We start from the raw sequence: 69,778 nt of genomic DNA on the forward strand, positions 1-69,778 counted from the left end.
TGTGTGAATGTTAGAGTGAGGGTCTGTGTTAGTGAGTCTGTGTGTGTGTGAGAGTAACTCTGTGTGTGTGAGTGAGTCTGTGTGAGTGTGAGAGTAAATCTGTATGAGTGAGTGAGTCTGTGTGAGAGAGTGAGTCTGTGTGAGTGTGAGTCTGTGTGAGAGTGAGTCTGTGTGAGTGAGTCTGTGTGAATGTGACAGTGAGGCTGTGTGTGAGTGAATCTGTGTGAGTGTGAGAGTAAATCTGTGTGTGTGATAGTGAGTCTGTGTGAGTGAGTCTGTGTGAGTGAGTGAGTCTGTGTGAGTTAGAGAGAGAATCTGAGAGAGAGTGAGTCTGCGTGAGTGAGAGAGTGAATCAGTGTGAGAGAGTGAGTCTGTGTGAGTGATTGACTGAGTCTGTGTGAGTGTGAGAGTAAATCTGTGTGAGTGAGTGAGTGAATCTGTGTGAGAGAGTGAGTCTGTGTGAGAGTATGAATCTGGGTGAGTGAGTGAGTCTGTGTGAGTGAGTGAGTCGGTGTGAGTGAGTGAGTCGGTGTGAGTGACTGAGTGAATCTGGGTGAGAGACTGAGTCTGTCTGAGTGAGTGAGTGAGTGAGTCTGTGTGAGTGTGAGAGTGAGAATGTGTGTGTTGAGTGTGAGTCTGTGTGAGATTGAGTCTGTGTGAGGGAGTGAATGAGTCTGTGTGAGAGAGTGAGTCTGTGTGAGTGAGTCTGTGTGAGTGAATGAGTGAGTCTGTGTGAGTGTGAGTCTGTGTGAGTGTGAGTCTGTGTGAGTAAGTGAGTCTGTGTGAGTGTGAAAGTAAATCTGTGAGATTGTGAGAGTAAAGTTGTGTGAGTGAGTGAGTCTGTGTGAGAGAGTGAGGCTGTGTGAGTGAGTGAGTCTGTGTGAGTGAGTGAGTCTGTGTGAGAGTGAGTCTGTGTGTGTGAGTCTGTGTGAATGTGAGAGTGAGGATGTGTGTGAGTGATTCTGTGTGAGTGTGAGAGTAAATCTGTTTGTGTGAGAGTGAGTCTATGTGAGTGAGTCTGTGTGAGTGAGTGAGTCTGAGTGAGTTAGTGAGTCTGTGTGAGTGAGTGAGTCTGTGTGAGTGAGAGTGAGAATCTGCGAGAGAGTGAGTCTGCGTGAGTGAGTGAGTCTGTGTGAGAGAGTGAGTTTGTGTGAGTGAATGAATCCAAGTGAGTTAGTGAGTCTGTGTGAGAGAGTGAGTCTGTGTGAGTGACTCAGACTGTGTGAGTGAGTGAGTCTGTGTGAGAGAGTGAGTCTGTGTGAGTGAGAGAGAGAATCCGCGAGAGAGTGAGTTTGTGTGAGAGAGTGAGTCTGTGAGTCTGTGTGAGTGAGTGAGTCTGTGTGAGAGGGTGAGTCTGTTTGAGTGAGTGAGTCTGTGTCAGTGAATGGGTCTGTGTGAGCTACTGGGTCTGTTTGAGTTAGTTAATGAGTCTGTGTGAGAGGGTGAGTCAATGTGAGTGAGTCTATGTGAGAATGTGAGTCTATGTGAGTGATTGAATGTGTCTGTGTGAGAGAGTGAATCTGTGTGAGTGAGTGACACTGTGTAAGTGAGTGAGTCTGTGAGTGAGGGAGTGAATGTGTGAGTGAGTGAGTCTGTGTGAGTGAATGAGTCCATGTGAGTTAGTGAGTCTGTGTGAGTAAGTGAGTCTGTGTGAGTGAGTGAGTGAATCTTTGTGAGAGAGTCAGACTGAGTGAGTGAGTCTGTGTGAGTGTTAAAGTGAGTAGGTGTGTGTGAGTGTGAGTCTGTGTGAGAGTGAATCTGTGTGAGACTGAGTCTGTTTGATTGTGAGTCTGTGTGAGTGTGAAAGTAAATCTGTGCGAGAGTGAGAGTAAATCTGTGAGTGAGTCTGTGTGAGTGTGAGAGTAACACTGTGTGTGTGAGTGAGTCTGTGTGAGAGTGAGTCTGTGTGAGAGTGAGTCTGTGTGAATGTGAGAGTGAGGCTGTGTGTGTGATTCTGTGTGAGTGTGAGAGTAAATCTGTTTGTGTGAGAGTGAGTCTGTGAGTGAATCTGTGTGAGTGAGTTAGTCTGTGTCAGTGAGTAAGTCTTTGTGAGAGTGTGAGTCTAGGTGAGTGAGTGAGTCTGTGTGAGTGAGTGAGTCTGAGTGAGTTAGTGAGTCTGTGTGAGTGAGTGAGTCTGTGTGAGAGAGTGAGTTTGTGTGAGTGAGTGAGTCTGTGTGAGTGAGAGAGTCTGCGTGAGTGAGTGAGTCTTTGTGAGGGAGTGAGTCTGTGTGAGTGAGTGAGTCTGTGTGAGTGAGTGAGTCTGTGTGACTGAGTGAGTCTGTGTGAGTGAGTGAGTCTGTGTGAGTGAGTGAGTCTGTGTGACTGAGTGAGTCTGTGTGAGAAAGTGAGTCTGTGTGATTGAGTGAGTCTGTGTGAGTGAGTGAGTCTGTGTGAGAGAGTGAGTCTGTGTGAGAGAGTGAGTCTGTCTGAGAGAGTGAGTCTGTGCAAGAGAGTGAGTCTGTGTGAGAGAGTGAATCTGTGAGTGAGTGAATGAGTCTGTATGAGAGAGTGAGTCTGTGTGAGTGAGAGAGAGAATCTGTGAGAGAGTGAGTCTGTGTGAGAGAGTGAGTTTGTGTGAGTGAATGAGTGAGTCTGTGTGAGTGAGTGAGTCTGTGTGAGAGAGTGAGTCTGTGTGAGAGAGTGAGTTTGTGTGAGTGAGTGAGTGAGTCTGTGTGAGACAGTGAGTCTGTGTGAGAGAGTGAATCTGTGAGTGAGTGAATGAGTCTGTATGAGAGAGTGAGTCTGTGTGTGTGAGTGAGTCTGAATGAGAGAGTGAGTCTGTGTGAATGTTAGAGTGAGGCTGTGTGTGAGTGAGTCTGTGTGAGTGTGAGAGTAACTCTGTGTGTGTGAGAGTGAGTCTGTGTGAGTGTGAGAGTAACTCTGTGTGTGTGAGAGTGAGTCTGTGTGAGTGAGTTAGTCTGTGTCAGAGAGTGAGTCTGTGTGAGTGAGTGAGTCTGAGTGAGTTAGTGAGTCTGTGTGAGTGAGTGAGTCTGTATGAGAGAGTGAGTCTGTGTGAGTGAGAGAGAGAATCTGTGAGAGAGTGAGTTTGCGTGAGTGAATGAGTCTGTGTGAGAGAGTGAGTCTGTTTGAGTGTGTGAGTCTGTGTGAGTGAATGAATCTGTCTGAGTTAGAGAGTCTGTGGGAGAGAGTGAGTCTGTGTGAGTGACTGAGTCTGTGTGAGTGAGTGAGTCTGTGTGTTTGAGTCATTCTGTGTGACTGAATGATTCTGTTTGAGAAAGTGAGTCTGTGTGAGTGAGTGAGTCTGTGTGACTGATTGAGTCTGTGTGAGAAAGTGAGTCTGTGTGAGTGAGTGAGTCTGTGTGAGAGAGTGAGTCTGTGTAAGTGAGTGAATCTGTGTGAGAGTGATTCTGTGTGAGAGTGTGAGTCTGTCTGAGAGAGTGAATCTTTGTTAGACAGTGAGTCTGTGTGAGTGAGAGAGAGAATCTGTGAGAGAGTATGTGTGTGTGAGTGAGTCTGTGTGAGTAAGAAAGTCTTTGTGAGAGAGAGAGTCTGTATGAGTGAGTGAGTCTGTGTGAGAGAGTGAGTCTGTCTGAGAGAGTGAATCTGTGAGTGAGTGAATGAGTCTGTGTGAGAGAGTGAGTCTGTGTGAGTGAGTCTGCGTGAGAGAGTGAGTCTGTGTGAGTAAGTGAGTCTGTGTGAGTGAATGACTCTGTGTGAGCATCTGAGTCTGTGTGAGTTAGTTAATGAGTGTGTGAGAGAGTGAGTCAATGTGAGAGATTGAGTTTATGTAAGAATGTGAGTCTATGTGAGTGATTGAATGAGTCTGGGAGAGAGAGGGAGTCTGTGTAAGTGAGTGAATCTGTGTGAGTGATTGAGTCTGTGAGTGAGGGAGTGAATGTGTGAGTGAGTGAGTCTGTGTGAGTGAATGAGTCCATGTGAGTAAGTTAGTCTGTGTGAGTGACTGAGTGAGTCTGTGTGAGAGAGTCAGACTGAGTGAGTGAGTGAGTGAGTCTGTGTGAGTGTGAAAGTGAGTCGGTGTTTGTGAGTGTGAGTCTGTGTGAGAGTGAGTCTGTGTGATTGTGAGTCTGTGTGATTGTGAGTCTGTGTGAGTGAAAGTAAATCTGTGCGAGAGTGAGAGTAAATCTGTGAGTGAGTCTGTGTGAGTGAGTGAATGAGTCTGTGTGAGAGAGTGAGTCTGTGTGAGTGATTCTGTGTGAGTGAGTAAATCTGTGTGAGTGAGTGAGTCTGTGTGAGTGAATGAGTGAATCTGTGAGAGAATGAGTCTGTGTGAGTGAGTGAGTCTGTGAGTGAGTGAGTGAATCTGTGAGTGAGTGACTGTGTGAGTGAATGTGTCCATATGAGTTAGTGAGTCTGTGTGGGTAATTGAGTCTGTGAGAGTGAGTGAGTCTGTGTGAGTGAATGACTCTGTGTGAGCATCTGAGTCTGTGTGAGTGAGTTAATGAGTCTGTGTGAGAGAGTGAGTCAATGTGAGAGAGTGAGTGTATGTGAGAATGTGAGTCTATGTGAGTGATTGAATGAGTCTGTTTGAGAGAGCGTGTCTGTGTGAGTGAGTGAATCTGTGTAAGTGAGTGAGTCTGTGAGTGAGTGAGGGAGTGAATGTGTGAGTGAGTGAGTCTGTGTGAGTGAATGAGTCCATGTGAGTTAGTGAGTCTGTGTGAGTAAGTTAGTCTGTGTGAGTGACTGAGTGAATCTGTGTGAGAGAGTCAGACTGAGTGAGTGAGTGAGTGAGTTTGTGTGAGAGTGAGTCTGTGTGAGTGTAAAAGTAAATCTGTGTGAGTGTGAGAGTAAAGCTGTGTGAGTGAGTGAGTCTGTGTGAGTGAGTGAATGAGTCTGTGTGAGAGAGTGAGTCTGTGTGAGTGATTCTGTGTGAGTGAGTAAATCTGTGTGAGTGAGTGAGTCTGTGTGAGTGAATGAGTGAATCTGTGAGAGAATGAGTCTGTGTGAGTGAGTGAGTCTGTGAGTGAGTGAGTGAATCTGTGAGTGAGTGACTGTGTGAGTGAATGTGTCCATATGAGTTAGTGAGTCTGTGTGGGTAATTGAGTCTGTGAGAGTGAGTGAGTCTGTGTGAGTGACTGAGTGAATCTGTGTGAGATATTGAGTCTGTGTGAGTGAGTGAGTGAGTCTGTGTGAGTGTGATAGTAAATCTGTGTGAGTGACTGAGTGAATCTGTGTGAGAGACTGAATCTGTGTGACTGAGTGAGTGAGTGAGTCTGTGAGTGTGAGAGTGAGAATTTGTATGTTGAGTGTGAGTCTGTGAGAGTGAGTCTGTGTGAGACTGAGACTGTATGAGTGTGAGTCTGTGTGAGTGTGAATGTAACTCTGTGTGAATGTGAGAGTAAATCTGTGTGAGTGAGTCTGTGTGAGGGAGAGAAAGAGTCTGTGTGAGAGAGTGAGTCTGTGTGAGAGAGTGAGTCTGTGTGAGTGAATGAGTGAGTCTGTGTGAGTGTGAGAGTGACTCTGTGTGTGTGAGTGAGTCTGTGTGAGGGAGTGATTCTGTGTGAGTGTGAGTCTGTGTGAGTGTGAAAGTAAATCTGTGTGAGTGTGAGAGTAAAGCTGTGTGTGTGAGTGAGTCTGTGTGAGTGTGAGAGTAACTCTGTGTGTGTGAGTGAGTCTGTGTGAGGGAGTGATTCTGTGTGAGTGAGTGAGTCTGTGTGAGAGAGTGAGTCTGCGTGAGTTAGTGAGTCTGTTTGAGAGTTTGAGTCTGTGTGAGTGAATGAAACCATGTGATTTAGTGAGTCTGTGTGAGAGAGTGAGTCTGTGTGAGAGAGTGAGACTATGTGAATGAGTGAGTCTGTGTGATTGTGTGAGTGAGACTGTGTGAATATTAGAGTGAGGCTGTGTGTGAGTGAGTCTGTGTGAGTGTGAGAGTAACTCTGTGTCTGTGAGAGTGAGTCTGTGCGAGTGAGTTAGTCTGTGTGAGAGAGTGAGTCTGAGTTAGTGAGTGTTTGTGAGAGAGTGAGTCTGTTTGAGTGAATGAATCCGTGTGAGTTAGTGAGTCTGTGTGAGAGAGTGAGTCTGTGTGAGTGACTGAGTCTGTGTGAGTGAGTGAGTCTGTGTGAGTGAGTGAGTCTGTGTGAGTGAGTGAGTCTGTGTGAATGAGTGAGACTGTTGGAGTGAGTGAGTGAGTCTGTGTGAATGTTAGAGTGAGGCTGTGTGTGAGTGAGTCTGTGTGAGTGTGAGAGTAACTCTGTGAGTGTGAGTGAGTCTGTGTGAGACAGTGAGTCTGTTTGAGTGAGAGAGAGAATCTGCGAGAGAGTGAGTCTGTGTGAGTGAGTGAGTCGGTGTGAGAGATTGAGTCTGTGTGAAAGGGTGAGTCTGTGTGAATGAGGGAGTCTGTGTGAGTGAGTGAGTGAGTCTGTGTGAATGTAAGAGTGAGGCTGTGTGTGAGTGAGTCTGTGTGAGAGAGTGAGTATGTGTGAGTGAGAGATAGAATCTGCGAGAGAGTGAGTCTGCGTGAGTGAGTGAGTCTTTGTGAGAGAGTGAGTCTTTTTGAGTGTGTGTGTCAGTATGAGTGAGTGAGTCTGTGTGAGTGAGAGTGAGTCTGTGTGAATGGGTCTGTGTGAGTGAGTTATTCAGTGTGATAGAGTGAGTCTGTGTGAGTGAGTGAGTCGCCGTGTGTGAGTGAGTCTGTGTGAGAAAGTGAGTCTGTGTCAGAGAGTCTGAGTAAGAGAGTGAGTCTGTGTGAATGAGAGAGAGAATCTGTGAGAGAGTATGTTTGAATGAGTGAGTGAGTCTGTGTGAGTGAGTGAGTCTGTGTGAGAGACTGAGTCTGTGTGAGTGATTGAGTCTGTGTGAGTGATTGAATCTGTGTGAGTGAGTGATTCAGTGTGAGAGAGTGAGTCTGTGTGAGTGAGTGACTCTGTGTGAGAAAGTGAGTCTGTAGGAGTGAGTGAGTCTGTGTGAGAGTGAGTCTGTGTGAGATAGTAAATCTGTAAGTGAGTGAATGAGTCTGTGTGAGAGAGTGATTATGTGTGAGAGAGTGAGTCTGTGTGAATGAGTGAGACTGTGTGAGTGAGTGAGGGAGTCTGTGTGAATGTTAGAGTGAGGCTGTGTGTGAGTGAGTCTGTGTGAGTGTGAGAGTAACTCTGTGTGTGAGTGAGTCTGTGTGAGAGAGTGAGTCTGTGTGAGTGAGAGAGAGAATCTGCGAGAGAGTGAGTCTGCGTGAGTGAGTGAGTCTGTGTGAGTGAGTGAGTCTGCTTGAGTGACTGAGTCTGTGTGAGTGAGTGAGTCTGTGTGAGTGAGTCTGTGTGAGTGAGTGAGTCTGTGTGAGAAAGTGAGTCTATGTGAGTGATTGAGTCTGTGTGCGAGAGTGACTCTTTGTGAGATAGTGAATCAGTGAGTGAGTGAATGATTCTGTGTGAGAGAGTGAGTCTTTGTGGGTGAGTGAATCCGTGAGTGAGTGAGTCTGTGTGAGTGAATGAGTCCGTGTGATTTAGAGAATCTGTGTGAGTAAGTGAGTCTGTGTGAGTAAGTTAGTGAGTCTGTGTTAGTGTGAGAGTAAATCTGTGTGAGTGAGTGAGTGAATCTGTGTGAATGTGAGTCTGTGTGTTTGAGTGAGTGAGTCTGTGTGAGTGACTGAGTGAATCTGTGTGAGAGAGTGAGTCTGTGTGAGTGAGTGAGTCTGTGTGAGTGAGTGAGTCTGTGTGAGTGAGTGAGACTGTGTGAGTGAATGAGTCTGTGTGAGTGAGCGAGTCTGTGTGAGTGAGTGAGTCGGTGTGAGAGATTGAGTCTGTGTGAAAGAGTGAGTCTGTGTGAATGAGTGAGTCTGTGTGAGTGAGTGAGTGAATCTGTGTGAATGTTAGAGTGAGGCTGTGTGTGAGTGAGTCTGTGTGAGTGTGAGAGTAACTCTGTGTGTGTGAGTGAGTCTGTGTGAGAGAGTGAGTCTGTGTGAGTGAGAGAGAGAATCTGCGAGATTGTGAGTCTGGGTGAGTGAGTGAGTCTTTGTGAGAGAGTGAGTCTTTTTGAGTGTGTGTGTCAGGGTGAGTGAGTGAGTCTGTGTGAGTGAGAGTGAGTCTGTGTGAGTGAGTGAATGAGTCTGTGTGAGAGAGTGAGTCTGTGTGAGTGAGTGAATGAGTCTGTGTGAGAGAGTGAATCCGTGAGTGAGTGAGTCTGTGTGAGAGAGTCAGTCTGCTAGAGTGAGTGAGTCGGTGTGAGTGAGTTAGTCTGTGTGAGAGATTGAGTCTGTGTGAGTGAGTGAGTCTGTGTGAGAGAGTGAGTCTATGTGATAGAGTGAGTCTGTGTGAGTGAGTCTGTGTGAGAGATTGAGTCCGTGTGAGAGAGTGAGTCTGTGTGAGAGAGTGAGTCTGTTTGATTGAGTGAGTTTCTGTGAGTTAATGAGTCTGTGTGAGATTGTGTGTCAATGTGAGAAAGGGAGTCTATGTGAGTGATTGAATGAGTCTGGGTGAGAGAGGGAGTCTGTGTAAGTGAGTGAATCTGTGTAAGTGAGTGAGTCTGTGAGTGAGGGAGTGAATCTGTGAGCGAGTGATTCTATGCGAGTGAATGAGTCCATGTGAGTTAGTGAGTCTGTGTTAGTGAGTGAGTCTGTGTGACTGAGTGAGTCGGTGTGAGAAAGTGAGTCTGTGTGAGAGAGTGAGTCCGTGTGAGTGAGTGAGTCTGTGTTAGTGAGTGAGACTGTGTGAGTGAATGAGTTTGTGTGAGTGAGTGAGTCTGTGTGAGTGAGTGAGTCGGTGTGAGAGAGTGAGTCTGTGTGAATGAGTGAGTCTGTGTGAGTGAGTGAGTGAATCTGTGTGAATGTTAGAGTGAGGCTGTGTGTGAGTGAGTCTGTGTGAGTGTGAGATTAACTCTGTGTGTGTGAGTGAGTCTGTGTGAGAGAGTGAGTCTGTGTGAGTGAGAGATAGAATCTGCGAGAGTGTGAGTCTGGGTGAGTGAGTGAGTCTTTGTGAGAGAGTGAGTCTTTTTGAGTGTGTGTGTCAGTGTGAGTGAGTGAGTCTGTGTGAGAGAGTGAGTCTGTGTGATAGAGTGTGTCTGTGTGAGTGAGAGATAGAATCTGCGAGAGAGTGAGTCTGCGTGAGTGAGTGAGTCTTTGTGAGAGAGTGAGTCTTTTTGAGAGTGTGTGTCAGTGTGAGTGAGTGAGTCTGTGTGAGTGAGAGTGATTCTGTGTGAGTGGGTCTGTGTGAGTGAGTTATTCAGTGTGATAGAGTGAGTCTGTGTGAGTTATTGAGTCTGTGTGAGTTAATGAGTCTGAGTGTGTTAGTCTGTGTGAGTGAATGAATCCGTGTGAGTTAGTGAGTCTGTGTGAGAGAGTGAGTCTGTGTGAGTGACTGAGTCTGTGTGAGTGAGTGAGTCGCCGTGTGTGAGGGAGTCTGTGTGAGAAAGTGAGTCTGTGTCAGAAAGTCTGAGTAAGAGAGTGAGTCTGTGTGAATGAGAGAGAGAATCTGTGAGAGAGTGAGTATGTTTGAGTGAGTGAGTGAGTCTGTGTGAGTGAGTGAGTCTGTGTGAGAGCCTGAGTCTGTGTGAGTGATTGAGTCTGTGTGAGTGATTGAGTCTGTGTGAGTGAGTGATTCAGTGTGAGAGAGTGAGTCTGTGTGAGTGAGTGAGTCTGAGTGAGAAAGTGAGTCTGTAGAAGTGAGTGAGTCTGTGTGAGATAGTAAATCTGTGAGTGAGTGAATGAGTCTGTGTGAGAGAGTGATTAAGTGTGAGAGAGTGAGTATGTGTGAGAGAGTGAGTCTGTGTGAATGAGTGAGACTGTGTGAGTGAGTGAGGGAGTCTGTGTGAATGTTAGAGTGAGGCTGTGTGTGCGTGAGTCTGTATGAGTGTGAGAGTAACTCTGTGTGTGTGAGTGAGTCTGTGTGAGAGAGTGAGTCTGTGTGAGTGAGAGAGAGAATCTGTGAGAGAGTGAGTCTGCGTGAGTGAGTGAGTCTGTGTGAGAGAGTGAGTCTGTTTGAGAGTGTGAGTCTGCTTGAGTGACTGAGTCTGTGTGAGAGAGTGAGTCTGTGTGAGTGAGTGAATCCGTGAGTGAGTGAGTCTGTGTGAGTGAATGAGTCTTTGTGAGAGAGTGAATCTTTAGTGATTTAGTGAATCTGGGTGATTAAGTGAGTCTGTGTGAGTAAGTTAGTGAGTCTGTGTGAGAGAGTGAGTCTGTGTGAATGAGTGAGACTGTGTGAGTGAGTGAGTGAATCTGTGTGAATGTTAGAGTGAGGCTGTGTGTGAGTGAGTCTGTGTGAGTGTGAGTAACTCTGTGTGTGTGAGTGAGTCTGTGTGAGAGAGTGAGTCTGTGTGAGTGAGTCTTTGTGAGAGAGTGAATCTTTATGAGAGATTGAATCTGTGAGTGAGTGAATGATTCTGCGTGAGAGAGTGAGTCTGTGTGAGTGAGTGAATCCGTGAGTGAGTGAGTCTGTGTGAGAGAGTGAGTCCATGTGAGTGAATGGGTGAGTCTGTCTGAGGGTGAGAGTAAATCTCTGTGTGTGAGTGTGAGTCTGTGTTAGTGTGAGTTTGTGTTAGTGTGAGTCTGTGTGAGTGTGAGTCTGTGTGAGAGTGAAAGCAAATCTGTGTGAGTGTGAGAGTAAAGCTGTGTGAGTGAGTGAATGATTTTGTGTGAGAGAGTGTCTTTGTGAGAAAGTCAGCCTGTTTGAGAGAGAGAGCCTGCATGAGTGAGTGAGTCTGTGTGAGTGTGAGTCTGTGTGAGAGAGTGAGTCTGTTTGAGAGTGTGAGTCTGCTTGAGTGACTGAGTCTGTGTGAGTGAGTGAGTCTGTGTGAGAAAGTGAGTCTGTGTGAGTGAGTGAGTCTGTGTGAGTGAGAGAGTGAGACTGTGTGAGTGAGTGAGTCTGTGTGAGTGAGTGAGTTTGTGTGAGTGAGTGAGTGAGTCTGCGTGAGTGAGTGAGTCTGTGTGAGAGAGTGAGCCTGTTTGAGTGTGTGAGTCTGTGTGAGTGTGTGAGTCTTTGTGAGTGAGTGAATCCGTGAGTGAGTGAGTCTGTGTGAGTGAATGAGTCCGTGTGATTTAATGAATCTGTGTGAGTGAGTGAGTCTGTGTGAGTGAGTGAGTCTGTGTGAGTGAGTGAGTGAATCAGTGTGAGAGAGTGAATCCATGTGAGTGAATGGGTGAGTCTGTCTGAGGGTGAGAGTAAATCTCTGTGTGTGAGTGTGAGTCTGTGTGAGTGTGAATCTGTGTGAGTGAGTGAGTCTGTATGAGTGTGAAAGCAAATCTGTGTGAGTGTGAGAGTAAAGCTGTGTGAGTGAGTGAATGATTTTGTGTGAGAGAGTGTCTTTGTGAGAAAGTCAGCCTGTTTGAGAGAGAGAGCCTGCATGAGTGAGTGAGTCTGTGTGAGTGTGAGTCTGTGTGAGTGAGTAAATGAATCTGTGTGAGAGAGTGAGTCTGTGTGAGAGAGTCTGTGTGAGTGAGTGAGTCTGTGTGAGAGAGTCTGCGTGAGAGAGTGAGTCTGTGTGAGTGAGTTAATGAGTCTGTGTGAGAGAGTGAGTCTGTGTGAGTGAGTTAATGAGTCTGTGTGAGAGAGTGAATCCGTGAGTGAGTGAGTCTGTGTGAGAGAGTCAGTCTGCTAGAGTGACTGAGTCTGTGTGAGTGAGTGAGTCTGTGTGACAGTGAGTCTGTGTGAGTGAGTGAGTCTGTGTGAGAGAGTGAGTCTATGTGAGTGATTGAGTCTGTGTGCGAGAGTGACTCTTTGTGAGATAGTGAATCAGTGAGTGAGTGAATGATTCTGTGTGAGAGAGTGGGTCTTTGTGAGTGAGTGAATCCGTGAGTGAGTGAGTCTGTGTGAGTGAATGAGTCCGTGTGATTTAGTGAATCTGTGTGAGTGAGTGAGTCTGTGTGAGTGAGTGAGTCTTTGTGAGAGAGTGAGTCTGTGTGAGAGAGTGACTCTGGGTGAGTGAGTGAGTCTGTGTGAGAAAGTGAGTCTATGTGAGTGATTGAGTCTGTGTGCGAGCGTGACTCTTTGTGAGATAGTGAATCAGTGAGTGAGTGAATGATTCTGTGTGAGAGAGTGGGTCTTTGTGAGAGAGTGAATCCGTGAGTAAGTGAGTCTGTGTGAGTAAGTTAGTGAGTCTGTGTTAGTGTGAGAGTAAATCTGTGTGAGTGAGTGAGTGAATCTGTGTGAACGTGAGTCTGTGTGTTTGAGTGAGTGAGTCTGTGTGAGTGAGTGAGTCTGTGTGAGTGAATGGGTGAGTCTGTCTGAGGGTGAGAGTAAATCTCTGTGTGTGAGTGTGAGTCTGTGTTCCTGTGAGTCTGTGTGAGTGAGTGAGTCTGTGTTCATGTGAGTCTGTGTGAGTGTGAGTCTGTGTGAGTGAGTGAGTCTGTGTGAGTGAGTGAGTCTGTGTGAGAGAGTCTGTGTGAGTGAGTGAGTCTGTGTGAGTGAGTGAGTCTGTGTGAGTGAGTCGGTGTGAGTGAGTGAGTCTGTGTGAGTGAGAGATAGAATCTGTGAGAGAGTGAGTCTGCGTGAGAGAGAGTCTGTGTGAGTGAGTAAATGAGTCTGTGTGAGAGAGTGTGTCAGTGTGAGTGAGTGAGTCTGTGTGAGTGAGTGAGTCTGTGTGAGTGAGTGAGTCTGTGTGAGTGAGTCTGTGTGAGTGAGTGAGTCTTTTTGAGAGAGTGAATCTTTTTGAGTGTGTGTGTCAGTGTGAGTGAGTGAGTCTGTGTGAGTGAGAGTGAGTCTGTGTGAATGGGTCTGTGTGAGTGAGTTATTCAGTGTGATAGAGTGAGTCTGTGTGAGTGAGTGAGTCACCGTGTGTGTGAGTCTGTGTGAGAAAGTGAGTCTGTGTCAGAGAGTCTGAGTAAGAGAGTGAGTCTGTGTGAATGAGAGAGAGAATCTGTGAGAGAGTATGTTTGAGTGAGTGAGTGAGTCTGTGTGAGTGAGTGAGTCTGTGTGAGAGACTGAGTCTGTGTGAGTGATTGAGTCTGTGTGAGTGATTGAATCTGTGTGAGTGAGTGATTCAGTGTGAGAGAGTGAGTCTGTGTGAGTGAGTGACTCTGTGTGAGAAAGTGAGTCTGTAGGAGTGAGTGAGTCTGTGTGAGAGTGAGTCTGTGTGAGATAGTAAATCTGTAAGTGAGTGAATGAGTCTGTGTGAGAGAGTGATTATGTGTGAGAGAGTGAGTATGTGTGAGAGAGTGAGTCTGTGTGAATGAGTGAGACTGTGTGAGTGAGTGAGGGAGTCTGTGTGAATGTTAGAGTGAGGCTGTGTGTGAGTGAGTCTGTGTGAGTGTGAGAGTAACTGCGTGTGTGAGTGAGTCTGTGTGAGAGAGTGAGTCTGTGTGAGTGAGAGAGAGAATCTGCGAGAGAGTGAGTCTGCGTGAGTGAGTGAGTCTGTGTGAGAGAGTGACTCTGTTTGAGAGTGTGAGTCTGCTTGAGTGACTGAGTCTGTGTGAGTGAGTGAGTCTGTGTGAGAGTGAGTCTGTGTGAGTGAGTGAGTCTGTGTGAGAAAGTGAGTCTATGTGAGTGATTGAGTCTGTGTGCGAGAGTGACTCTTTGTGAGATAGTGAATCAGTGAGTGAGTGAATGATTCTGTGTGAGAGAGTGAGTCTCTGTGAGTGAGTGAATCCGTGAGTGAGTGAGTCTGTGTGAGTGCATGAGTCCATGTGATTTAGTGAATCTGTGTGAGTAAGTGAGTCTGTGTGAGTAAGTTAGTGAGTCTGTGTGAGAGAGTGAGTCTGTGTGAATGAGTGAGACTGTGTGAGTGAGTGAGTGAATCTGTGTGAATGTTAGAGTGAGGCTGTGTGTGAGTGAGTCTGTGTGAGTGTGAGTAACTCTGTGTGTGTGAGTGAGTCTGTGTGAGAGAGTGAGTCTGTGTGAGTGAGTCTTTGTGAGAGAGTGAATCTTTATGAGAGATTGAATCTGTGAGTGAGTGAATGATTCTGCGTGAGAGAGTGAGTCTGTGTGAGTGAGTGAATCCGTGAGTGAGTGAGTCTGTGTGAGAGAGTGAGTCCATGTGAGTGAATGGGTGAGTCTGTCTGAGGGTGAGAGTAAATCTCTGTGTGTGAGTGTGAGTCTGTGTTAGTGTGAGTTTGTGTTAGTGTGAGTCTGTGTGAGTGTGAGTCTGTGTGAGAGTGAAAGCAAATCTGTGTGAGTGTGAGAGTAAAGCTGTGTGAGTGAGTGAATGATTTTGTGTGAGAGAGTGTCTTTGTGAGAAAGTCAGCCTGTTTGAGAGAGAGAGCCTGCATGAGTGAGTGAGTCTGTGTGAGTGTGAGTCTGTGTGAGAGAGTGAGTCTGTTTGAGAGTGTGAGTCTGCTTGAGTGACTGAGTCTGTGTGAGTGAGTGAGTCTGTGTGAGAAAGTGAGTCTGTGTGAGTGAGTGAGTCTGTGTGAGTGAGTGAGTCTGTGTGAGAAAGTGAGTCTGTGTGAGTGAGTGAGTCTGTGTGAGAAAGTGAGTCTGTGTGAGTGAGTGAGTCTGTGTGAGTGAGAGAGTGAGACTGTGTGAGTGAGTGAGTCTGTGTGAGTGAGTGAGTTTGTGTGAGAAAGTGAGTCTGTGTGAGTGAGTGAGTCTGTGTGAGTGAGAGAGTGAGACTGTGTGAGTGAGTGAATCTGTGTGAGTGAGTGAGTCTGTGTGAGAAAGTGAGTCTGTGTGAGTGAGTGAGTCTGTGTGAGTGAGAGAGTGAGACTGTGTGAGTGAGTGAGTCTGTGTGAGTGAGTGAGTCTGTGTGAGAAAGTGAGTCTGTGTGAGTGAGTGAGTCTGTGTGAGTGAGAGAGTGAGACTGTGTGAGTGAGTGAGTCTGTGTGAGTGAGTGAGTTTGTGTGAGTGAGTGAGTGAGTCTGCGTGAGTGAGTGAGTCTGTGTGAGAGAGTGAGCCTGTTTGAGTGTGTGAGTCTGTGTGAGTGTGTGAGTCTTTGTGAGTGAGTGAATCCGTGAGTGAGTGAGTCTGTGTGAGTGAATGAGTCCGTGTGATTTAATGAATCTGTGTGAGTGAGTGAGTCTGTGTGAGTGAGTGAGTCTGTGTGAGTGAGTGAGTGAATCAGTGTGAGAGAGTGAATCCATGTGAGTGAATGGGTGAGTCTGTCTGAGGGTGAGAGTAAATCTCTGTGTGTGAGTGTGAGTCTGTGTGAGTGTGAATCTGTGTGAGTGAGTGAGTCTGTATGAGTGTGAAAGCAAATCTGTGTGAGTGTGAGAGTAAAGCTGTGTGAGTGAGTGAATGATTTTGTGTGAGAGAGTGTCTTTGTGAGAAAGTCAGCCTGTTTGAGAGAGAGAGCCTGCATGAGTGAGTGAGTCTGTGTGAGTGTGAGTCTGTGTGAGTGAGTAAATGAATCTGTGTGAGAGAGTGAGTCTGTGTGAGAGAGTCTGTGTGAGTGAGTGAGTCTGTGTGAGAGAGTCTGCGTGAGAGAGTGAGTCTGTGTGAGTGAGTTAATGAGTCTGTGTGAGAGAGTGAGTCTGTGTGAGTGAGTTAATGAGTCTGTGTGAGAGAGTGAATCCGTGAGTGAGTGAGTCTGTGTGAGAGAGTCAGTCTGCTAGAGTGACTGAGTCTGTGTGAGTGAGTGAGTCTGTGTGACAGTGAGTCTGTGTGAGTGAGTGAGTCTGTGTGAGAGAGTGAGTCTATGTGAGTGATTGAGTCTGTGTGCGAGAGTGACTCTTTGTGAGATAGTGAATCAGTGAGTGAGTGAATGATTCTGTGTGAGAGAGTGGGTCTTTGTGAGTGAGTGAATCCGTGAGTGAGTGAGTCTGTGTGAGTGAATGAGTCCGTGTGATTTAGTGAATCTGTGTGAGTGAGTGAGTCTGTGTGAGTGAGTGAGTCTTTGTGAGAGAGTGAGTCTGTGTGAGAGAGTGACTCTGGGTGAGTGAGTGAGTCTGTGTGAGAAAGTGAGTCTATGTGAGTGATTGAGTCTGTGTGCGAGCGTGACTCTTTGTGAGATAGTGAATCAGTGAGTGAGTGAATGATTCTGTGTGAGAGAGTGGGTCTTTGTGAGAGAGTGAATCCGTGAGTAAGTGAGTCTGTGTGAGTAAGTTAGTGAGTCTGTGTTAGTGTGAGAGTAAATCTGTGTGAGTGAGTGAGTGAATCTGTGTGAACGTGAGTCTGTGTGTTTGAGTGAGTGAGTCTGTGTGAGTGAGTGAGTCTGTGTGAGTGAATGGGTGAGTCTGTCTGAGGGTGAGAGTAAATCTCTGTGTGTGAGTGTGAGTCTGTGTTCCTGTGAGTCTGTGTGAGTGAGTGAGTCTGTGTTCATGTGAGTCTGTGTGAGTGTGAGTCTGTGTGAGTGAGTGAGTCTGTGTGAGTGAGTGAGTCTGTGTGAGAGAGTCTGTGTGAGTGAGTGAGTCTGTGTGAGTGAGTGAGTCTGTGTGAGTGAGTCGGTGTGAGTGAGTGAGTCTGTGTGAGTGAGAGATAGAATCTGTGAGAGAGTGAGTCTGCGTGAGAGAGAGTCTGTGTGAGTGAGTAAATGAGTCTGTGTGAGAGAGTGTGTCAGTGTGAGTGAGTGAGTCTGTGTGAGTGAGTGAGTCTGTGTGAGTGAGTGAGTCTGTGTGAGTGAGTCTGTGTGAGTGAGTGAGTCTTTTTGAGAGAGTGAATCTTTTTGAGTGTGTGTGTCAGTGTGAGTGAGTGAGTCTGTGTGAGTGAGAGTGAGTCTGTGTGAATGGGTCTGTGTGAGTGAGTTATTCAGTGTGATAGAGTGAGTCTGTGTGAGTGAGTGAGTCACCGTGTGTGTGAGTCTGTGTGAGAAAGTGAGTCTGTGTCAGAGAGTCTGAGTAAGAGAGTGAGTCTGTGTGAATGAGAGAGAGAATCTGTGAGAGAGTATGTTTGAGTGAGTGAGTGAGTCTGTGTGAGTGAGTGAGTCTGTGTGAGAGACTGAGTCTGTGTGAGTGATTGAGTCTGTGTGAGTGATTGAATCTGTGTGAGTGAGTGATTCAGTGTGAGAGAGTGAGTCTGTGTGAGTGAGTGACTCTGTGTGAGAAAGTGAGTCTGTAGGAGTGAGTGAGTCTGTGTGAGAGTGAGTCTGTGTGAGATAGTAAATCTGTAAGTGAGTGAATGAGTCTGTGTGAGAGAGTGATTATGTGTGAGAGAGTGAGTATGTGTGAGAGAGTGAGTCTGTGTGAATGAGTGAGACTGTGTGAGTGAGTGAGGGAGTCTGTGTGAATGTTAGAGTGAGGCTGTGTGTGAGTGAGTCTGTGTGAGTGTGAGAGTAACTGCGTGTGTGAGTGAGTCTGTGTGAGTGAGAGAGAGAATCTGCGAGAGAGTGAGTCTGCGTGAGTGAGTGAGTCTGTGTGAGAGAGTGACTCTGTTTGAGAGTGTGAGTCTGCTTGAGTGACTGAGTCTGTGTGAGTGAGTGAGTCTGTGTGAGAGTGAGTCTGTGTGAGTGAGTGAGTCTGTGTGAGAAAGTGAGTCTATGTGAGTGATTGAGTCTGTGTGCGAGAGTGACTCTTTGTGAGATAGTGAATCAGTGAGTGAGTGAATGATTCTGTGTGAGAGAGTGAGTCTCTGTGAGTGAGTGAATCCGTGAGTGAGTGAGTCTGTGTGAGTGCATGAGTCCATGTGATTTAGTGAATCTGTGTGAGTAAGTGAGTCTGTGTGAGTAAGTTAGTGAGTCTGTGTGAGAGAGTGAGTCTGTGTGAATGAGTGAGACTGTGTGAGTGAGTGAGTGAATCTGTGTGAATGTTAGAGTGAGGCTGTGTGTGAGTGAGTCTGTGTGAGTGTGAGTAACTCTGTGTGTGTGAGTGAGTCTGTGTGAGAGAGTGAGTCTGTGTGAGTGAGTCTTTGTGAGAGAGTGAATCTTTATGAGAGATTGAATCTGTGAGTGAGTGAATGATTCTGCGTGAGAGAGTGAGTCTGTGTGAGTGAGTGAATCCGTGAGTGAGTGAGTCTGTGTGAGAGAGTGAGTCCATGTGAGTGAATGGGTGAGTCTGTCTGAGGGTGAGAGTAAATCTCTGTGTGTGAGTGTGAGTCTGTGTTAGTGTGAGTTTGTGTTAGTGTGAGTCTGTGTGAGTGTGAGTCTGTGTGAGAGTGAAAGCAAATCTGTGTGAGTGTGAGAGTAAAGCTGTGTGAGTGAGTGAATGATTTTGTGTGAGAGAGTGTCTTTGTGAGAAAGTCAGCCTGTTTGAGAGAGAGAGCCTGCATGAGTGAGTGAGTCTGTGTGAGTGTGAGTCTGTGTGAGAGAGTGAGTCTGCTTGAGAGTGTGAGTCTGTGTGAGTGAGAGAGTGAGACTGTGTGAGTGAGTGAGTCTGTGTGAGAAAGTGAGTCTGTGTGAGTGAGTTAATGAGTCTGTGTGAGAGAGTGAGTCTGTGTGAGTGAGTTAATGAGTCTGTGTGAGAGAGTGAATCCGTGAGTGAGTGAGTCTGTGTGAGAGAGTCAGTCTGCTAGAGTGACTGAGTCTGTGTGAGTGAGTGAGTCTGTGTGACAGTGAGTCTGTGTGAGTGAGTGAGTCTGTGTGAGAGAGTGAGTCTATGTGAGTGATTGAGTCTGTGTGCGAGAGTGACTCTTTGTGAGATAGTGAATCAGTGAGTGAGTGAATGATTCTGTGTGAGAGAGTGGGTCTTTGTGAGTGAGTGAATCCATGAGTGAGTGAGTCTGTGTGAGTGAATGAGTCCGTGTGATTTAGTGAATCTGTGTGAGTGAGTGAGTCTGTGTGAGTGAGTGAGTCTTTGTGAGAGAGTGAGTCTGTGTGAGAGAGTGACTCTGGGTGAGTGAGTGAGTCTGTGTGAGAAAGTGAGTCTATGTGAGTGATTGAGTCTGTGTGCGAGCGTGACTCTTTGTGAGATAGTGAATCAGTGAGTGAGTGAATGATTCTGTGTGAGAGAGTGGGTCTTTGTGAGAGAGTGAATCCGTGAGTAAGTGAGTCTGTGTGAGTAAGTTAGTGAGTCTGTGTTAGTGTGAGAGTAAATCTGTGTGAGTGAGTGAGTGAATCTGTGTGAACGTGAGTCTGTGTGTTTGAGTGAGTGAGTCTGTGTGAGTGAGTGAGTCTGTGTGAGTGAATGGGTGAGTCTGTCTGAGGGTGAGAGTAAATCTCTGTGTGTGAGTGTGAGTCTGTGTTCCTGTGAGTCTGTGTGAGTGAGTGAGTCTGTGTTCATGTGAGTCTGTGTGAGTGTGAGTCTGTGTGAGTGAGTGAGTCTGTGTGAGTGAGTGAGTCTGTGTGAGAGAGTCTGTGTGAGTGAGTGAGTCTGTGTGAGTGAGTGAGTCTGTGTGAGTGAGTCGGTGTGAGTGAGTGAGTCTGTGTGAGTGAGAGATAGAATCTGTGAGAGAGTGAGTCTGCGTGAGAGAGAGTCTGTGTGAGTGAGTAAATGAGTCTGTGTGAGAGAGTGTGTCAGTGTGAGTGAGTGAGTCTGTGTGAGTGAGTGAGTCTGTGTGAGTGAGAGATAGAATCTGTGAGAGAGTGAGTCTGCGTGAGAGAGAGTCTGTGTGAGTGAGTAAATGAGTCTGTGTGAGAGAGTGTGTCAGTGTGAGTGAGTGAGTCTGTGTGAGTGAGTGAGTCTGTGTGAGTGAGTGAGTCTGTGTGAGTGAGTCTGTGTGAGTGAGTGAGTCTTTTTGAGAGAGTGAATCTTTTTGAGTGTGTGTGTCAGTGTGAGTGAGTGAGTCTGTGTGAGTGAGAGTGAGTCTGTGTGAATGGGTCTGTGTGAGTGAGTTATTCAGTGTGATAGAGTGAGTCTGTGTGAGTGAGTGAGTCACCGTGTGTGTGAGTCTGTGTGAGAAAGTGAGTCTGTGTCAGAGAGTCTGAGTAAGAGAGTGAGTCTGTGTGAATGAGAGAGAGAATCTGTGAGAGAGTGAGTATGTTTGAGTGAGTGAGTGAGTCTGTGTGAGTGAGTGAGTCTGTGTGAGAGACTGAGTCTGTGTGAGTGATTGAGTCTGTGTGAGTGATTGAATCTGTGTGAGTGAGTGATTCAGTGTGAGAGAGTGAGTCTGTGTGAGTGAGTGACTCTGTGTGAGAAAGTGAGTCTGTAGGAGTGAGTGAGTCTGTGTGAGAGTGAGTCTGTGTGAGATAGTAAATCTGTAAGTGAGTGAATGAGTCTGTGTGAGAGAGTGATTATGTGTGAGAGAGTATGTGTGAGAGAGTGAGTCTGTGTGAATGAGTGAGACTGTGTGAGTGAGTGAGGGAGTCTGTGTGAATGTTAGAGTGAGGCTGTGTGTGAGTGAGTCTGTGTGAGTGTGAGAGTAACTGCGTGTGTGAGTGAGTCTGTGTGAGAGAGTGAGTCTGTGTGAGTGAGAGAGAGAATCTGCGAGAGAGTGAGTCTGTGTGAGTGAGTGAGTCTGTGTGAGAGAGTGACTCTGTTTGAGAGTGTGAGTCTGCTTGAGTGACTGAGTCTGTGTGAGTGAGTGAGTCTGTGTGAGAGTGAGTCTGTGTGAGTGAGTGAGTCTGTGTGAGAAAGTGAGTCTATGTGAGTGATTGAGTCTGTGTGCGAGAGTGACTCTTTGTGAGATAGTGAATCAGTGAGTGAGTGAATGATTCTGTGTGAGAGAGTGAGTCTCTGTGAGTGAGTGAATCCGTGAGTGAGTGAGTCTGTGTGAGTGAATGAGTCCGTGTGATTTAGAGAATCTGTGTGAGTGAGTCTGTGTGAGTAAGTTAGTGAGTCTGTGTTAGTGTGAGAGTAAATCTGTGTGAGTGAGTGAGAATCTGTGTGAATGTGAGTCTGTGTGTTTGAGTGAGTGAGTCTGTGTGAGTGACTGAGTGAATCTGTGTGAGAGAGTGAGTCTGTGTGAGTGAGTCTGTGTGAGTGAGTGAGTCTGTGTGAGTGAGTGAGTCTGTGTGAGTGAATGGGTGAGTCTGTCTGAGGGTGAGAGTAAATCTCTGTGTGTGAGTGTGAGTCTGTGTTCCTGTGAGTCTGTGTGAGTGCGTGAGTCTGTGTTCCTGTGAGTCTGTGTGAGTGTAAGTCTGTGTGAGTGAGTGAGTCTGTGTGAGTGAGTCGGTGTGAGTGAGTGAGTCTGTGTGAGTGAGAGATAGAATCTGCGAGAGAGTGAGTCTGCGTGAGAGAGTGAGTCTGTGTGAGTGAGTTAATGAGTCTGTGTGAGAGAGTGTCAGTGTGAGTGAGTGAGTCTGTGTGAGTGAGTGAGTCTGTGTGAGTGAGTGAGTCTGTGTGAGAGAGTGAGTCTGTGTGAGTGAGTGAGTCTGTGTGAGAGAGTGAGTCTGTGTGAGTGAGTGAGTCTTTGTGAGAGAGTGAATCTTTATGAGAGATTGAATCTGTGAGTGAGTGAATGATTCTGCGTGAGAGAGTGAGTCTTTGTGAGTGAGTGAATCCGTGAGTGAGTGAGTGTGTGTGAGTGGATGAGTCCGTGTGATTTAATGAATCTGAGTGAGTAAGTGAGTCTGTGTGAGAGAGTGAGTCTGAGTGAGTGAGTGAGTGTGTGTGAGAGAGTGAGTCTGTGTGAGTGAGTGAGTGAATCTGTGTGAGAGAGTGAGTCAATATGCGTGAATGGGTGAGTCTGTCTGAGGGTGAGAGTAAATCTCTGTGTGTGAGTGTGAGTCTGTGTTAGTGTGAGTCTGTGTGAGTGTGAGTCTGTGTGAGAGTGAGTCTGTGTGATAGTCAGTCTGTATGAGTGTGAAAGTAAATCTGTGTGAGTGTGAGAGTAAAGCTGTGTGAGTGAGTGAAAGAGTCTGTGTGTGAGAGTGAGTCTGTGTGAGAGAGAGAGTCTGTGTGAGTGAGTGAGTCTGTGTGAGTGAGTGAATGAGTCTGTGTGAGTGAGTGAGTCTGTGTGAGTGACTCTGTGTATGTGTGAGTCTGCGTGAGTGAGTGAATCTGTGTGAGTGAGTGAATGAGTCTGTGTGAGAGAGTGAATCTGTGTAAGTGAGTGAATGAGTCTGTGTGAGAGAGTGAATCCGTGAGTGAGTGAGTCTGTTTGAGAGAGTCAGTCTGCGAGAGTGAGTGAGTCTGTGTGAGTGATTGAATCTGTGTGAGAGAGTGAGTCTGTGTGAGAGAGTGAGTCTGTATGAGAGAGTGAGTCTGTGTGAGTGAGTGAGTCTGTTTGAGAGAGTCAGTCTGCGAGAGTGAGTGAGTCTGTGTGAGAGAGTGAGTCTGTGTGAGAGAGTGAGTCTGTGTGAGAGAGTGAGTATGCGTGAGAGAGTGAGTCTTTTTGAGTGTGTGTGTCAGTGTGAGTGAGTGAGTCTGTGTGAGTGAGTGAGGATGTGTGAGAGAGTGAGTCTTTTTGAGTGTGTGTGTCAGTGTGAGTGAGTGAGTCTGTGTGAGTGAGTGAGGATGTGTGAGAGTGAGTCTGTGTGAGTGAGAGTGAGTCTGTGTGAGTGAGTCTGTGTGAGTGAGTTAGTCAGTGTGAGAGAGTGAGTCTGTGTGAGTGAGTGAGTCTGTGTGAGAGAGTGAGTCTTTGTGTGTGAGTGAGTCTGTGTGACTGAGTGAGTTTGTGTGAGAAAGTGAGTATGTGTCAGTGAGTGAGTCTGAGTAAGAGAGTGAGTCTGTGTGAGTGAGAGAGAGAATCTGTGAGAGAGTGAGTATGTGTGAGTGAGTGAGAGAGTCTGTGTGAGTGAGTGAGTCTGTGTGAGAGACTGAGTCTGTGTGAGAGAGTGAGTCTGTGTGAGTGAGTGAGTCTGTGTGAGTGAGAGAGAGAATCTACAAGAGAGTGAGTCTGCGTGAGTTAGTGAGTCTGTGTGAGAGAGTGAGTCTGTGTGAGTGACTGAGTCTGTGTTAGTGAGTGAGTCTGTGTGAGAGAGTGAGTCTGTGTGAGTGACTGAGTCTGTGTTAGTGAGTGAGTCTGTGTGACTAAGTGAGTCTGTGTGAGAGAGTGAGTCTGTGTCAGTGAGTGAGTCTGAGTAAGAGAGTGAGTCTGTGTGAGTGAGAGAGAGAATCTGTGAGAGAGGGAGTCTGTATGAGTGAGTGAGTGTGTGTGAGAGAGTGAGTCTGTGTGAGATAGTGAATCTGTGAGTGAGTGGATGAGTCCATGTGAGAGAGTGAGTCTGTGTGAGAGAGTGAGTCTGTGTGAATGAGTGAGACTGTGTGAGTGAGTGAGTGAGTCTGTGTGAATGTTAGAGTAACTGTGTGTGTGAGTGAGTCTGTGTGAGAGAGTGAGTCTGTGTGAATGATTGAGTCTGTGTGAGAGACTGAGTCTGTGTGAGTGATTGAGGCTGTGTGGAGTGATTGAGTCTGTGTGAGTGAGTGATTCTGTGTGAGACAATGAGTCTGTGTGAGAGAGTGAATCTGTGAGTGAGTGAATGAGTCTGTTTGAGAGAGTGAGTCTGTGTGAGTGTGTGAATCCGTGAGTGAATGAGTCTGTGTGAGTGAATGAGTCCGTGTGAGTGAGTGAGTCTGTGTGAGTGTGAGAGTAAATCTGTGTGAGTGAGTGAGTGAATCTGTGTGAGAGAGTGAGTCTGTGTGTGTGAGTGAGTGAGTCTGTGTGAGTGAGTGAGTCTGTGTGAGTGAGTGAGTGAATCTGTGTGAGAGAGTGAGTCCATGTGAGTGAATGGGTGAGTCTGTCTGAGGGTGAGAGTAAATCTCTGTGTGTGTGTGAGTCTGTGTTAGTGTGAGTCTGTGTTAGTGTGAGTCTGTGTGAGTGTGAGTCTGTTTGAGTGTGAAAGTAAATCTGTGTGAGTGTGAGAGTAAAGCTGTGTGAGTAAGTGAATCTGTGTGAGTGAGTGAATGAGTCTGTGTGTGAGAGTGAGTCTGTGTGAGTGAGTGAGTATGTGTGAGAGAGAGAGTCTGTGTGAGAGAGTGAGTCTGCGTGAGTGAGTGAGTCTGTGTGAGAGAGTGAGTCTGCGTGAGTGAGTGAGTCTGTGTGAGTGAGTCTGTGTGAGAGAGAGAGTCTGTGTGAGTGAGTGAGTCTGTGTGAGTGAGTCTGTGTGAGTGAGTCTTTGTGAGAGAGAGAGTCTGTGTGTGAGTGAGTCTGTGTGAGTGAGTGAGTCTGTGTGTGAGTCTGTGTGAGAGAGAGAGTCTGTGTGAGTGAGTGAGTCTGTGTGAGTGAGTCTGTGTGAGTGAGTCTGTGTGAGAGAGTCTGTGTGAGTGAGTGAGTCTCTGTGAGTGAGTGAGTCTGTGTGAGAGAGAGAGTCTGTGTGAGTGAGTGAGTCTGTGTGAGTGACTCTGTGTGAGTGAGTGAGTCTGTGTGAGAGAGTGAGTCTGTTTGAGAGAGAGAGTCTGTGTGAGTGATTGAGTCTGTGTGAGTGAGTGAGTCTGTGTGAGAGCGTGACTCTTTGTGAGATAGTGAATCAGTGAGTGAGTGAATGATTCTGTGTGAGTGAGTGAGTCTTTGTGAGTGAGTGAATCTGTGAGTGAGTGAGTCTGTGTGAGTGAGTGAGTCCGTGTGATTTAGTGAATCTGTGTGAGTGAGTGAGTCTGCGTGAGTGAGTGAGTCTGTGTGAGTTAGTGAGTCTGTGTGAGTGTGAGAGTAAATCTGTGAAAATGAGTGAGTGAATCTGTGTGAGCATGAGTCTGTGTGTTTGAGTGAGTGAGTCTGTGTGAGTGAGTGAGTCTGTGTGAGTGAGTGAGTCTGTGTGAGTGAGTGAGTGAATCTGTGTGAGAGAGTGAGTCCATGTGAGTGAATGGGTGAGTCTGTCTGAGGTTGAGAGTAAATCTCTGTGTGTGAGTGTGAGTCTGTGTTAGTGTGAGTCTGTGTTAGTGTGAGTCTGTGTGAGAGTCAGTGTGTATGAGTGTGAAAGTAAATCTGTGTGAGTGTGAGAGTAAAGCTGTGTGAGTAAGTGAATCTGTGTGAGTGAGTGAAAGAGTCTGTGTGAGAGAGTGAGTCTGTGTGAGAGAGTGAATCTGTGTGACTGAATGAGTCTGTGTGAGTGTGTGTATGTGTCAGTGAGTTAATGAGTCTAGTCTGTGTGAGTGTGTGTCTGTGTCAGTGAGTTAATGAGTCTATGTGAGAGAGTGAGTCTGCGTGAATGAGTGAGTCTGTGTGAGTGAGTGAGTGAGTCTGTGTGAGAGAGAGAATCTGCGAGACAGTGAGTCTGCGTGAGAGAGTGAGTCTGTGTGAGTGAGTGAGTCTGTGTGAGAGAGTGAGTCAGTGTGAGTGAATGAGTCTGTGTTAGTGTTTGTCTGTGTAAGTGAGTTAATGAGTCTATGAGAGAGAGTGAGTCTGCGTGAATGAGTGAGTCTGTGTGAATGTAAGAGTGCGGCTGTGTGTGAGTGAGTCTGTGTGAGTGAATGTGTCTGTCTGAGTTATTGAGTCTGTGTGGGTAAATGAGTATGTGTGAGTGACTGAGTGAAACTGTGTGAGAGAGTGAGTCTGTGTGAGTGAGTGAGTGAGTGAGACTAGGTGAGTTTGAGTGAATCTGTGTGAGAATGTGAATCTGTGTGAGCGAGTGAGTCTGTGTGAGTGAGTAAGTGAGTGAATCTGTGTGAGTGAATGAGACAGTCTGTGTGAGTGTGAGAGTAAAGCTGTGTGAGTGAGTGAGTCTATGTGAGTGAGTGAATGAGTCTGTGTGAGAGAGTGAGTCTGTGTGAATGAGTGAGTATGTTTGAGTGAGTGAGTCTGCGTGAATGTGAGTCTGTGTGAGAGAGTGAGTCTGTGTGAATGTTAGAGTGAGGCTGTGTGTGAGTCTGTGTGAGTGTGAGAGTAACTCTGTGTGTGTGAGTGAGTCTGTGTGAGTGTGAGAGTAAATCTGTATGAGTGAGTGAGTCTGTGTGAGTGAGTGAGTCTGTGTGAGTGTGAGTAGTGTGAGTGTGAGTCTGTGTTAGAGAGTGAGTCTGTGTGAGTGAGTGAGTCTGTGAGAGTGTGAGTCTGTGTGAGTGTGAGTCTGTGTCAGTGAGTGAGTCTGTGTGAGTGAGTGAGTCTGTGTGAGTGTTAGTTTGTGCGAGACAGCGAATCTGTGTTAGTGAGTGAATTTGTGTGAGAGAGTGAGTCTGCGTGAGTGAGTGAGTCTGCGTGAGTGAGTGATTCTGTGTGAGTGTGAGAGTGAGTCGGTGTGCATGAGTGTGAGTCTGTGTGACCTTAAGTCTGTGTGAGCGTGAGTCTGTGTAGAGTGTGAAAGTAAATCTGTGCGAGAGTGATAGTAAATCTGAGTGAGTCTGTGTGAGTGAGAGAATGAGTCTGTGTGAGAGAGTGAGTCTGTGTGAGTGAGTGAATTTGTGTGAGAGAGTGAGTCTATGTGAGTGAGTGAGTCTGTGTGAGAGAGTGAGTATGTGTGAGAGAGTGAGTCTTTGTGAGTGAGTGAGTCTGTGTGAGTGAGTGAGTCTGTGTGAGTGAGTGAGTCTGTGAGTGAGTGAGTCTGTGTGAGTGAGTAAGTCTTTGTGATAGAGTGAGTCTGTGTGAGAGAGTGAGTCTGAGAGAGTGAGTCTGCGTGAGTGAGTGATTCTGTGTGAGTGTGAGAGTGAGTCGGTGTTTATGAGTGTGAGTCTGTGTGAGCGTGAGTCTGTGTAGAGTGTGAAAGTAAATCTGTGCGAGAGTGATAGTAAATCTGAGTGAGTCTGTGTGAGTGAGAGAATGAGTCTGTGTGAGAGAGTGAGTCTGTGTGAGTGAGTGAATTTGTGTGAGAGAGTGAGTCTATGTGAGTGAGTGAGTCTGTGTGAGAGAGTGAGTCTGTGTGAGAGAGTGAGTCTTTGTGAGTGAGTGAGTCTGTGTGAGTGAGTGAGTCTGTGAGTGAGTGAGTCTGTGTGAGTGAGTAAGTCTTTGTGATAGAGTGAGTCTTTGTGAGAGAGTGAGTCTTTGTGAGTGAGTGAGTCTGTGTGAGTGAGTGAGTCTGTGAGTGAGTGAGTCTGTGTGAGTGAGTAAGTCTTTGTGATAGAGTGAGTCTGTGTGAGAGAGTGAGTCTGTGTGAGAGAGTGAGTCTGCGTAAGTGAGTGATTCTGTGTGAGTGTGAGAGTGAGTCGGTGTTTATGAGTGTGAGTCTGTGTGAGCGTGAGTCTGTGTAGAGTGTGAAAGTAAATCTGTGCGAGAGTGATAGTAAATCTGAGTGAGTCTGTGTGAGTGAGTGAATGAGTCTGTGTGAGAGAGTGAATCTGTGTGTGTTAGTTTGTGCGAGAGAGTGAATCTGTGTGAGCGAGTGAATCTGTGTGAGCGAGTGAATTTGTGTGAGAGAGTGAGTCTGTGTGAGTGAGTGAGTCTATGTGAGGGAGAGACTCTGTGTGAGAGAGTGGGTCTGTTTGAGTGAGTGAGTCTGTGTGAGTGAGTGAGTCTGTGTGAGTGAGTAAGTCTTTGTGATAGAGTGAGTCTGTGTGAGAGAGTGAGTCTGTGTGAGTGAGTAAGTCTTTGTGATAGAGTGAGTCTGTGTGAGAGAGTGAGTCTGCGTGAGTGAGTGAGTCTGCGTGAGTGAGTGATTCTGTGTGAGTGTGAGAGTGAGTCGGTGTGTATGAGTGTGAGTCTGTGTGAGCGTGAGTCTGTGTGAGAGTGAGTCTGTGTAGAGTGTGAAAGTAAATCTGTGCGAGAGTAATAGTAAATCTGAGTGAGTCTGTGTGAGTGAGTGAATGAGTCTGTGTGAGAGAGTGAATCTGTGTGTGTGTTAGTTTGTGCGAGAGAGTGAATCTGTGTGAGCGAGTGAATCTGTGTGAGAGAGTGAGTCTGTGTGAGAGAGTGAGTCTGTGTGAATGAGTAACTCTATGGTTGTGAGTGAGTCTGTGTGAGTGAGGGAGTCTGTGTGAGTGAGTGAATCTGTGTGAGAAAGTGAGTCTGTGTGAGTGAGTGAGTGAGTCTGTGTGAGAGAGTGAGTCTGTGTGAATGAGTAACTCTATGGTTGTGAGTGAGTCTGTGTGAGTGAGTGAGTGAATCTGTGTGAGAAAGTGAGTCTGTATGAGTGAGTGAGTGAGTCTGTGTGAGAGAGTGAGTCTGTGTGAATGAGTAACTCTATGGTTGTGAGTGAGTCTGTGTGAGTGAGTGAGTGAATCTGTGTGAGTGAGTGAGTCTGTGTGAGTGAGTGAGTCTGTGTGAGTGAGTGAGTGAGTCTGTGTGAGTGAATGAGTCAGTCTGTGTGAGTGTGAGAGTAAAGCTGTGTGAGTGAGTGAGTCTATGTGAGTGAGTGAGTGTGTGTGAGAGAGTGAGTATGTGTGATTGAGAGAGTCTGTGTGAATGTTAGAGTGAGGCTGTGTGAGTGAGTCTGTGTGTGTGTCGGTGTGAGTGAGTGAATCGGTGTGAGTGAGTGAGTCTGTGTGAGTGAGTGAGTCTGTGTGAGAGAGTGAGTCTGTGTGAGTGAGTCTGTGTGAGAGAGAGAGTCTGTGTGAGTGAGTGAGTCTGTGTGAGTGAGTGAGTCTGTGTGAGTGAGTGAGTCTGTGTGAGAGAGTGAGTCTGTGTGAGTGAGTGAGTCTGTGTGAGAGAGTGAGTCTGTGTGAGTGAGTGAGTCTGTGTGTGTGTGTGTGTGTGTGTGAGAGCCTGTGTGGGTGAGTCTGTGAGTGATTGAGTCTGTGTGAGAGAGTGAGTGAATCTGTGTGAGCGAGTGAGTCTGTGTGAGTGAGTGAGTGAGTGAATCTGTGTGAGTGAATGAGTCAGTCTGTGTGAGTGTGAGAGTAAAGCTGTGTGAGTGAGTGAGTCTATGTGAGTGAGTGAATGAGTCTGTGTGAGAGAGTGAATCTGTGTGTGTGTTAGTTTGTGCGAGAGAGTGAATCAGTGTGAGTGAGTGAATTTGTGTGAGGGAGAGAGTCTGTGTGAGAGAGTGGGTCTGTTTGAGTGAGTGAGTCTGTGTGAGAGAGTGAGTCTGTGTGAATGTGTGAGTCTGTGTGAGTGAGTGAGTCTTTGTGAGTGAGTGAGTCTGTGAGTGAGTGAGTCTGTGTGAGTGAGTGAGTCTGTGTGAGAGAGTGAGTCTGTGTGTGAGAGAGAGAATCTGCAAGAGAGTGAGTCTGTGTGAGTGAGTGAGTCTGTGTGAGTGAATTTGTGTGAGTGTGAGTCTGTGCGAGAGAGTGAATCTGTGTGAGTGAGTGAATCTGTGTGAGAGAGTTAGTCTGTGTGATTTAGTGAGTCTGTGTGAGTAAGTGAGTCTGTGTGAGTGAGTGAGTGAGTCTGAGTGAGTGTGAGAGTAAATCGGTGTGAGTGAGTGAGTGAATCTGTGTGAGAGAGTGAGTCTGTGTGAGTGACTGAGTCTGTGTGTGTGAGTGAGTCTGTGTGAGAAAGTGAGTCTGTGTGAGTGAGTGAGTGAGTGAATCTGTGTGAGAGAGTGAGTCTGTGTGAGTGATTGAGTGAGTGAATCTGTGTGAGTGAGTGAGTCTGTGTGAGTGACAGAGTGAATCTGTGTGAGAGAGTGAGTCTGTGTGAGTGATTGAGTGAGTGAATCTGTGTGAGAGACTGAGTCTGTGTGAGTTAGAGAGTGAGTCAGTGTGTGTGTGAGTGAGTCTGTGTGAGTGTGAGTCTGTGAGAGTGAGTCTGTGTGAGAGAGTGAATCTGTGTGAGAGAGTGAGTCTGTGTGAGTGAGTGAGTGAGTGAACCTGTGTGAGTGAGTGTGTCTGTGTGAGTGACAGAGTGAATCTGTGTGAGAGAGTGAGTCTGTGTGAGTGAGAGAGTGAGTCAGTGTGTGTGTGAGTGAGTCTGTGTGAGTGTGAGTCTGTGAGAGTGAGTCTGTGTGAGAGAGTGAGTCTGTGTGAGAGAGTGAGTCAGTGTGAGTGAATGAGTCTGTGTGAGTGTTTGTCTGTGTGAGTGAGTTAATGAGTCTATGTGAGAGAGTGAGTCTGCGTGAATGAGTGAGTCTGTGTGAATGTAAGATTGGGGCTGTGTGAGAGTGAGTCTGTGTGAGTGAGTGAGTGAGTGAGACTAGGTGAGTTTGAGTGAATCTGTGTGAGAATGTGAATCTGTGTGAGCGAGTGAGTCTGTGTGAGTGAGTGAGTGAGTGAGACTATGTGAGTGAATGAGACAGTGTGTGTGAGTGTGAGAGTAAAGCTGTGTGAGTGAGTGAGTCTATGTGAGTGTGTGAATGCGTCTGTGTGAGAGAGTGACTCTGTTTGAATGAGTGAGTCTGTCTGAGTGAGTGAGTCTGCGTGAATGTGAGTCTGTGTGAGAGAGTGAGTCTGTGTGAGAGAGTGAGTCTGTGTGAATGAGTGAGTCTGTGTGAGTGAGTGAGTGAGTCTGTGTGAATGTTAGAGTGAGGCTGTGTGTGAGTCTGTGTGAGTGTGAGAGTAAATCTGTATGAGTGAGTGAGTCTGTGTGAGTGAGTGAGTCTGTGTGAGTGTGAGTAGTGTGAGTGTGAGTCAGTGTTAGAGAGTGAGTCTGTGTGAGTGAGTGAGTCTGTGTGAGTGAGTGAGTCTGTGTGAGAGAGTGAGTCTGTGTGAGTGAGTAAGTCTTTGTGAGAGAGTGAGTCTGTGTGAGAGAGTGAGTCTGCGTGAGTGAGGGATTCTGTGTGAGTGTGAGTGTGAGTCGGTGTTTATGAGTGTGAGTCTGTGTGAGAGTGAGTCTGTGTGAGAGTGAGTCTGTGTAGAGCGTGAAAGTAAATCTGTGCGAGAGTGATAGTAAATCTGAGTGAGTCTGTGTGAGTGAGTGAATGAGTCTGTGTGAGAGAGTGAATCTGTGTGAGAAAGTGAGTCTGTGTGAGTGACTGAGTGAATCTGTGTGAGAAATTGCGTCTGTGTGAGTGTGAGTCTGTGTGAGTGTGAAAGTAACTCTGTGTGAGAGTTTGAGTCTGTGTGAGTGAGTCTGTGTGAGTGAATGAGTCTGTGTGAAAGAGTGAGTCTGTGAGTGAGTGAGTCTGTGTAAGTGAGTGAATGAGTCTGTGTGAGAGAGTGAATCTGTGTGAGAGAGTGAGTCTATGTGAGTGAGTCTGTGTGAGAGATTGCGTTTGTGTGAGTGTGAGTCTGTGTGAGTGAGTGAGTCTGTGTGAATATGAGAGTGAGGCTGTGTGTGATTGAGTGTGACTAAATCTGTGTGAGTGAGTGTGACTCTGTGATAGTGAGTCTGTGTGAGAGAGTGGGTCTGTGTGAGTGAGTGAATGAGTCTGTGTGAGTGAGTGAGTCTGTGTGAGTGAGTGAGTCTGTGTGAGAGAGTGAGTCTGTGTGAGAGAGTGAGTCTGTGTGAGTGAGTGAATGAGTCTGTGTGAGTGAGTGAGTCTGTGTGAGTGAGTGAGTCTGTGTGAGAGAGTGAGTCTGTGTGAGAGAGTGAGTCTGCGTGAGTGAGTGAGTCTGTGTGAGAGAGTGAGTCTGTGTGAGAGAGTGAGTCTGTGTGAGAGAGTGAGTCTGCGTGAGTGAGTGAGTCTGTGTGAGTGACTGAGTGAATCTGTACAAGAGGGTGAGACTGTGTGAGTGAGTGAGTGAGTATGAGTGAGTGTGAGAGTAAATCGGTGTGAGTGAGTGAGTGAATCTGTGTGAGAGAGTGAGTCTGTGTGAGAGAGTGAGTCTGTGTGAGAGAGTGAGTCTGTGTGAGAGAGTGAGTCTGTGTGAGAGAGTGAGTCTGTGTGAGAGAGTGAGTCTCTTTGAGTGTGAGAGTAAATCTGTGTGAGTGAGTGTGACTCTGTGATAGTGAGTCTGTGTGAGTGTGAGTCTGTGTGAGTGAGTGAGTCTGTGTGAGTGAGTGAGTGAATCTGTGTGAGTGTGAGAGTAAATCTGTGTGTGTGAGAGTGAGTCAGTCTGAGTTTGAGTCTGTGTGAGTGTGAGAGTGAGTCTGTGTGAGTGAGAGAGTCTGTGTGAAAGAGTGAGTCTGTGTGAGTGTGAGTCTGTGTGAATGTGAGTCTGTGTGAGTGAGTGAGTCTGTGTGAGAGATTAAGTCTGTGTGAGAGAGTGAGTCTGTGTGAGAGATTGAGTCTGTGTGAGTGAGTGAGTCTGTGTGAGAGAGTGAATCTGCTTGAGTGAGTGAGTCTGTGTGAGTGAATGAGTCTGTGTGAGAGAGTGAGTTTGTGTGAGTGAGTGAGTGAGTCAGTGTGAGAGTGAGTCAGTGTGTGTGAGTGTGAGTCTGTGTGAGTGAGTGAGTATGTGTGAGTGTGAAAGTAAATCTGTGCGAGAGTGAGCGTAAATCTCTGAGTGAGTCTGTGTGAGAGTGAGTCTGTGTGAGTGTGAGAGTAAATCTGTGTGAGTGAATCTGTGTGAGGGAGTGAATGATTCTGTTTGAGAGATTGAGTCTGTGTGAGTGAGTGAGTCTGTGTGAGTGAGTGAATCTGTGTGAGTGAGTGAATCTGTGTGAGGGAGTGAATGATTCTGTTTGAGAGATTGAGTCTGTGTGAGTGAGTGAGTCTGTGTGAGTGAGTGAGTGAGTCTGTGTGAGAGAGTGAGTCTGTGTGAGTGAGTGAGTCTGTGTGAGTGAGTGAGTGAGTCTGTGTGAGTGAGTGAGTCTGTGTGAGTGAGTGAGTCTGTGTGTGAGTGAGTCTATGTGAGTGAGTGAGTCTGTGTGAGTGAGTGAGTCTGTGTGAGTGAGTGAGTCTGTGTGAGTGAATCTGTGTGAGAGAGTCTGTGTGAGTGAGTGAGTCTGTGTGAGTGAGTGAGTCTGTGTGAGTGAGTGAGTCTATGTGAGTGAGTGAGTCTGTGTGAGTGAGTGAGTCTGTGTGAGTGAGTGAGTCTATGTGAGTGAGTGAGACTGTGTGAGTGAGTGAGTCTGTGTGAGTGAGTGAGTCTATGTGAGTGAGTGAGTCTGTGTGAGTGAGTGAGTCTATGTGAGTGAGTGAGTCTGTGTGAGTGAGTGAGTCTATGTGAGTGTGAGTCTGTGAGAGTGAGTCTGTGTGATTGTGAGAGTAAAGCTGAGTGAGTGAGTGAGTCTGTGTGACTGACTGAGTCTGTGTGAGATAGTGAGTCTGTGTGAGAGTGAGTCTGTGTGAATGTGAGTGTGAGGCTGTGTGCGAGTGAGTCTGTTTGAGTATGAGAGTAAATCTGTGTGTGAGAGAGTGAGTCTCTGTGAGTGTGAGAGTAACTCTGTGTGAGTGAGTTAGTCTGTGTCAGTGAGTGAGTCTGTGTGAGAGAGTGAGTCTGTTTGAGTGTGAGTCGGTGTGAGTGTGAGTCTGTGTGAGTGAGTGAGTGAGTCTGTGTGAGTGTGAGAGTAAATCCGTGTGTGAGAGTGAGTCTGTGTGAGTGTGAGTCTGTGTGAGAGAGTGTGTCTGTGTGAGAGAGTGAGTCTGTGTGAGTGTGAGAGTCTGTGTTAGAGATTGAGTCTGTGTGAGTGAGTGAGTCTGTGTGAGAGAGTGAGTCTGTGTGAGTGAGTGAGTCTGTGTGAGAGAGTGAGTTTGTGTGAGAGAGTGAGTCTGTGTGTGTGAGTGAGTCTGTGTGAGAGAGTGAGTCTGTGTGAGTGAGTGAATGAGTCCGTGTGAGAGAGGGAGTCAATGTGAGTGAGTGATTCTGTGTAAGTAAGTGAGTCTGTGAGTGAGGGAGTGAATCTGCATGAGAGGGTGAGACTGTGCGAGAGAGTGAGTCTGTGTGAGTGAGTCTGTGTGAGTGACTGAGTGAATCTGTGTGAGAGACTGAGTCTGTGTGAGTGAGTGAGTGATTCTGAGTGTGAGAGTGAGTCGGTGAGTATGAGTGTGAGTCTGTGTGAGAGTGAGTCTGTGTGAGTGTGAAAGTAAATCTGTGCGAGAGTGAGAGTAAAGCTGTGTGAGTGAGTGAATGAGTCTGTGTGAGAGAGTGAGTCTGTGTGAGTGAGTGAGTCTGTGTGAGAGAGTGATTCTGTGTGAGTGAGTGAGCCTGTGTGAGTGAGTTAATGAGTCTGTGTGAGAGAGTGAGTCTATGTGAGAAAGTGAGTCTATGTGAGTGAGTGAGTCTGTGTGAGTGATTGAATGAGCCTGTGTGAGAGAGTGAATCTGTGTGAGTGAGTGAATCTGTGTAAGTGATTGAGTCTGTGTGAGTGAGTGAGTGAATCTGTGTGAGAGAATGAGGCTGTGTGAGTGAGTGAATGAGTGAGTGAGTCTGTGTGAGTGTGAGAGTGAGTCTGTGTGTGTTGAGTGTGAGTCTGTGTGAGAGTGAGTCTGTGTGGGAGACTGAGTCTTTGTGAGTGTGAGAGTAAATCTGTGTGAGTGAGTCTGTGTGAGTGAGTGAGTCTGTGTGAGTGAGTGAGTCTCTGTGAGTGAATCTGTGTGAGTGAGTGAGTCTGTGTGAGTGAGTGAGTCTCTGTGAGTGAATCTGTGTGAGTGAGTGAGTCTGTGTGAGTGAGTCTGTGTGAGTGAGTCTGTTTGAGTGTGAAAGTAAAGCTGTGTGAGTGAGTGAGTCTGTCACACAGACTCACACTCACACAGACTCACTCACACACAGCCTCAATATAACATTCACCCAGACTCACTCAGTCACTCACACAGACTCACTCTCTCACACAGACTCATTCACTCACTCACACAGACTCACTCACTCACACAGACACACTCATTCACTCACACAGACTCACTCTCTCACACTGAGTGAGTGAGTCTGTGTGAGTGAGTCTGTGTGAGTGAGTGAGTCTGTGTGAGAGAGTGAGTCTGTTTGAGTGAGTGAGTCTGTGTGAGTGAGTGAGTCTGTGTGAGAGAGTGAGTCTGAGTGAGTGAGTCTGTGTGAGTGAGTTAATGAGTCTGTGTGAGTGAGTGAGTCTGTGAGTGAGTGAGTCTGTGAGTGTGAGTCTGTGTGAGTGACTGAGTAAATCTGTGTGAGAGAGTGAGTCTGCGTCAGTGAGTGAGTCTGTGAGTGAGTGAGTCTGTGTGAGTGTGAATCTGTGTGAGTGAGTGAGTCTGTGTGAGTGAGTGAGTCTGTGTGAGTGTGTGAGTCTGTGTGAGTGACTGAGTGAATCTGTGTGAGAGACTGAGGCTGTGTGAGTGATTGAGTGAGTGAGGGAGTCTGTATGAGTGTGAGAGTGATTCTGTGTGTGTTGAGTGTGAGTCTGTGTGAGTGTGAGAGTGATTCTGTGTGTGTTGAGTGAGTGAGTCTGTGTGAGTGTGTGAGTCTGTGTGAGTGACTGAGTGAATCTGTGTGAGAGACTGAGGCTGTGTGAGTGATTGAGTGAGTGAGTGAGTCTGTATGAGTGTGAGTGATTCTGTGTGTGTTGAGTGTGAGTCTGTGTGAGTGTGAGAGTGATTCTGTGTGTGTTGAGTGAGTGAGTCTGTGTGAGTGAATGAGTCCATGAGAGAGTGTGAGTCTGTGTGAGTGAGTGAATGAGTCTGTGTGAGAGAGTGAGTCTGTGTGAGTGACTGAGTGAGTCTGTGTGAATGTTAGTTTGAGGCTGTGTGTGAATGAGTCTGTGTGAGTGTGAGAGTAACTCTGTGTGTGTGAGTGAGTCTGTGTGAGTGTGAGCGTAAATCTGTGTGAGTGAGTGAGTCTGTGTGTGTGAGTCTGTGTGATTGTGAGTCTGTGTGAGTGTGATTGTGTGAGAGAGTGAGTCTGTGTGAGTGAGTGAGTCTGTGTGAGTGAGTGAGTCTGTGTCAGAGAGTGAGTCTGTGTCAGAGAGTGCGTGAGTCTGTGTGAATGTGAGAGTGAGGCTGTGTGTGAGTGAGTCTGTGTGAGTGTGAAAGTAAATCTGTGTGAGTGTGAGAGTAAAGCTGTGTGAGTGAGTGAGTCTGTGTGAGTGAATGAGTCTGTGTGAGTGAGTGAATGAGTCTGTGTGAGAGAGTGAGTCTGTGTGAGTGTGTAAGTGTGTGAGTTAGTGAGTCTATGTGAAAGAGTGAGTCTATGTGAGTGAGTGAATGTGTCTGTGTGAGAGAGTGAGTCTGTGTGAGTAAGTGAATCTGTGTAAGTGAGTGAGTCTGCGAGTGAGTGAGTGAATCTGTGAGTGAGTGAATCTGTGTGTGTGAGTGTCTGTGTGAGTGAGTGACTCTGTGTGAGTGTGATAGTGAGTGTGTGTGTGTGAGACTGAGTCTGTGTGTGTGAGTGAGTCTGTGTGAGTGTGAGAGTGTCTGTTTGTGTGAGACTGAGTCTGTGTGAGTGTGAGTCTGTGTGAGTGTGAAAGTAAATCTGTGTGAGTGTGAGAGTAAATCTGTGTGAGTGAGTGAGAGTATGAACCCTGAGACCGCGATTGAGCAGACACACACACACACCCTGCCCTCCTCCTCCTCCCTCCCCAAAAACCTATCCACAAAGTAGGCCAGGAGAGGAGGAGGCAGCTCACTTCCGACCCCGGCTTTTGTATCAATTCTGCTGAGGCCCAGCTCGGAGTGTGAGCCTCCAGAGGTTAGTGTTAACTAAACCCAAGTCCTTAGCTTGGCGCCGGTCCCCACCCCTACCCTGGTGACCAGGACTTGGGGCTGAGTCTGTCCCTATCTAGCTCTGCTTCTCAGGCTAAAAGGCAAAAAAGATTTTACTGTTTTACTCTGCTGCTTGGCACTTTTTAAAGGTAATTTTTATCATTTACTTTTTTTAAAAAATTATCAACTTATTGCTTTGACATTGATTTTTTTTAAAAAATCATGTTTAATGTTGTGCCAAACCTAATCCTGCCAAAATTTGGGGTCATTGGTCCCTTCAGTGAGAAAAACATTGAAATGGGTCTCCCCACCCGAGAAGCTTGGACAAGCTTGTGGTCGATCATTTAGGGCAACTTCCATCACACAAAGTGTTGTGAATCTTTGGAATTTGCTAACTCAGAGGGCTGTGAACGCTTGGTTATTGGTTGTTTTCAAGTCTGGTATATACACCTAGATTTGTTTATCTTTCAGGGAATCGAGGGATATGGGGAGGCAACTGGGAAAGCGGAGTTGAAGCAAAAGATCAGCCGTGAATACATTGAGCGGCAGAAGAGGTTTGAGGGGCCATACCCTCTACTCCTGCTCCTATTTCTTATGTTCCTCTGTTTTTATCTGATCATTATCACATTCCTGATTGTTGTGAGCTTGCTGTGCACAAGTTGATTACTGCATTCTCTAAGTTCCAACAGTGTGGGCACTTCATTGATGAGCTTTGGGACACCTTGAAAGGGGTTATATAAATGCAAGTCTTTCTTTCATTAAAAGTTGCCTTGTTGACTCTATGAGCAATAAATATTGGCTTTGCTGGCCACATCCTCCAGGATTGTGGCACCACCAATGTAATTTGGACTGACCATCTATGACAATTTAAGCGCTGTATTTTCAGAGGCTGTCTTTCAAATGGGGTGTAACAGACTATTTGATGGTCCCACTGGTACAGATGGACTTTAAGAATCCAAGGATAGAAATTCACCTTGGGCAGTGGTGCAAAGCAGATGCTATCGGGTTGGCTGACCATTGACAACTGGAACTGAATAGCAGAGCTACGTGGAATGGTGGAGGACCCAGTCCCACTTGGGTCACAAGAAGGATTTTGAGCCTCCAATGTCAATTTATCGCCTTGTCCTGCTTAACATTCTTCCTTGATCAACATCATCAAAATGAGGTTCACTGACCCACCATCTCATTGCCTAGATATCTTTTAAGTCATCCTCGGGGTGATAGCATCACCAGCAAGGCAGCATTCATTGTTCACAGAATCACAGAATCACAGAGTGCAGAAGAGGCCCTTCGGCCCATCAAGTCAGCACCAACATGTGAGAAACACCTGACCTACCTACCTAATCCCATTTACCAGCACTTGGCCCATAGCCTTGAATGTTATGATGTGCCATTTGTTCATCCAGGTACTTTTTAAAGGATGTGAGGCAACCCACCTCCACCACCCTCCCAGGCAGCGCATTCCAGACCGTCACCACCCTCTGGGTAAAAAGATTTTTCCTCATATCCCCCCCTAAACCTCCTGCCCCTCATCTTGAACTTATGCCCCCTTGCGTCAGACCCATCAACTAAGGGGAACAGCTGCTCCCTATCCACCCTGTCCATGCCCCTCATAATCTTGTACACCTCGATCAGGTCACCCCTCAGTCTTCTCTGCTCCAACAAAAACAACCCGAGTCTATCCAACCTCTCTTCATAACTTAAATGTTTCATCCCAGGCAACCTCCTGGTGAATCTCCTCTGCACCCCCTCCAGTGCAATCACATCCTTCCTATAATGTGGCAACAGAACTGCACACAGTTCTCCAGCTGTGGCCTCAACAAGGTTCTATACAACTCCAACATGACCTCCCTACTTTTGCAATCTATGCCTCGATTGATAAAGGCAAGTGTCCCATATGCCTTTTTCACCACCCCACTAACATGCCCCTCCGCCTTCAGAGATCTATAGACACACACGCCAAGGTCCCTTTGTCCCTCAGAACTTCCTAGTGTCATGCCATTCATTGAACACTTCCTTGTCAAATTACTCCTTCCAAAGTGTACCACCTCACACTTTTCAAGGTTAAATTCCATCTGCCACTTATCTGCCCATTTGACCATCCCGTCTATATCTTCCTGTAGCCCAAGACACTCAACCTCACTGTTAACCACCCGGCCAATCTTTGTGTCATCCGCAAACTTACTAATCCTAACCCCCCACATAGTCATCTATGTCGTTTATATAAATGACAAATAATAGGGGACCCAGCACAGATCCCTGTGGTACGCCATTGGACACTGGCTTCCAGTCACTAAAGCATCCTTCTGTTATCACCCTCTGTCTCCTACAACTAAGCCAATTTTGAATCCACCTTATTAAGTTACCCTGTATTCCATATGCATTTGCCTTCTTTATAAGTCTCCCATGCGGGACCTTGTCAAAGGCTTGGGTGAAATCTATATAAAATTCGTCAACTGCACTACCCTCATCTACACATCTGGTCACCTCCTCAAAAATTCAATCAAAATTGTTGGACATGACCTCCCTCTGACAAAGCCATGCTGACTATCCCTGATCAAACCTTGCCTCTCAAAGTGGAGATAGATTCTCTCCTTCAGAATTTTCTTCAATAGTTTCCCTACCGCTGACGTGAGACTCACTGGCCTGTAGTTCCCTGGCTTATCTTTACAACCCTTCTTAAATAGCGGAACCACATTAGCTGTTCTCCAATCTTCTGGCACCTCCCCCATGGCCAGAGAGGAATCAAAAATTTGGGTCAGAGCCCCTGCGATCTCCTCCCTTGGCTCCCTCAGCACAAAACCTCTGGACCTGGAGATCAGTCCACTTTTAAGCCTGCCAACACCTCCAATACCTTGTCACTCCCTATATCAATTTGCTCAAGAACCTCACAGTCTCTCTCCCTGAGTTCGATACCTTCATCCTCATTCTCTTGGGTGAAGACAGGTGTAAAGTATTTGTTGAACATTCTACTGATGTCCTCTGACTCCACCCATAGATTGCCCCCTTGGTCCCTTATGGGCCCTACTCTTTCCCTGGTTATCCTCTTCCCATTGATATACTTGTAGAATATCTTGGGATTTTCCCTACTTTTACCAGCCAGAGCTTTCTCATATCCCCTCTTTGCTCTCCTAATTGCTTTCTTAAGCTCCACCCTGCACTTTCTGTACTCCACTAATGCCTCTGCTGATTTGTTCCCCTTGTACCTGCTAAAAGTCTCTTTTTTCCTTCTCATCGTAACCTGAATATCTCTGGTCATCCATGGTTCTCTGAACTTGTTACTCATTCTTATCACCCTAGAGGGAACATATTGAGCCTGTACCCTCCCCATTTTCTTTTTGAACACCCCCCACTGTTCCTCTGTAAATTTCCCCACAAGTAGCTGTTCCCAATCTACCTTGGCCAGATCCTGCTTCATTTTACTAAAATGCACTCTCCCACAATCCAAAACATTTTTTTTGCAACTTGTCTATTTCTTTGTCCACAGCAAACTTAAGCTGTACCATGCTGTGGTCGCTATCACTAAAATGCTCCCCCACCACCACCTCAGCCACCTGTCTGGCCTCATTCCCCAGAATTAGGTCCTGCAATACACTGTCCCTTGTTGGACCCTCTACATATTGTTCAGTCCTCCTTACTCTGGGAAGGTGCTAGTGAGCCTGTTCTTCGAATGTTCTGGGGGCAGTTAAGAGACATTGATGTGGGACTGGTGTCACAGATAGGGCAAACAGAGTAAGGATGGAAGCTTCCTTCCCTAAACAACACCTGTGAACCAATTAGGTTTTCTTACGACAGCTTCATGGTCAATTTTACTGATACAACTTCAGTTTTTTCTCCTACAACTTCACCTTCATTTCAAAGTAACTCCTGCATATGAGGTACTTTTGGACAGTTCTGAGATATAAGATAACGTGTGATTTGAGTGCAATTTTTTTTTTCTCTTTGATAATTGCTCAGTAAGCATTGGGGGAGGTGGTGGTATTGTCACTAGACGAGTATTTCAGGGACCCAGCGTAATGATCTGGGGACCCGGGTTCACCACAGCAGATGGTGAAATGTGAATTAAATAAAAATCTGGAATTAAAAGTCTGATGATAACCACAAAACCATTACTGATTGTCATAAAAACCCATCTGTTCCCTGATGTCCTTTAGGGAAGGAAACCTTCTGTCCTTACCTGGTTGGGCCGATATGTGACCCCAGACCCACAGCAACATGGTTGATTCTTAAATGCCCTCTGAACAAGGGCAGTTAGGGGTGGGAAATAAATGCTGGCCTAGCCAGCTATGCCCACATCCCATGAATGGATTTTTTAAAAAGTATTTTTTTGAAATATACCTTTTCATTTCCTTGCGCACATATGTGTGAGTCAGCAACCTCTTGATAACAATGCCACAAGATTGGATGGTTGTAAACACTTAAAGATTCACAGAGAAATCTCTCAGGACAGATGTTAGAAGCTTGTTGTGCCAGAATAGAGGATTACATATCAGAAGCGGCTAATGGAACTCGTGTACAAGTTTCAGAGAGACTCAGTCTGATTTGTTTTCCCTCCCAAGTCAAGAGGTACTCTGATTATAGGATGGCTGTTGTAGCCTTTGCCAAATCAACTAAAACCATGACAGATGAGGAACCAACTTGAGCTTTTATGGTCTTTACAATTGATAGTACATCAATTGATGCATCTATCTAGTAGCACAAAAAGGATGCTTGTTTCACATGTAATGCTCCAATGCTCACTCTAGTTTGACTAAAAATAAAGCCAATATATGTTGAGTAATGTTTTATTTAATTCATTCACACGATGTGAGCTTCGCTGGCTGGTCAACATTTATTGCCCATCCCTAGTCACCCTTGAGAAGGTGGTGGTGAGCTGCATCCTTGAACCGCTGCAGTCCATGTAGTGTAGGTACACCCACAGTGCTGTTAGGGATGGGCATGTGTGAGTTCTGTGCCCATTAATCACAACCATCTCTGGCATGAACATTAATTCTGGATGTTTGATGAAGTGACTCATTTCCACTCCCAGAATATTACAGAATATTTTCCACAATGTTCCCCTTCAGGTGAGATGTTAGACTGAGGCCCCAGCTGTCCATTCCAGTGATTTAGATGAACATTACATGATATATTCTGAAGGAGACCAGTCTCCTGCTTAAGATTCAGCTCTTAACTATAACCATTAAAACATAATTAATGAGTCATTCATATTATGGCTGTTTGTGGAACCTTGCAGTATGTAAAGTGGCTTGTATATCTAGCCCACATAATGATAGTCACTGCATTTTAAAGTAATTCAATGTGTACAAGGTATTTTGGGATGCTTCTGAGGGGCGTTATTATAGGTTGCTATATAAATACAAGTGCCACTTCTTTTTGCAGCACACCTGCACGTTGTTTTAGCATCCACAGCAGTGAGATGAAAGAACAGTTAACGAGTTAATCTGAGAGGGCAAAAGAAAATCAATCACAGCTAAAATGGCAGGGAGAGGCAGGCACGAACAGACACAAACTAAGAAAGAGAAAGACAAAATAAGGGGAAAATAATCCAAGGTTGGAAGGGACAAGGAGATCCAGAGCCAGAGTCGTAAAGAATACAAGAACACAGACACCTCCTCTTAGCGTTCTCCTAGAAGTGAAGCAGGCTGAGGTGACATTTAATGGAAGTGTTTAAATTCGTGAAGGGTTTTGAGAGACTAAATAAAGTGAAACTGTTTCCAATTCTTCAGGGATCAGTGGAGGTGATGGCAAAGTGTATTGTCACGAGGCGAGTAAGGGTCCAGCCCAGGGTAACGCTTTGGGGGGGCCCTGGTTTGAATTCTGCCAGAGCAGATGTTGGAATGTGAATTCAATAGAAATCTGGAATTAAGGGCAGAATTTTATCCTTGGGGTGCAGGCTCGGAGGGGGCGGTCGGAAAGCCGATCGCAGGCCGTGATTGGCAGTGCACTGCGATTTTACGCGGGCGGGCCAGTTAAGGCCCACACAGCATGAGATGCAGCTTTTTCAATGAGCGTGAAGGGGCGGGCGGGGGCTTAATGTCCACCTGGTCCAATGGTGACCCGGCGGCCGATTCAAACGCGGGCTCGGCAGCCCCTGGAAGGCTGCCACCGAAGGACGCGGAAGTCGATGGCGCGGGTACCGCAGCGGGTGGACACAGAAGGTGGGAGGGCAGGTCAGTGGGGCGTTCGGCCCCACGCTTTTTGGACGAGCGCCTCGGTGCCCTCCTGTAGGAGGTGGCAGCCAGGAGAGAAACACTTGTCCCCAGGGACAGGAGGAGGGGGCCCTTCCACCTCACCAAAAAACATCTGGAATTAAGAAAAAGTACTGAGCAAACTATTGGGTTAAAGGGTGACAAGACCCCAGGACCTGATGGCTGCATCCCAGGGTCATAAAGGAAGTGGCAGCGGAGATAGTGGATGCATTGGCTATAATATTCCAAAATTCCCTGGATTCTGGAAAGGTTCCAGTGGATTGGAAAAATGCTAATATAACACCATTATTCAAAAAGAGGGGAGGCAAAAAGTAGGAAACTATAGACCAGTTAGTTTAACATCTGTCATTTGGAAATTGTTGGAATCCATTATTAAGGAAGTAGTAATGGAGCATTTGGAAAGTCAAAATGCAATCCATCAGAGTCAGCATGGTTTTATGAAGAGTAAATCATGTTTGACTAATTTGCTAGAGTTCTTTGAAGATGTGACAAGTGAAGTGGATAATGGGGATCCGCTAGATGTAGTATATCTGGACTTCCAGAAGGCCTTTGATAAGGTGCGGCACATAAGTTTAATACAGAAGATAAGATCACACAGAGTTAGGTGTAATATACTAGCTTGGATAGAGGATTGGCTAAACAACAGAAAGCAGAGAGTCGGGATAAATGGGTCTTTTTCTGGTTGGCAAGCTGTAACTAGTGGAGTGCCACAGGGTTCGATCCTTGAGCCCCAACTATTTACAATCTATATTAATGACTTGGATTCAGGGATCGAAGGTACAATAGCTAAATTTGCAGATGACACCAAAATAGGTGGGAAAGTAAGTTGCAATGAAGAAATAAGAAATTTACAAATGGATATGGACAGGTTAGGTGAATGGGCCAAAATTTGGCAGATGGAGTTTAACGTGGATGAGTGTGAGTTTATCCATTTTGGTTGGAAGAATAAAAAGGCGACTTATGATCTAAATGGAGAGAAACTTCAGAATGCTTCAGTGCAGAGGGATCTGGGTGTCCTCGTGCATGAATCGCTGAAAGCTAATATGCAGGTACAGCAGGTAATAAGGAAGACAGATGGAATTTTGGCATTTATTGCGAAACGAATAGAATATAAAAATATCGAAGTGTTGTTGCAACTGTCCAAATTATTGGTGAGACCGTACCTGGAGTACTGCGCACAGTTTTGGTCCCTTACTTGAGGAAGGATGTAGTTGTACTGGAGGCGGTTCAGAGGAGGTTCACTAGATTGATTCCAGAGATGTGGAGCTTGTCTTATGAGGAGAGATTGAGCAGTTTAGGCCTATACTCGCTGGAGTTTAGAAGGATGACAGGAGATCTAATTGAGGTATATAAGATGCTAAAGGGGATAGAAAAAGTAGACATGGAGTGGATGTTTCCCCTTCTGGGCCATTCTAGAATGAGAGGCCATAGTTGTAGGCTAAGGGGTGGTAAATTTAAATCAGAGATGAGGAGGAATTACTTTTCTCAAAGGGTCATGAATCTGTGGAATTCACTACCTCAGAATGCAGTGGATGCTGGGACGCTGAATAAATTGATGGAGGAGATAGACAGATTTTTAATTAGTAACGGGTTGAAAGGTTATGGGGAGAGGGCGGGAAAATGGAGTTGAGGCCAAAATGAGATCAGCCATGATCGTAATGAATGGCGGGACAGGTTCAAGGGGCTGAATTGCCTACTCCTGCTCCTAGTTCTTATGTTCTTATGTTAAAAAGGCCTGGGAGGAGGTGACATCAAGGGTCAGCAGCCATGACGTGGTGAGGCGCACACGGGTCCAGTGCCAGAAGCAATTTAAGGATCTCCTGCGATTAGGAAGGGTGAGCATCGTGTTGGCATGGGTCACTTGCAGAGCAGTTAAGAGATCAGAAGTGTCACAGTGCGAGTGGAAAATGTCAATGAGGCAGGATTAGGCCAAGGGGATGAGCCCTGGCTGCTTGGACTGAGTGCCTTGCAGCTCCAGAGTCACAAATCGGCTGTGACCTGTGAGGGTTTCACTCATGTGGGGTTGGCCAGGCTGCAATGGGGCTGCAGGTGGGGAGTGGACTCATCAATGCTCCTCTATCCTTACAGGAGAAAACATCCCATAACAATGCAGAGAGGTCACAGACTGGCAGGGGACCCCACACTTCCTCATCCTCAGTAGACCCGAGCAGGAGGCCCTGGAGCTGAAGAGGCGCCATGCACCTCGGTCAAGAAGCCGCGGTGAGGTTGAGGTGCCAGAGGGAGGTAAGATTACAGCGCACTGAGGTGAGAATGTGGCTTTTTGCAACCATTGCAGTGTAGTCTCTATATTGATGTGAGCCTTGAATCTGGAATCCCCATTGATAATGGAAAGACGAGGGCACCATGATGCAGATCTCTGTCTCATCAGGGTGCCTGGCATGCTCACTGACAGTCTAATGACATGTCCTCCTTCTCCCTTTTAGACTCACCAGCAGCCCCTCATTGTGAGGAGCCTGAAGGCCCACCCCTGACCCCTGAGGCCCAACATGCTGAGCACACACCAATGTCACACATTCTCTGTCAAGCAGGCACCAGTGCAGATACCAGCACCTCAGTGGGCAAGATATCGGCACTTAGTGTCTCAGTGCACATTGGTGAGGGCACTTCACACTCACTTGTGGTGCAAGCGGAGACAGAGAGTGCCCAGGGCACCAGCAATCAGAGGACTGCTGGGGACCAGGAACATGCTCAGTCGGAGGCTGATGATGGGCCTCTGGAGGCAGCAGATGCTGGAAGCCCAGCAGAGTGCGCGGGAGGATCTTGCGGAGATACATGAGGGAATGGATATCATGGTGTCTGTTGTGGAGGTGTCCGTGTGGAGCATTAGCACTACATTGACCCTCATAGCCGAGTGCAATGCCTCCTCCATTGAGAGAGTGGCGACTTTCATGGATAGGCTCCTCCAGTGACTCAATCAGGGCTTCCTGGGGATGCGCTCGGACCTGCAGCCCTCACACCAGCAATGACCTCAGGTGGTCAGTGTCAGTGAGGGAGATGGGTTGGGCACCCAGTGTCCCAGCTCGGTGCCCGTCCATCAGTGGTGAGCAGGGAGGTCCCAAGCGGCCTCACGTTGGTACAAGAGCTGCCTGTCGTCTCTGTGGGCTCCTCTCAGGGCGCTCCGGATGAGGGCAGCAGCTCCTCCAGCCCCTCCTGCCAGTGACTGCGGCGACTGGGGAGATGCCAGCCATGGCACTGGCCGCTCCCTCCCAGGCGGGGCCTGCACAGGCTCCACAAGCCAGAAGATGCCCGCCAAAGTCATCATGACCAAAAGCACAGCAGAGGGAGCAGGCTGCCTCCATTGCCAGTGCCAGCGAGGGGGGAACAACGAGATGGAGCACTCGCAAGTGAAAACTTAAAGCACCTTAAACACAACACGACCTGATCATGCGTGATATTTGTTTATCCCATTTTTCTGTTTTTTTTTGATGGTGTGATGATGTAAAATGCTGGTGAATGTTATTTTCTGCTATGCTTGTCACTCAGAATTAAATGAGATGTTTTTTTTGTGCAACTGGCCTTTGGATGCTTCAGTTGCTCTGTAGGTGGGGGTAGGTCATGATGTTATGATCGATGTGTGACTCCTTACATTATGTGCCACTGCAGTAAATTTCATATTGTTGACCAAGGAACCGGTCCTGTCAGGGATCGAACAAGGAGCCTGCAGTTCTGGCATGTGGTAATGGTTCTTATTTGGTAGGCAGGCTGAAGAGGCGTTGGATCAAAGCCTCACGGGTGTCTCTCTGGAAGTTTCCCAGGTCAGCGTCTATACGCTCAACATTCTCCTCACCGTGCTCGTCCTCAGACTCACTACTGGACTCATCGTCTGTGGCCTGTGCAGCTGTGTCAAGATCTTCTTCCTCCACTGAGTCCCCCCTTTCCCAGTGTCAGATTGTCTAGAGTGCAGCATGCAACCACTGTCAGTGACACACGATCTGGGGGGTACTGGAATGCGTCTCCTGAACAGTCCAGGCATCGGAAGCGCATCTTGAGAAGACCGATGGTTCTCTCCACCACAGCCCTTGTGGTGCCCTGGCTCCTATTGTACCGCTGCTCAGCTTCTGTTCTTGGATGGTGGAGAGGCGTCATGAGCCACTTTCTGAGGGGATAGCCCTTGTCACCCAGCAGCCATCCATCCAGCCGTGCTGGAGCACTGAAGAGCCCCGACACCTGGGAGTGTCTGAGGATGTCGATGTCATGGAAGCTGCCTGAGTACCTTGCACAGACTTGTAGAATCAGCATCCTATCTGCACGCTCATGGAGCGGAAGCCCTTCCTGTTGATGAAGGCACTGGGCTCACCTGCTGGCGCCTTGATGACCACATGTGTACAGTCTATAGCACCCTGGACATGGGGGGAAGCCAGCAATGGCCGCGAAGCCTCTGGCTCACTGTGTCTGGCTGGCCTCGTCCTTGCGAAAATGAATGAAGGTTAATGAACGCCTGAACAGAGCTTCTGTCACCAGTTTGATGCAACTGTGGACAGCTGACTGGGAGACTCCACAAAGATCACCCACTGAGCCCTGGAAGGAGCCAGAGACATAGAAGTTGAGGGTCACCATGACCTTCAGAGCCACTGTCACGGGCTGATGTAAAACGCTGGTGAATGTTATTTTCTGCTATGTCATACAGTCAGAGCTGATCTCAGGGCCGATCCTCTGACAGATGGAGGTGACCGTCTCCCTTGACAGATGGAGCCTCCTTCGCCTCTGCACCTCAGTCATATTGAGGTAGCTGCTTCACCCCCTGTAAACCCTGGCAGCAGGATCGTGGCATCTTCTGCGGCCCCTTCCACCTTGGACTTCCTTCTGGCCCTGCACCCCTTGTGCCTGGGCCTCTCCTCCAACATGTCCCTCCCCTGGAATCTGAATAGGGACACCTGGCCTCCTCCCTCTTCTGGCCCTCTCTTCCTCAGAGGAGGAGGTGCCAACAGCAGAGACCACAAACCCCCATGACCAGGGTAAGGGAAGGCTGTCTGATACCTGGAAAGCCCCACATGGTGTGAATCCTCCGGGGGCCTGGAAGACAACACTGAGTCCCGAACTGAAGCCTCACAATGCTCTGAATGCAGCTCTGAGGCGAAATGAAGCTGTCCTGTTCAGGGAAGCAAGCAGCAGCAAGTGATATCCAAAACTACCCACTATTCACTTTGTGAAGCCCACTGACCCTTCTTATCCCACCAGTGGATGAGGTTTTGCAAATTGCAGCCTGCCCACCTGCCCGTTTTGCCCGTACAATGGCCTAAAGATTACAATTCTATATAAACTTGGAGACAAATGGTCTCTCAAGGGCCTTAACTGGCCAATAAATTAATGGTGAGCTTCCCTCCATCTTCATTGCGCATCTACCTAGCGAAATATCATGTAAGTGCACATCGGCATCATGACACTCAGACAACATAAGTGCGCATTATATCACACACGGGCAGCTTGGGTGCGGGCCCACACACCAAGGGTGAAATTTTGCCCTAAAAGTCTAATGATGACCATTGTCGATTGTTTTGAAAACCTATCTGGTTCACTAATGTCTTTTAGGGAAGGAAACCTGTCCTCCTTACCTGGTCTGGCCTACAAGTGACTCCAGACCCACAGCAATGTGGTTGACTCTTAAATGACCTCTGAAATGGCCTAGCAAGCCACTCAGTTGTAACAAACCACTACAAAGTCACAAAAAAGGAATGAAACTGGACGGACCACCAGGCATCGACCCAGGCACCGGAAACGACAAAGACGATCGCAGCCCTCTAGACCCTGCAAAGTCCTCCTTACTAACATCTGGGGGCTAGTGCCAAAATCGGGAGAGCTGTCTCACAGACTAGTCAGGCAACAGCCTGACATAGTCATCCTCATGGAATCATACCTTACAAATGTCAAACACTAAGATAAAAGCAAAAAACTGCGGATGCTGGAAATCCAAAACAGAAACAAAAATACCTGGAAAAACTCAGCAGGTCTGGCAGCATCTGCAGAGAGGAACATAGTTAATGTTTCGAGTCCGAATGACCCTTCAACAGAACTTTTCCAGGTATTTTTGTTTCTGTTTTGGATTTCCAGCATCCAGTTTTTTGCTTTTATCTTAGTGTTTAATTGACTGCCACTTCTCTTCAAGGAATGCCTACCTTGAAGAAGTATTGCTCTTCTCTCCGTCAGGATTTTCATATCCCTCTTTTGTCTTGTTCACCTTCATTGCTTTCCACTTCTCTCCTGGTGTTTGACATCTTTTGGTTATCTCCACCTATCACTGGCCCCCTATCCAGCTCTAACCACCCCCCACCCCCCCACCAAACCAGCTTATATTTCACCTCTTTTCTATTTTTACTTAGTTCTGTTGAAGGGTCTTTCAAACTCGAAACATTAACTGTGTTCCTCTCCGCAGATGCTGTCAGACCTGTTGAATTTTTCCAGGTATTTTTGTTTTTGTCTTACAGATAATGTCCCAGATTTCACCATCACCATCCCTGGGTATGTCCTGTCCCACCAGCAGGACAGACCCAGCCGAGGTGATGACACAGTGTTATAGAGTCAGGAGGGAGTTGCCCTGGGAGTCCTCAACATCCACTCCAGACCCCATGAAGTCTCAAGGCATCAGGTCAAACATGGGCAAGGGAACCTCCTGCTGATTACCACGTACCGCCCTCCCTCAGCTGATGAATCAGTGCTCCTCCATGTTGAACACCACTTGGAGGAGGCACTGAGGGTGGCAAGAGTGCAGAGTGTACTCTGGGTGGGGGACTTCAATGTGCATCACTAAAGGTGGCTCGGTAGCACCACTACTGACCAAGCTGGCCAAATTCTAAATGACATAGCTGCTAGGCTGGGTCTGTAGCAGGTGGTGAGGGAACCAACAAGAGGGAAAAACATACTTGACCTCATCCTCACCAACCTGCCTGTCGCAGATGCATCTGTCCATGACAGTATCAGTAGGAGTGACCACCGCACACTTGTGGAGACGAAGTCCCACCTTCGTCGTGTTGTGTGGCACTACCACTGTGCTAAATGGGATGGATTTCTAACTGCTCTAACAATTCAAGACTGGGTATCCATGAGGTGCTGTGGGTCATCTGTAACAGCAGAATTGTACTCAAACACAATCTGTAATCTCATGGCCCGGCATATCCCCCACAGTGCTCTTAGGGAGGGAATTCCAGGATTTTAACCCAGTGACAGTGAAGGAACATCGATATATTTCCAAGTCAGGATTTTGTGTGGCTTGGAGGGGAACTTATAGGTAGTGGTGTTCCCATGTATCTGCTGCCCTTGTCCTTCTAGACGGTAGTAGGTTTTGGTTTGGAAGGTGCTGTCTAAGGAGCCTTGGTGAGTTTCTGCAGTGCATCTTGCAGATGGTAGACACTGCTGCTACTGTGTGTCAGTGGTGAAGGGAGTGACTGTTTGTGGATATGGTGCCAAACAAGCGGCTGCTTTGTTCTGGATGCTGCCAAGCTTCTTGAGTGTTTTGGGAGCTGAACTCATCCAGGCAAGTGGGGAGTATTCCATTACACTCCTGACTTGTGCTTTGTAGATGGTGGACAGGCTTTGGCGAGTCAGGAGGTGAGGTACTCGTCACACTATTCCTAGCCTCTGACAGTATTTATGTAGCTAATCCAGTTCAGTTTCTGATCAATGGTAACCCCCAGGATGTTGACAGTGGGGATTCAGTGATGGTACTGCCATTGAATAACAAGGGGTGATGGTTAGATGGTCATTACCTGGCATTTGTGTGGTACGAATGTTTCTTGCCGCTTGTCAGCCCAAACCTGGGTATTGTCCACGTCTTGCTGCATTTGGACATGGACTGCTTCAGTATCTGAGGCATCCTGAATGCTGCTGCACATTGTGCAACCATCAGCGAACATCCCTACTTCTGACCTTATGATGGAAGGAAGATGAAGCAGCTGAGGATGGTTGGGCCTAGGACACTACCCTGAAGAACTCCTGCAGTGATGTCCTGGAATCACAATGGAATACGCTGTCTGATTGGACAGCTAAAAAGGGATTTGGATGAATACTTAAAGGAGAAAAAAAAAGCAGGGACCTGATGTGAGAGCAGGGGAGCTAACTGGTTTGCTCTTCGAAAAAGGTGATGAAGTCTCGATGAATCAAATAGCTTCCTCCTGTTTTACTCTGCTATGACTCTATGAAATGACAGGCAAACAAACACAAATGTAAAGATTATAAATTAAGAAAATCGCTCATATACTAGTTCAAATAGCTCATAAAACCCTGAATTAACAGACACATTTATGGTTCAAAGGGCTTTACTTTGATGGGTTATCTGTTAATTTTTCAGTATAATTGGTTGGCCATTTAGAATTGAGATGGGAAGAAATTTCTTCACTCAAAGGGTTGGGGGTCTTCAGTTTTCTACCCCAGAGAGCCGCGGATGTTCAGTTATTGAACATATTCAAGATTGAGATCAATAGATTTTGGACTCTAAGGGAATTAAGGGCTATGGGAATGGTGGGAGAAGATGGAATTGAAGTAGAAGATCAGCTTTGGCTGTATAGAATGGTGGAGCAGGTCTGAAGGGCTGAATGACTTACCTCGCTTCTACTTCTTATATATCTTATGTTATGCTATGTTGATCTATCTTTCCATCCTTCTATCTACCTATTAGCACATGTATAACAGACTTATTACAAGTGTTAAACTTTCTTCCAGTCACATTTCACATGTCACAGTTTAACGTATACCCTGACTTGTCATCAGCGTTTCTATGAGAGTTGTGCTGATTGTTATCCATGTGGAGTTTTCTATACTTTTCACAACATTCACTAGTATAAACTCATCCTCACTGCAGGATGAGCAATATGAAAAGGAAACTCTGAGAGTTGTGCTGTAAAATATGACCACAAATTGATATAGAGGTGTTTCCCACCCATTTGAATTGTGGTTACACAGATTAAAATTCAACAGTGAATGCAAACATTTGAGAGATCATTTTGTTTGAAAGGAAAGTAATATTTGAGTGAATTCTCCCAGCAATAGATTTTCTAGCTAGCTCAACTTATGAACAGTTATACCATTTTCGGATCCAGGTATCTTACAAATTCATTCTTCACCCATCTCCCATTTTATCTATAACATACTTAAAACCCAGCTGACAGCAGTGACCTTGGGGCACATACTCGAGAGATTCTCCTGAACCTGAGCACTTCCAGAGTTGCAACTGCGTAAAGAATGAGTAAATTTTATAAGTTAACATGCACAGCGCAGGACTCAGTACACCAGGAATGCATACTGATTTCACCAGGAATGCATACTGATTTCAGGCTTGGAGGTCAATGTTCCTGATTCACAGTCCAACAATGTTTGTTTCATTGAACTTAACATTTGGAGAATTACGCTAGCTGCAAATTTAGGTGCCTTTATTTCTACATTCAAATTCTCAACATATGGCTCCGTCACTTGAAAGTCAAATCCAGAAGCCAGGACGAGGAAACTATACCCCATGTGTTGAATTTGCCAGGGCAATTCTGAGCTGCCTGTAAAAACAAAAGCAAAATACTGCAGATGCTGGGAATCTGAGATAGAAACAGAAAATGCTGGAAATACTCAGCAGGTCTGGTAGCATCTGTGGAGAGAGAAACAGAGTCAATGGGTGGAATTGTCCCAGATTTGCACCAACTGCGGTAGCGGGCAGGTAGAAGGACGTTTTACCCGCTGGCCGCAATGGCGGCTTTTCACACCGTATCATCCCAATCCTGCCTCATTAATTATGCAGTCACAGGAAACACGTCATCTCTCTGGATGGCGGCCTCTTAATCACCCACCATGCCATTACCCCACCGCTTCCCCACTCCGGGTGCCTTATTTAAACTGCAGCTGTGCACAAAGTTCTCAATGCCTGCAGCTCAGGGCTGCTCCAGTGAAGACATGGCCCTGAAAACCAAGAAGAGTTCAGTGGCCTATCACTGGAATGCCTTTTTCAGGCCCGCTGTGATGTCCTCCACCTCACTCTGGCTGCAGGAGGTCCAGCAAACTCACCAGTCCAGTTTGGGAGGCGGTAGCAGTAGTGGTCAGTGCCAATGTTGCACAGAAGAGGTCGACCATCCAGTACAGAAACAAGATGAATGATCTCACCCATGCAGCCAAGGTAAGGCAACCATCTCATCACTAAACTCTCACACTCACAAGCCCATCACACATTCCCTGGCATCTCACTCACTCTCTCACACACACCCTCATCCCCATCTGGCCTCATCTCCTCTGGAGACTGCCTCCTCAGCCCTCACCATCTTGAGGCCTCTTGCACAGATCAACATGTGCCCCCACACACACCCTGGGGTACATGTACACACATTGCACCTGTTTCAGCTAAACAAAATAAGTGACAGCCATTCACTGACTCATTCCTCAGGGCAAATACATTAACCAATCAGAGTCAAGCAGCCTAGTTTAAATTTAATGCTTGGCAGTTAACGGTCAGTCACCATAAGTGGTGCATTCTCCATGGCAATGCCACTTGCCAACCAATCAGAACTCTCTTCAAATGCAGTATAAATTGTTTCTTTCCCTTTATAGTGGTATTTTTGCAAGTGTCCTGATGTGTGCAAGACAAAAATCTTAGACATGCCTCATCTTTCAGCAAAATTGACTTAATTTTTTTTGGTAGCAGGTAGGTTCCTGCTAGTTTGAAAACTTCTACGAACAATCGTCACCCAGTTTCTGAAACACAAACAGTTTTAAGAACAACAGCAACTCATATTTATTTAGTGCATTTCGTGCCATAAAATGGACCAAGACAGTTTACAGGGGCATTAGAAAGCAAAATGAGGCTCCAGATCACGTGAGGTGATATCGGGCAGGTGGCCCCAAAAACCTAATCATACGGGAAGGTTTTAAGGAGCTCTTAAACGAGGAAAGCAGGTTAGAGAGTTGGAGAGATTTAGGATTGGAATTTTGGAACTTCCAGCCTGGGACAGCTGACAGCGTGACTGCCAATGGTGCATCATTTTTTAAAATATTCATTCAGGGGTGTGGGCTTCATTGGCTGGGCCAACATTTATTGCCCATCCCTAGTTGCCCTTGAGAAGGTGGTGGTGAGCTGCCTTCTTGAACCGCTGCAGTCCATGTGGTGTAGGTACACCCACAGTGCTGTTAGGGAGGGAGTTTCAGGATTTTGACAGCGAAGGAACGGCGATATATTTCCAAGTCAGGATGGTGAGTGACTTGGAGGGGAACTTGCAGCTGGTGGTTTTCCCATCTATCTGCTGCCCTTGTCCTTCTAGATGGTAGTGGCTGTGGGTTTGGAAGGTGCTGTCTAAGGAGCCTTGGTGATTTCCTGTAGTGCATCTTGTAGATGGTACACATACTGCTGCTCCTGTGCGTCGGTGGTGGAGGGAGTGGATGTGGTGCCAATTAAGTGGACTGCTTCATCCTGGATGGTGTCAAACTTCTTGGGTGTTGTTGGAGCTGCACTCATCCAGGCAAGTGGGGAGTATTCCATCACATTCCTGACTTGTGCCTTGTAGATGATGGACAGGCTTTGGGGAGTCAGGAAGCAAGTTACTCATCTCACGATTCCAAGCCTCTGACAATTAATATTGGGGATGCTGAAGAGTCCAGAATTAGAAGAGTGCAGATCTCGTGAATGGTTGTGGAGCTGGTGGAGGTTACAAAGATAGGAAAGGGTGAGGTCGTGGAGGGATTTGAAAACAAGAACAGGAATTTTAAAATGAAGGTGTACAGTAAAACGTTAACATCAGGAGCACAGATCTGGTGGTAAGCAGAAGTACAACCTTGAGTGGAGTACAGGGATGTCACAGTGGTATTGTCTCTGGACAATTAATCCAGAGTCCGAGGGTAATGTTCTGGGGATCTGCGTTCAAATCCCATCTTGGCCTCCTCTGGAGGTCCCCAGCATCACAGATTCCAGTCTTCAACAAATTCGATTCACTCTATGTAATATTAAGAAATAAGAGAAGGCACTGGACACTGCAAAGTCTATGGGCCTGACAATATTCTGGCAACAGGACATAAGGCTCCAGAACTTGCCGTGCCCCTAGCCAAGCTGTTCCAGTACAGCTACAACACTGGCATCTACCCAGCTATGTGGAAAATTGCCCAGGTATGTCCTGTACACAAAAAGCAGGAAAAATCCAACCCGACCAATTACTGCCTCATTAACCTGCTCTCCATCAATAGTAAAATAACGGAAGGTGTTGGCGACAGTGCTATCAAGAAGCAGTTAGTCAGCAGTAACCTGCTCACTGAAACTCAGTTTGGGTTCCACCAGGGTCACTCAGCTTCTGACCTCATTACAGCCTTGGTACAAACATGGACAAAAGAGTTGAACTCCAGAGGTGAGGTGAGAGTGACTGCCCTTGACATCAAGGCCGCATCTGACCGAGTGTGGCATCAAGGAGTGCGAGCAAAACTGGAGTCAATGGGATTCGGGGAAAAACTTTCCCCTGGTTGGAGTCATACCGAGCACAAAGGAAGATGGTTGTGGTTGTTGGAGGTCAATCATCTCAGCTCCAGGACATCACTGCAGGAGTTCCTCAGGGTACTGTCCTTGGCCCGACCATCTTCAGCTGCTTCATCAATGACCTTCTTTCCATTATAAGGTCAGAAGTGGGGATGTTCGCTGATGATTGCACAGTGTTCAGCACCAATCGCGACTCCTCAGATACTGAAGCAGTCCATGTCCAAATGCAACAAGATCTGGGCAATATCCAGACTTGGGCTAACAAGTGGAAAGTAACATTCACAAGTACCCGGCAATTACCATCTCCAACATCGGAGAATCTAGCCCTCATCCCCTGTAATTCAATGGCATTACCATCACTGAATCCCCACCTGTCAACATCCTAGGGGTTACTATTGACCAGAAACTGAACTGGACTAGCCATTTAAATACTGTGTCTACAAGAGCAGGTCAGAGGCTAGGAATCATGCGATGAGTAACTCACCTCCTGACTCTCCAAAGCCTGTCCACCATCTACAAGACACAATTCAGGAGTCTGATGGAATACTCGCCACTTGCCTGGATGAGTGCAGCTCCAACAACACTCGAGAAATTTGACACCATCCGGGACAAAGCAGCCCACTTGATTGGCACCACATCCACAAACATTCACTCCATCCACCACTGAGACACAGAGTAACAGCAGTGTGTACCATCTACAAGATGCACTGCAGGAATTCACCAAGCCTCCTTAGACAGCACCTTCCAAACACACGGCCATTACCATCTAGGAGGACAAGGGCAGCAGATAGATAGGAGCACCACAACCTGGAAGTTCCCCTCAAAGTCACTCACCATCCTGACTTGGAAATATATCACCGTTCCTTCACTGTCGTTGGGTCAAAATCCTGGAACTCCCTCCCTAACAGCACGGTGGGTGTATCTACACCACAGGGACGGCAGCAGTTCAAGAAGGCAGCTCACCACCACCTTCTCAAGGGCAACTAGGGATGGGCAATAAATGCTGGCCCAGCCAGCGAGGCCCATAATCCCATAAAGGAATTTAAAAATCTATATAGGTCTGTAAATAAGCAAGTATGTTTTTTTATGAATAATGTAGCATTCTTGGATTTGAAGGCAAAACGTAAAGAAATCCCACTTGGACCCCAAACCCCAGATGAAACACAATTCGCAGTTTGACAGGGAGGTAATGTATCTCGACAAGCAAAGGGGTGGTAGGAGAATGGGGCTTGGTGCGAATAAGGACATGGGCAGCAGATTTCTGAATGAAACAAAGTTTACAGAGGGAAGAATGCAGAAGCTCACCTCAGGATCAAATAATGACACTACCGAATATGCCAATTAACGGGGAGCCAGTATGAAAAGCACACTGCAGCGCCCAGTGCTGACGGTGTAGGGGGGCAGGAGGAGAGCGAGTGCTGAAGTTCACGCAAGCCTGGGTGTGCACTGTAAAAGCTCCCTGAGGCACAGAGTTACCTCAGGGAGCTGAAGAATTTTAAAATTAAAATTTAAAAAACTTAAGCAGTGTTAAAAACATGTCCCCTCATGTGTGACTCTGTCACATCACATGAGCAGGGACATGTTATGGATGAAATTTTAAAAATTTTATTTAATTTTTGTTTGCTGTTGGAAACCTCATCCCACCCGTGGATGAGGTTTCCCAAAAAATCCAAAGGATGCTTGTAGCGAAAAATTTAATTTAATTATTAATTTAATGGCCTTAATAAGCCTGGTAATTGTCAGCAGATGCGTTGCCAACTCATGCGTGCACTCGCCGACTGAAATGTCGCCCAGCATCTTACTTTTGTTCAGGTCGGGTGCACAGGCCCCCAATGTTCTGCCCTAAGGTTTGAACAATGTGGTTTAGTCTCAGCGAGAAGTTAAATCCTTGTCTCTATCACACATACTTGCCAGGCTTTGCACTCCACTCCACCAAGGATCTTCTGCTGAAGGCTTTCAAATGGGACAATGAACCCACGTCACTGTGACTCAGAAGAGACTACTATCCAGTGTGCCACTGCCGACGCTAGGATTAAAAATAGGAAAGAGATTGAGATAAAATATTAATACAAAACAACTTCATATTCAAGAACTAAACCATTTCAATTTTCAGTTGTCTTCATGTGTTCTCCAATTGAGAAAACATTGGTTAGGAATCTCTGGTGTAAAACAAAATGAATTCTTTTGGTTGAATGGATATTCAATATTAAACAAGTGACTCGTGGACACAAGTTAATGCTGTAATGTAAACAAGGTGAGCGTCTGTTCAACAGAATTAATATTACAGGAAAGAAAAGCAACACAATACAGAAGTACATCACGATATAAGCAAAAAAAAACTGCAGATGCTGGAAATCCAAAACAAAAACAAAAATACCTGGAAAAACTCAGCAGGTCTGACAGCATCTGCAGAGAGGAACACAGTTAACGTTTCGACTCCGTATGACTTTTCTTCAGGAATGTTCTGTTGAAGAGTCATATGAACTTGAAACGTTAACTGTGTTCCTCTCCGCAGATGCTGTCAGACCTGCTGAGTTTTTCCAGGTATTTTTGTTTTTGTTACAGAAGTACATCAAGCTGGCAAACAATCTATACTGTACAATGAATGATTATCAGTGAAGGCTACATGGGCTATAATCTCCACTGGTGACTTTATTTACCTCTGCCCTTTCATATACTGAACTTCAGACTCATGGTACGATTAGAATTAGCAGCTTACCCAAGTGCCCAGTCACCCACCGTCTTGGAGAGTGAGGACAGGCAAAGCTACTCAAACACAGAGGATGGAATTTTCTATTTATGTGACTGAGTGTAGTCTGGGCCAGTTTTGATGGCGACCATCCTGCTGCTCAGAATGGTGGGAACTCACACCTGATTGTGGGCTTGGAAGTTCATTAATTATGCACAAGGAAGTATCGGACTAAATCTCCTGGCAGGTCAGGAGCTGATTTGTCCACCCGCTGTCAGTTGGCAGGATCAAAGGTCCGGGCACCAGATTTAAACACAAGTCAAACACATCCATCTCATTCTCTCCAGCCCGCCCATCTCCAGCAAGCTGGTACAGATGTCTTCCATGCACAAGAAGAAGGCCATAAGCCTCAAAAGGAAAGCAGCACCCAGTTCACCCATTAAGCCCTCGAGGCCTTGATCAGAGGAGTGTGGGAGCACAGGCATCTCCTGTATCCCAGGGATGGCTCTAGGACCTCACCTCTCTGGGGTGGCTGGGGGAGGGAGGTCACACAGGAGGTCAGCGTGGCTGGCAACCACATCCGAAATTCCATTCAGTGCAGGAAGAAGATGAATGGTCTCATCCACTCTACCAGGCTAAGTCATCCTTCAACTCTCTCCAATATCAAACTCTCATCAAGGCGTCATGCACTCAAACGGCTACACTCTTCAGGGATCTCATGCAACCATTAGTGGGGGACACATATAAACACTCATCCTCTCAGCGAGACTTTCACATCACCACCATCCCCTCCACCATGCTGCTCACACTCCATCCTCTGGCACTTCTGGGGAGGGCTCACCACGCACAGGGTACATACATCTCACCCAACCTCCGCTCCATCCCTTCTCATCACAGGCCTTTTTCTCGTCCTCATACAAGGCCAAGCTGGTCACCATCATTGCTCTCAGTGAGTTTGAGGAGGCCATAGCTGAGCTGGCTGGGGAGGACAAAGGGGAGATCAGCCTCCCCCACCAACCCAGTATGGATTACAGCTCCATCACTTCATCACATCATGACTCACAATGACTCATTTGCAGTCTCATAAAACTCATGCTCATCAACTGAAACTCTATTCTCTATTTCCTAGGCAGCAATAGATCGAGGCCCACAAGGCAGTCGAGTGCCAGTCTGAGCCCCCAAACACATCCAAAGAGGAAGTTCTGGCACTCATCATGGTGCTCACACACAGCCTTCACCGGCGCAGAGACACACACCTGGATGGGGCACAGATCTAGATTAGGCTCGGCCTCATTTTCTGGAGAATTTCTCGGAGACCCCTCCCTGCAGCAGTTGGAGGCTGGAGATGGTGAACATGTGACAGGCCTTCATTGACGGAATGCCATATATGACACAGCTGAGCCTCCCTCACCATTACCTGCATTCCCAAATTCTACATTCCTGTGTGTTACTCTTGAAATGCAGCAGTTGTGATGTGAAGCCACAGAGTTCCAAGCAGCCTTTAGCAGAGCTAATGAGGCCATTGGCTTTCAGTGGCTTTCATCGTGAGGAGGTCTTCCTCCTTTCTCACTAAGCAGACTCATGTTCACTCTTGCGGCACCAACAAGGCAGAGTGCGACCCCAGAACAGGCCCCTTAACCCAGCAATGCCCTCCACCCACACTGCCTCCTCCCACTCTGCCTCCACCCATGCTGCCTCCTCCCACTCTGCCTCCTCCCACTCTGCCTCCTCCCACTCTACCTCCACCCACTCTGCCTCCTCCCACTCTGCCTCCTCCCACTCTGCCTCCACCCACTCTGCCTCCACCCACTCTGCCTCCACCCACACTGCCTCCTCCCACTCTGCCTCCACCCACACTGCCTCCTCCCACTCTGCCTCCACCCACTCTGCCTCCACCCACACTGCCTCCTCCCACTCTGCCTCCTCCCACTCTGCCTCCACCCACTCTGCTTCCACCCACACTGCCTCCTCCCACTCTGCCTCCTCCCACTCTGCCTCCTCCCACTCTGCCTCAGACCCCTCCTGATCAGATTCACTGGTACTTTTGATTTTAATCAGCACCATTACTATGGCACAGCAAGATGGTTCTTTGCCTCTGTTACTTAGAAATGCAGTTCAACGCACCCTCTCTCACTGTCCGTGTGCCTGTTATATACCTGGAACCTCACAGTGTGGAGGTAGAGCTCCTTCCTGCTGTTCTCCAGCCTCCCCCAGTAATACTGGATCCCACAGTTGTTGTGGTCAACATTCCCACCCTCCCCTCCGAGTCCCATCACTTGTGATGTACCCATGCCCCATGTGGACCTCTACCCTCCCTATCTGGAGGCTGTGTGTATGGTTACCTACCAAGGAGACCCCTCCCCCCACCTACCCTCCCCTTATTATGTGTTTTCAATCCATAAGGCTGCAGATGCCTCCAGTTCCCGTCACCATTCCATCTACAGCCCAGTATGGAGACAGCTAAGACCCAAGGACAGCCCCGCACCCCAAGCTGTGCTTTTTCTCTCTGGAGCAGACAGCCCTTGCCCCTCCTGGGAGCTGGAGTACATTGTGCTCCCAATGATCCCTCCTGCTGCATGCTCCCTGCACCCCTGGACTGTCTCCTATCTCTGACTCTTGATTATGAGGTTCCTGGACTGCCTGTACTCTCTGACTCCAGACTGCAAGCCCCAGACCAAGGACTTGGACTTTCACAAAGTTCCACACTGCCCTGTTGACTGAGGACTACAGTGTCAAACCACCCCTCCACCTTCCGAGTCTCCATGTGACCCATCCCTCTTGTGCCACACTAACAAACCCCCGCTTCCTAATCCAGAGTCTGTGTGCATCCCCTTCCAGACAAACACCCCTTTACCACCCCCTTCCGCCCCCAAACATCAACTTTCCATGGAACCTTGTCAGGCTCCAGCTTCCCAGTCTACACTCTGCCTTCCATTGTTCCCACCTCCTCCACTCCATACCCCTCTGCCTTCCATCGTGCCCCCCCTTTAACTGCCCCACCATCCCCCCACCCCCAGACCCTGCACAGATTTCCTTCCCCGTCCTCCCTCTTGTGTTTATCATCCCACCCTCCGCTCACATTCCAGCCCCAGTCGAAATGTTTGTTCCCGAAAGTGGAGTTCTGCCTGAGCACCACTGCACAGTGGCATCCTCGTGGACACCAGTCTCAACCACCGGGAGCAGGGGAGCGCTGCTCTCCCCAGCCCCGGTCACAGTACTGGTCAAGGGGCTGAAAGTAGAGGGCAGCATGAGTACCGCCGCAGAGCGGTGTTCTTCAGGGCAATGTCGGCATGGAGCAAGAGCAGACCAACCCTGCAGCCCAGCAGTGTGGCGTTCATCGCAACAAGACCGGCGCAGCACGAAGGCAGGTGGGTGGTGTATGTCCACCTCAAAATCGCGAGCGAAGTGAACTCCAGCGCATGCACGCCACCCCTTTCAAATGGGTTGGAGGCCGACGTAATCTCCCGCTGGCGTGACGCAAGATCGGAAGGTGTGACGGGATGGTGAGAGCGGCTGTTTTCAGGAGCACCCGTGAGATGGTAACGAGTGCAAATGGCAGCCTTGCCGCTGGGCAGGGGGATAACCCACCCACCATTCACCCACCATCAGGGAAAATCACAAACCACTTCTATATCGGCAGGTTTCCGGCTTTTTGGCTGCCGTTGGGTTCTCCGCTCCCGCCCGCCACGAAACCCATGGTGGGAAGGGTTGGAAAATTCCACCCAGAGAGTAGCGGAACCAACACTCACTTACCCTTAACTGACGAACGCTGACTAGAAATCAGGAGTGTGAACAATGTTCAATCCTCTCCCCAATCTCCCCCTTACAGTTTCACTGGCATCGCAGAAATTTTTGCTATCGTTTGGCCATTTATTTTTGGATTAAGCCAATCTAAGGAAAAAAAACTAAACATTGCGCATGCTGCGAATCTGAAATAAAAACATAAAATGCTGGAAAAGCTCAGCAGGTCTGGCAGCATCTGTGGAGAGAGAAACAGAGTTAACGTTTCAAGTCAGTCTGTGTGACTCTTAGGGAAGCCGAGGGGTACTGAGATGGAGTGGGCAAGTGGAGTTGAAGTAGAAGATCAGGCATTATCTGACTAAATGGCTAAACAGGCCGGAGGGGCTCTAAGGCCTACTCCTGCCCCTAATCCTCATTTTTATGTATGTGGAGCCTTTCTGTAGTAATGAATGGACACATTCTGGACATATGACTGATGACTACAACACTGACCCTGTACACCTCGGGATTAATATAGGACACATAATGCTGAAGGGAGGGCAAACAAATACCATCACAAAGGGGCTTTGCAGCCTAAGTAAGCAGCACGTCATGAATAAACTGCTTAATGCATTTGTGCTTCTTTTCTTCGTTCCACACTACAGTCCTCCCTTTATGTATAATGTATTCAGTATTGATGAAAGGACTGTTAAATTTTACTTTCTCTTCTCTATAGCACTCAGCTCTGCTGAAGAAATAGGCACCAATATCCTTCGTCCACTTGGGATCAAAGTTCAAAATCCAATCTAATATAAACCTGCCAGTAACATGACTGTGTGATGTTTAAAATGTGAAACTCTCACTTGTCTCAGTCTTGGAGATGCAATTAGTATCAACTCATCGTATCCACACTCATAAAGACTATTCTTTCACCTGGGTCTTTTCTGTTCTTTATACTTCCATGGGATCTGGGCATCGCGATCAAGGCCAGCATTTCTTGCCGAATTATCTTGGAACTGGAATGTCCCGCTAGGCCCAGAATCCAGCACATCGCTGAGGGCCAGGAGTCACATGTAGACCCGACCAAGAAAAGGATGGCAGGTTTCCTTCCCTAAAGGACATTCGTGAACCAGGTGGGTTTTTAACCACAATGGGTGATCGTTGTCACGGTCACCATTACTGAGGCTGGCTTTATACTATTTGCTATTAATTGAATTTCAATCCCACCGGCTGTTGGCCGGAACTTTCCGTCAGATGTCAGGGAGGGTGGGCAGGCAAGGCGGGGGGTGGGGGCGGGGGGGAGGGGGTCAATGTGGCAAGAAGGCCAAAAATTGGTTTTACGCCAGTGTGAAAGCACAGCAGGATTATCTGATGGTGCCTGGCACGGCGGAACTCTAATCCTGCTGGAGGCTGGTGTGAACCACTTTGCCTCCCCTTCATGGGCTGCCAAGTCAGGTCCCACAGGAATCCTTCCCCCACGCCAGATTTACTGTGACTGTCGGCCCGGAACACGTCTGGACAAGTCTGCTGTGCAGAAGTCGGGACTTTACCGTCAGGGCCTTGCTCAGATCGCGGACATCCGGGGAGCAGAAGATGCTGGAACCCGACAGCAACCGGACCCTGGAGGAACGCGTCCATCGCAGGCTGGGTGGATTCTCATGGACACGGCTCCATCGCGGAGCAGCTCACGGAAGGTGGGAGGTCTCTGCTGAGGTCTCGGGCCTGCTTTGGAACGTCACAGTCTTGGCTTGGGCTGCTGTGGATGATCACCAAGGACCAAGAGAGGAAGGTCCAGCTGTGAGCGGGAGAGGAAGGTGTACCGGGGGAGGTGAGGTAGGGAGGGGCAGTATGAAGGTGTCGGCCGGGGGGCTGGGGTGTGGGGTTGAGGTTGGGGTGGGGGGGAAGGGGTGCAAATGTGTTGGTGAGGTGAGCTCGAGAGGGAGGAGGAGGGAATACAGGGGAGAGGAAGGTGTAATGGGGAGAATGCGGAAAGTGGAAAGTGGTGGGGGGGGTAAGTGTAAGGGAGGAGGAAGGTGAAAAGGAAAGAGTTCGAGGGGGAAGAGTTTGGAGGCGGGAAGGGGTCCAGGGGCAGAAAGGTGTCTGGGGAGAGGAAGGAGTTCAGTGGGGGATGGATTTCGATGGGGTGGAAGGAGTCTGGGGTACAGGGAAGGAGTTCGGAGAGGGGAAGGGGTCCAGGGGGAAGAAGGTGTCCATGGAAAGGAAGGACTAAGGGTCGAGGAGAGAGTATGGTTGGAGGAGGGAGCAAGAGGGGGTGATTGTCCAGATGAACATGCAAGGGAGGGGTATGTGGAATCAATGACCGACTCCTAGGGAGTGAACTGAGGGTGGGCATAACAGGAGAGAATGGCGAGTATGAGAGGCAGTAGAGGGAACCAAAAGGATGGGATGCTGAGGGTGCGGTGGTTGCGGTAGGAGGGATGGCTAGGGTGGTTGGTGTGGACTCGGAGGCAAAACGGACCCTGGGGGTGGGAAGGAGGAGGTCAGGGAGGTCAATGTGGATGGGGGTGGAATTCACAGGAAGGAAAGGGAACCTTCACCTGAACATCCCCGAAAGAAAAGGCTTCTGGCTTGTAGGTGAGGGTGGGGAGGTGGAAAGTGATGCCAGGGGGTTGTCGACAGTGATGAGGGGAAGGATGGTGGAGCTGATCAAAAACTTAACGACCACCAAGACTGTCAAAACCGAAGGTGAGCGGAGCCTCGTGTTGGACGGGCAAAGGTGCAGCATGGGAGTGTGGTCAGTGGGTGGGCGGAGATGCAGGTCGGCTCAGGTAGACAACTGAAAGCGAACCCCAGCAGGCAGCACTGAACATACTTGGGACAGTGAGGTGAGTGTGATGGAGGAAGGGTCTGCGTGTTTGGGAGAGAGCTTGCATGAGGCTCCAATAGGCCCTGCCACACACACACACACTTCTCCCTCCAGAATCACTCATGGGCTGGCTGTGTGCAGCTGAACTGCGAGTCAGGTGGAGGAGGTGAGGGGGTGGAGGATGCAGTGGGAGGACTTGTGAAGCCTGTAAGTGAAGCTGAAAGACAACATTGCACATTATTCAGTGAAAGTGAATAACGATTTTGTGCTCGTTGCACAGGCAAAACAGGCAGGTGGGCTGCGACAATTTACAAAACCTCATCCGAAAGCGGGGTTAGAAGGGTCAGAAGCATTGCCAGTGTGAGTAGTGAGGAGTTTAGCAGATAGTTTGAACTTGACAGCTTGATTTCAGTTCTGAGCTTCATTCTTAGCATTTCTAGGCTCCATTTCAGGACTCATTGGTATCTCCAAAGGCCCTGGAGGATTTTGACCGTGTGGGCCCTCCCAGGTATCAGACAGCCTTCTATAAACCTGGTAATGGGGATTGTGCTTTCCACTGGAGGCACCTCCTCTGAGGAGGAAGAGAGGGGCAGAAGGGAGAGGAGGCCGGGTGTCCCACTGCAGCTTCCAGGGAGGGACCTGTGGGAGGAGAGACGCAGGCACAAGGGGCGCAGGGCCCACAGGAAGTTCAAGGTGGAAGCGGCCACAGAAGATGGCACTATCCTGCTGCCAGTGTTTACAGGCAGCAATGCAGCTACCTCAATATGTCTGAGGTGCAATGCCGAAGGAGGCTCCGCCTCTCCAGGGAGACAGTGACCTCCATTTGTCATATGAGTGGACCTGAGATCAGCTCTGACTGTATGGGTGGACACCCCAATGCCAGTGGCTCTGAAGGTCACAGTGACCCTCAACCTCTTTGCCTCTGGTTCTCTCCAGGGCTCAGTGGGGGAACTGTGTGGAGTCTCCCAATCAGCTGTCCACAGTTGCATCAAGCTGGTGACAGAAGCTCTGTTCAGACAGTTAATGACACTTATTCATTTTCTTATGGATGAGGCCAGCCAGGCTGAGCGAGACAGAGGGTTTGCAACGATTTCTGGGTTCCCCCACATCCAGGGTGCGCACTTGTGGCCATCAAGACACCAGTGGGTCAGCCGGATGCCTTTGTCAACAGAAGGACTTCCACTCAATGAACAGATAGTGTGTGATCACAGGATGCATGTTCCGCAAGTCTGTGTAAGGTACCCAGGCAGCTCCCATGACGTTTATGTTCTGAGACACTCCCAGGTGCCGGGGGTCTTCAGTGCTCCAGCCCGGCTGGATGGATGGCTGCTGGGTGACAAGGGCTATCCCCTCAGAAGGTGGCTCATGACACCTCTCCACCATCCAAGAACAGAGCTAGAGCAGCGTTATAACAGGAGTCAAGGCTCCACAATGGCGGTGATAAAGAGGGCCATGGGTCTTCTGAAGGTGCGTTTCCGAAGCCTGGGCATTCAGTGGGGCACTACAATACCCCCCAGAGTGGGTGTCACTGATAGTGGTTGCATGCTGCACTCTCCATAATCTGGCTTTGGCAAGGGGGCTGGTTGACCCGCTGGAGGAAGAGGATCTTGAGGCAGCTGCACAGGCCACAGAGGATAAATCCAGTAGTGAGTCAGAGGAGGAGCACCGTGAGGAGAACGCTGAGGGCTTGGAGCCAGACCTCGGTAACCTCCAGGGAGGCAGGGACACCAGGGATGCCTTGATCCAATGCTTCTTCTGCTAGGCTGCCAAATATCAGCTTCCACCTCATTCCAGGGCTGCTGCCTCCATCCCAGGTGTCTGAAATGACCCTCTCATTTACACCCAAATCCACTCAGTGCCTTTGCAACAAAGTTTAGAGCCATTCAAATTCAGCATTACGCACTGACATACCCCTACACCAAAAAGCACACCCAGGCCTTTAGGATAAAAACACAATTTATGTAATTTTCACAATCAAAACAAAATAACATTACCATCTCTCGTGTCCATTTCCACACGAGAAAACATAATCAAAACATTACAGAACAGAAGATCACCCCGGACTAGTCCCTCTTGTTGCTCATTGTGCCTTAGTTAGGTTTATGGGTGCTAAGTCTTGGTGCCCCCCTCCTCTTGTGAATGAGTGGGTGCTAGCGAACCTAAGGGAGAACAAGGACATGTCATTAGTTTAAGCCATCACACTGTCACTGTGCATGCCAGGCACCCTGGTGAGACAATGGAGATCTGCATCATGGTGCCCTCCTCTTTCAATGATCAATGGAGAATCCGGCTTTGAGGCTCCCATCAATGAAGAGACTACACAAGAATGTTTGCACCATCTGAAACTCTCACCTCTGTGCACTGCACCTTTACCTTTGTGCGACACCCCAGACACTCTGCAGCCAGCTGAACCAGGTGTGTGGTGCCTCTCCAGCTCCAAGGTATCCTGCTCAAATCACATCAATATTAGGAGGTTTGTCTGTCTGTAACCTCTCAATTTGGTTTTGGCCCATCGTTTCCTGAAAGGACAGAGGAGCATGGATTTCTCCACTCTCCACCGGCAGCACCATTGCAGCCTGGCCAACCCCAGCTGAGAAACACCTCACAGGGCACATCCGAGTCGTGGCCCTCGAGCTGCAAGGCTCTCAGTCCAAGCAGCCAGGGCTCACCCCCTTGACCAGCTCTGGTGTCATTGACAGTTGGCACCCAGACTCTAACACCCCTGAGCCTATGGGGGGGACACCAGGCCTTAACATTTCACCACACTGATCCATGCCAGCACGGTACTTACCCTTGCCGAGCGCAGCAGATCGTTGAACCTTTTGTGACACTGCACCCATGTGTGCTGCACAGCATTGTGGCTGTTGACCTCAGCTGCCACCTCCTCCCAAACCTTTTTTTGCCAGATGCAGTGGCCTCCTCCTTCCATCTCTGGGGATGAGTGTGTCCCTCCTGGCAGCCACCTTCTCCGGGGGGACCGCGAGGCACTTGTCCAAAAACCAGGCGGCCGAGTGCCCACCTGACCTGACCTGCCCTCCTGCCTGTCATCTCCTGCCTTAGTTGAAGCTATAGCTTCCCTCTCCAGAATGAAGAAGATACGTTCTTCCTTGGCAGCCTTCAAGGAGCTGCCTGTGCCATTTTGAAACCATCGGACCCGGCGCCTGACAGGCTCCCATCCTCGCCCGGCCCTTCCCAACCATTGGGAAAATGCGTTTCACACTGGGCGGGCCTGAATTGGCCAGGCAGCCAATCGCGGTTGTGGCCTGCCGATCGCACTAGTCCATCAAGGGTAAAATTTAGGCTCTTAATGGGAAGGAGCACCTGGTGGGAAATTGAGGTGCCCCGTTTCCCTCTGGGTTGCCATTGCAGGAACTCACCCATGGCTACCATGATGGAGTGCAGGTCTGCACACATCTCCGCGTTCTGCAGGACCAGGGTCTCCACAATGCCCACCATCCTCCCCATGGAGACCTCCTTATGTGCACAGGTGGGCACCACTTCATCAGAGAGCAGGCAGATGCACTCCTCCGACTCACGTGCTACTCTGTTGAGGGTTTCCAACAGATCTGCCAGATGTTCCCCCACCTTCTGCTGACTCTCCAGGGTGAGTTGGGAGGCTGAATCCAGAGGCTCGTCATCTGACTCGGACCTCACAGATGCCTCTTCCCCAGCCATCCTCCGAGTGCCGGGGAGCTCAGATGAACCTGCTGCGCACATCTGTCTGTGCGGTGACTGTCAGGTTGTGGACCCAAGTCTGCTCTAGATCTAGGCCCCGTCAAGGTGTGTGTCTCTGCACTGGTGCAGGGTGTGGGTAAGCGCTGTGATGGGTCTTCCAGTCTGCTTATTTCCAGCTCTTCATTGGAGAAGCTTTCCTCTTGGCTGGAGGTGGGGGCCTTGATGGAGCTGGGTGACTGGCAGGCTGAGGGCGTCAGTCGTTTGCCAGAGTTCCCTGTGAACAAAAAATAGAAACATAGAGACATAGAGAATGGAAGGAGGAGTAGGTCATTCAGCCCTTCGAACCTGCTCCACTATTCAAAATGCTCATGGCTGATTGTCTATCTCAACGCTGTACTCCCACCCTCTCCCCATATCCCTTGACACCTTTAGAGTCTAGAAAACTATCTATTTCCTTCTTAAGTATATTCAGTGATTTGGCCTCCACAGCCTTCTGTGGTAGAGAATTCCACAGATTCACCACCCTCTGAGTGAAGAAGCTTCCCCTCATCTCAGTCCTAACTGGCCTACCTGGTATCTTGAGATTGTGACCCAATGATCTAGATATCCCAGTCAGAGGAAACATCATCCCTGCATCCAGTCTATCCAGCCCTGTCAGAATTTTATATGTGTCAGTGAGATCCCTTCTCATTCTTTTAAACTCCAGTGAATACAGGCCTTCTCGACCCAATCTCTCATCATACGACAATCCTGTCATCCCAGGAATCAGTCTGGTGAATCTTCACTGCACTCCCTCTTGTGGCAATTATATCCTTTCTTAGATAAGGAGACCAAAATTGCATACAATATTCCATGTACCAAAATCCTGTATAGCTGCAATTAGGCATCCTTGCTCCTGTACTCAAGTCCTCTTACAACAACGGCCAACATACCATTTGCCTTCTTAACTGCTTGCTGCACCTGCATGCTTGCTTTCAGTGATTGGTGTACAAGGACACCCAGGTCTCTTTGTACATCAAAATTTCCTAATCTATCACCATTTAAATAATACTCTGCCATTCTGTTTTTCCTACCAAAGTGGATAGCTTCCCAGATATCCACGTTTTACTGCATCTGCCATGTATTTGCCCACTCACTCAACTTGTCTAAATCACTTTGAAGCCTCTTAACATCCTTCTCACCACTCACATTCCCACCTAGTTTTGTGTCACCAGGAAACTTGGACATTTGGTTCCCTCATCCAAATCATTGATGTATATTGTGAATAGCTGGGACCCAAGCACTGATCCCTGCATTAGCTCATCTCACCTGTCAGTCTGAAAAAGACCCATTTATTCCTACTCTCTGTTTCCTATCTGCTAACCAATTCTCAATCCATGCCAATATATTTTCCCCAATCCCATGTGCTTTAATTTTACACACTTACCTCTTATCTGGGACTTTATGAAAAGCTTCCTGAAAATCCAAATATACTACATCCACTGGTTCTCCCTTATCTATTCTGCTAGTTACGTCCTCAGGAAACTCCAGTAGGTTTGTCAAACATGATTTCCCTTTCATAAATCCATGTTGACTTTGTATAATCCCAATGATATTTTCTAAGTGTCCTGTTATCACATCCTTTATAAGAGGCCCTAGCATTTCCCCTACTACTGATGTTAGGCTAACCAGTCTGTAATTTCCTGTTTTCTCCCTCCCTCCTTTTTTAAATAGTGGGGTTACATTTGCCACCCTCCAATCTGACGGGACCATTCCAAGATCTACAGAATTTTGGAAGATGACAACCAAAGCATCCATTATTTCCATGGCCACCTCTCTTAGTACCCTGGGATGTAGATTATCAGGCCCTGGTGATTTATTGGCTGTCAGCCCCATTAATTTCTCCAGCACTGTTTTTTCAGTAATACTAATTTCCTTCAATTCCTCCTTCTCACTAGACCCTTGGATCCCTAGTATTTCTGGGAAGTTATTTGTGTTTTCATCTGTGAAGACAAAACTATAGTAGTTGTTTAATTGCTCTGCCGTTTCCTTGTTCTCTATTATAAATTCTCCCATTTCATACTTCTACATTTGCCTTCACCAATCTTATGTGCATACAGAAGTTTTTACAGCCCTCTTTTAAGTTCCTTGCAAGTTCACTCTCACTTTATTTTTCCCCTCTTAATCAATCTCTTGGTCCTCCTTCGCTAAATTCTAAACTGCTCCCAATCCACATGCCTGCTACTTTTTCTAGCAACTTTATATGACTCCTCTTTGGATCTAATACTATCCTTAATTTATTTTGTTACCCATGTTTGGGCCACTTTTCCTGTAATGTTTTTGCGCCAGAAAGGAATGTATAACTGTTGCAATGCATACATCCATTCCTTAAATATTAGCCATTACCTAACCACTGTCATGCCTTTTAATGAAGTTCCCCAATCTATCTTAGCCAATTCACCCCTCATACCTTTGTAGTTTCCTTT

The sequence above is a fragment of the Carcharodon carcharias genome, chromosome 8, assembly GCF_017639515.1.
Source record: "Carcharodon carcharias isolate sCarCar2 chromosome 8, sCarCar2.pri, whole genome shotgun sequence".
NCBI classification, from domain to species: Eukaryota; Metazoa; Chordata; class Chondrichthyes; order Lamniformes; family Lamnidae; genus Carcharodon; species Carcharodon carcharias.